A 56,782-nucleotide genomic window follows, 5' to 3' on the forward strand; every position below is an offset into this window, starting at 1 on the left:
GATCTTGGCTCACTGCAACCTCCACCTCCCAGGCTCAAGCGATTCTCCTGCGTCAGCCTCCCCAGTAGCTGGGATTTCATGTGCCACCATGCCCAGCTAATTTTTGTATTTTTAATAGAGACGGGGTTTTACCATGTTGGCCAGGATGGTCTCGATCTCTTGACCTGATAACTGTATTTTCTAAGCCTCTTGCTTCCAAATGCAGGTTTATAACAAAGCTTTTATGGACCCAGAAAAATAAGGGCAATGATATTAGCTATATCTTGTATGTATTTGTATATAGTATGTGTGTATAAGTATAAATTTATGAATGTTCTTTCTTGGGAAAAAATGCCATTTATTCAAAGACTAGAGACTCATCTTTTTTTTTTTTTTTTTTTTTTTTTTTTTTTTGAGATGGAGTCTCACTCTGTCACCCAGGCTAGAGTGCAGTGGCACAATCTCAGCTCACTGTAACCTCCACCTCCCAGGTTTAAGCAATTGAGACTCACTTTTTTACTTTTTAACATCACCAAGGGCAAGAAAAAGGGGCAAGAAATGTCCCCTCTTTTATGAAATAACAGTGTTTGTTATACTAGAAAAATATTGGGGTATTATACGTCAATCTCCTCAATTTTTTGACACTTTACCAGATTCTCGGTTTATTGATTTTATTTCATTAGCTCATAAAATTACTCCAGCAAGGGCTCTCATGCTCTGACACAACCCACGATGGGCTCAATCCTGACACTGCCTCTCTGGAAGTGGCCCATACCCCAAATTGTCCCTCTCTAAACTCTCCACCTCTCCACTCCTCTGGTACCTGTCCTCACCTTCTAATAGGAGGAAAGGCATGGAGAGCTATGAGACTTTAACTCAATACTTTTCTCAGAGTGCTTGCATTATTAAACAGGATGCATATTACTCCACAGGGTGATTTCTTATCATGAAATAAGCATGAAATATTACTCTTATTACTCCAAAGAGTAATTTCCTATCATGAAATTTCAGGCAGTGAGGTCAAGTAGGGTGAATAATTGCAAACAGCATTGGAAAGCTAATGTTGAGTACTTTAAATTAGAACCCTCAGCTGGCTCTTCTGAGTGTCTGTCCTTAACCTAAACAGGTTGCTGGAAAGTCCAGAGCAGCAGTCTGGTGATGCCCCAGAAAATAGTCTTCCCCATTAGGTCGAAAATAAGCGATCATTTCAATATCAGTAGGGAAGTGGAGCTAAGGAATAGTAATCATCTGCTGGTTATGCCACAAACTTCTGTTTCCTTTTATTTCTCCCTCCCTTTATAACCCTTTCTGTCTTCCCACTTTTTATTTTTTACCTCCCTCTTGTCACAAAACACTTTCTCCAAATACTTGAAACATATATTTAGTTGGTATAGCTAGCTACACATTGATACGATCTCTTGTGCAATTTGGAGAATGGATTTCCAAGCTTTATAGGGAAGAACAAGCCCTTTTCCTTCTTTCCCAGAAAAGGAAACGAGATCAAGGACCCTTGGCTAAGAACATAACCAAGCCTTATTCAAATAGTAATCTTCAGTTTTTACTCTTGAAAACTAAGAGAATGTCCATCAAAATCCCAAAGAGGAGAAAGAATATGTGGAGAGAGGAATATGGAGGAAAGAACGAAGCATCAGAACATGGAATTCGTGGAGATAGGCATGTCTATCCAATTAGAGCACAGGAAATGTTTCTGCTCTTCCTAAAGAGTTTGGATAGTCCTGTCTGAGAGACTTAATTCTTGTTTTGGGAGATGTGTGCATTTAGGACAACAGACATGCCGGTAACTCCAGCTGCAGAGGAGGCTGAAGTAGACAAGCCCATGGCTATACCCTAGGTATGTTTTATATGCCTCCCTCCATCCTGCAAACAGTATTGCCCTTCTATGAGACCTGGGATGGCAACGGACACTACTTCTGATACTACTGAAGGTCCTCTCTGCATCTGTACTTTTCTCAGACTTTGGGAAATACACAAAGAGAAGTAGAGTTGAGGACCCTACTTCAGTTTCCACTTCTGTAACTGGTCAGGAAGCCCAACTTGGTCATCATAGCTGCCTTCTCCCCATCCTTTCTATGTTGTCTCTACCCACTGCCAGCAACTCAGTCAGGTAGGCTTTTATCTGATGGGATGACCAAACTTTCAATCTGGGATAATCTGAGTGTTTGATAGCCTTGGCCTTACTGTGTTGCCTCAGTTTTCCAGTGCCAGAGATTATTGGGAAAGGGAGTGTGGAGCTTGGATTAAAAGGCAGATACAGACTTAAATTTGAAAGGTTAAGAAAGGTACGCAAAGGAAGCATTAATGACTAAAATAAGTATTTTACCCGAAAGTTGAACCTGAGTCTGATCATGCTTCTAGGTTTAACTAACAATTTGCTGGTAAATACAGGAAAAAAGGCCCTGATGTTTTTAATAAATTGAGAAGAAAGCTATAGGGGAGATATTTAAAGACTAAGAAAGGCTAGGAGACTTAAGAGACATACCAACCAATTGCCATGTATGAACCTTGTTTGAATTCCAATTTCTAACAAATAGCCTCTTCCATCTCATTAAGAGGTAAATATTCAGTAGTTTTACTTTTCATGTTTAATAATTTTATTAACCTTTATATTATTATTTGTTAAATATCAATGGTAGAATTTTTAATACAAAACACTATGGGCACAATGAATAAAACTATTAATTTCAAATTTGATACATATTTTTGTTGCAGAGAAGTAAAGCAAAGTGTTCAAGAAAAGTCTTTTAAGCATGAAAATACATTTCATTAAGATAAAACCATATGGGAAAAGTAGAATATAAAGAATGCATTTATAAAGATAAAGAAATGTAAAATTTCAAGAGCTTGTTTCTATATTTTTTTAAAATAGTGAGCTAGGCATCAAATTGTTATGATACCTAGATTCTGTGGATACATTTAAAAGAGTAACATAGACCAGGGGTGATGGCTCACGCCTGTAATCCCAGCACTTTGGGAAGCCGAGGCGGGTGGATCACTTGAGGCCAAGAGTTCGAGACCAGCCTGGCCAATATGGTGAAAAAAAAATTATCTGGGTTGGTGGTGCATGCCTGCAATCACAGCTACTCAGGAGGCTGAGGTGGGAGAATTGCTTGAATCCAGGAGGTGGAAGTTGCGGTGAGCTGAGATTTCACCACTGCACTTCAGCCTGGGTGACAGAGCAAGACTCCATCTCAAAAAATTAAAAAATAAAAAATAAAAGAATGATATAACAGTAGAAATGTGCCATAAATTGTGTCCTTCATAACTGTCAAGCAAGCCAGAAATTGCGTCCTTTGTAACTGTTACAATTTGTGATTTTAAAAATGTAGATGCTACCTTAAAAGTAGTGACAGGGTCTACAGTTTCAAAATTCTTTCAGGGGAATCTAAGAAAAAGAGATGAAAAATCCTTGCTGAATCCACTAATGCTCAACAATTTTTTTGGACTTGAGTTCGTTTTCTTGCATCAATACTTATCTACTCTCCTCAGAATGCATTTTAGGAAGAAAAGCTTATATACTCTAAAAGTCTTTAATTGCTACAGTGGTACCAAGAGGCTTGTGCTTCTTAGCATCATTCGTTCATTATTCATTTACTTAATACAATTCAGTTAAGCAGATACTAGGTTCAAAACCTGTGCCAGGTCCCAGAGAAATACCCACTGGAATCAGGTACAGATCCTCCTGTTGAAGAGCCTAGCAATGATCAAATTCTTAAGCTCTGCCCTTTTGTCAATGCAGTCAGATAAGCCCAGTGAGACTCTCGCAGTAACCTCCTGAAAATAGAAATGATCTTAAGAGGGTCTTGCACAACCATTATTGAAAATGAGTAAAAACTAAAAAATAATATTTTTTAGTTTAGAACAACTAAAAAAGGTATATTCCAAAATTATCCTTGTACTCTTAATTGAAATTGCTTCTTGGTTCTCTGGTGGCACCTCTGGAAAGACGAACTAGAAGCCAATTTATAAAGAGGTCAGTGTCAGAGAAGCCATCCTTATTACTGGTAGGAAAAAAAAAACTCAAGTAGAACAGGCTACGAAGTGATATTAATAACCCAGATCTGTCACTGCATGCCCCTAGACTTTGGAAATGCCCCAAAGATTATGTGTACATGGAGTTCTGATCTGAATATGATTTATCTATAGCAGTCTGACCAGCTCTGTTGAACAGAGTCAGCTATATTTTTGGGGGCTTAGAAGATGACATTAATATTGCCCATATTTATCACTGTGAGGAGACATGGAGTTGCAAGCTGCAATTCTGAGTTCTGTGGGTACAGAGTCACAAGTGTATTCTGTTTTCCGATGTGTGAATGATGCATGTGTTAAACCCAGCAAGCTTTTTTTTAAGGAAGTTTTTACTCTTTGATGTATTTCTATCTACCTGCCTTCCTTTACCCTACACAAACTCACACACTCATCTGTCCATTCTTACAGAAAATAATCCCTTCTTTGATTATTCAGAGAAAAACCCCTGTGTGACTAGGACGGTGACGATGCAAAAGTCACTATTTCTTACTGAGCAATACTCCAGGCCTGACTCCTCTGGGGGTACATCAACAGGATGCAGTTCTGCAACTTTGTTTTTTATTAGTTTTGTGTTTTGTTTTGTTTTGTTTTGTTCTTAGTAATCAGAAGAGCAATCGCCCACCCATCCACTCAGCGATTACTTAAAACATCAAGAAGGGATCTAGCCCACTGTTCTCAGTGATGGGCTCTAGGCATGATAAACCAGGCATTTCTGCTTGTCAACATTATTCACTCACTCTTTCAACAAATGCTTATTGACCACCTGTGGTATGCAAAGCCGTGGGCCAAGCATTAGGGAGAACAGTCTGTATTTCACAGATTCTGAAACAGTTATTTTTCAACATTTGAATGTCTCTGAATTTGGGGAGTTTACTTGGCAAGGCTTTTTTTCTTTCTCAGTGATACCTAAAGCAATGCTGTCTTACAATCAATGGCCTCTCAGATTTGATAAAAGACTACATTGTCCATGACATCTCTGCTTTCACCAAAAAAGGGATTATACAGAATAAGAGGAGGTAAAACTCAGCTATCAGTGGGCTTTTCACTGATTGTCAACTTTTAGAGCAAGAGAAGTCTGAGCTTCTGTGGTTTGAAGATGATCTGTGTATTTCATTTCCTCGTGCCCTCCCTGGCTTTACAAGCTGTCATAACTTCACATGGATTACCTATTATTATCCTATAGTTCTTAAAATCTCAAATGACTTTTTTATTGAAGTTGTGTGTGTGTGTGTGTGTGTGTGTGTGTGTGTGTGTGTGTGTGTGTGGTGCTTTCTACAAAATAATTCATTAGGAAATTGATTTTTCATCCATTATTGAAGCCATAATTTGAGGAGACTGTTTCTTAGAATATATCTACCACATGCCAGTGGAAACTAGTTAAAATATTTTTATTAAAGCAAAATAAAGGTTATTTTTGTTGTTTTTGTTTTCCCTTTATTCATCCAAACGTTTACAAACTCCCTATGATGCATCAGACACTGTTAAGTACTGTTGGGAGACAGTGACAAATTGGATACAGTTTTTGCATTCAAAGGACTTAAAATTAAAGGAAGGGTAAAACCTATAACTACCAATGCTCATATAAGAAAGAATGAGTGAGTCCTGAGACCAAGATCCAAGAATATCTGAACGAAATCTGCATCATTCCATGGCACTACATCTACCATTAAATATCACAAAACAAAAGCTGTTCTTCCTTTCCCCGGAAACACGGCCGCATCAGGTCTACCCAGGTAGACCACAGAATGATGAACCGAAACAGCCCTTCTGTGGTTGATATACAGAGACAACTCCCATCCCCTGGTGGATAGAAAGGACCACATATTTTGAAAACTTTACAATAAGCCAAGTGTTCCATGCCTCACACACCTGCTGTCATTGGTTTCCACCCACTGATCCGTGTTACCACTGTGGTGGTTTCTACACACTGATTGGTATTTCTACCCAGTAGTCAAGGTGTTCCACTGTTCTCCTTCCATAATGTTTTGTACCCTTTCACCCCTGCTCAGCTTCTCCCAGACCCCTCCCTCTCGACTTTTTAAACTGGCTTTCAGAGTCTTTCATCTTTAATTCCCTTGTAAAATGCTCCCTCTCCTTTGTTTGAACTATAAGCTCTTTGAAGACAGGAACCAAGCCTGGATGATACAGAGCAGACAATGAAAATACGTTTTGCTTTGTCAAGGAAGGATGATAAAGAAGAGAAAATAGCTTCTCTTCTTGAATACAGGAGTTAGGAAACTGAAAAAAGCTTTGACACACCCACAGAGCAGCACGTTTTACCAAAGAAGGCTGAAAAAGTTCAATCCTGGGTTTCCTCTCCTGGAACTGTCTGAGACCAGTGAACCTTAATCTTCTTTTTTGTCCCAGCACACATGACAGTTGATAGTCACATGAATAACAGATTGTTGCGAGCAAAGTCAATTTATCTGGAATTCTCACATGATTGACTTTCAAACCACCCTTCTGTCTTACTTGCTATGCAAGTGATTAAAAGTGAATCTAATAAAGAGATAATATTGAATCCATTCTAATCTATGGGGGAAAAGTAAACCCACTTGGCAGATTTTGCCATTTCATATTTAGTAACATGCTTCTTGAGACAAACCAGTCTGTGGATGCTCCAACGTTGTCTTCAGCCCCTGGCCCGGCACACCCTCAGGACAGCTTAGCTTGCTGGCCACCTCCTGCTCCAAGACCCAGAAGTCAGAATCCACAGCAACAGGAGCTCTTCCCACATCTGGGGCCCAGAAATGGTTCTACTTTCTTCTTTCAGTGCATAAAGGATCTGTAAACAAAAGGAACAAAAGAAAAGCAGAAACATTATCAACATGAAAAGAAAACCATCCATTCTAAATATGTCCATTTATTTCAAAACAAAGCACACAAACATGAAGCTTTATTTCTAGTATATCCAGGTTTATGGTGCCTAATTTGTAGAGCATCCCATCTTGGGGGGCCAGCTTTTATAACATTTGTTGAGTAAAATTAACTGACTCGTGATTTTTCTTCTAGTGATGATCTGAATATGATTTATCTATAGCAGTCTGATTTATTTAATGAATAATAGCAGCCTGTCTATTTAATAAATCGGTGCATCATGTCAAGGGCTTCTGCCTGGACTTGAAGGTCGCCCTTCATGAGGAGCCAATGTTTGTAGTTTATTTGAAACTCAAATTGAACTGGGTTTTTTGTGTTTTATCTGGAATCTTATCCCTAGAGACCGTTGCTTGGGATTCACCAAACACTATATCCACTACTTCTGATCACAAGGATTTGAAGAAATAAGTACTTAATAATGGTGGCACGTCAAGTATTGGGGATCCTATCAAGAAGAAGGATTGGGGGACCTCTTCACATCTCAGAAATCACAATACAGGAGGGGACTCTACTTTCTATATGGAAGGGGACCCGCATCATCATAGGTGAGAAGAGAAGGCAGCAGCCAGCAACAAAATTAAAGATCAGAGAGAAGCCAAACCCTTCAGGAACCACAGCGGATACCGTCTTCTGGGCCGCGTACCGGGCCCCCTGTGCCACCCTTCCCTCCTGAGCCTCTGAGAAAGTCGACAATAAGACTGTAGTTCAGTGGTTTGAAAGCCATAATATTCTGACAGAGGCTCAATTTATGTTCAGCATTTTTTCTTTTGCATCCCAGTCAGGACTTTCACTCAAGTTCTCTTAAAGGAAGGTAAATATTTATAGGAGGAAAATGGCACTAGGTGCCTTGATAAGCTCAAAAAAAAAAAAAAACAGTTAAATTGGTGTGTGGATCTTTTTTTTTTTTTTTTTTGAAACCGAGTTTCGCTCTTGTTGCCCAGGCTGGAGTGCAATGGCACAACCTTGGCTCACCGCAACCTCCACCTCCCGGGTTCAAGCAATTCTCTTGCCTCAGCCTCCCGAGTAGCTGGGATTACAGGCATGCACCACCACGCTCAGCTAATTTTGTATTTTTAGTAGAGACACGGTTTTTCAAGTTGGTCAGGCTCGTCTCAAACTTCTGACCTCAGGTGATCTGCCTGCCTCAGCCTCCCAAAGTGCTGGGTTTACAGGCGTGAGCCACCACGCCCAGCCCGCGTGTGGAACATTTAATCACCATATCTGGAATATATAAACATGGTATATATTATCTTTGCCACCCCCTGCTTTTTTGTAGCCTCAAAATTTGATCCAAGACTGGGAGTTAAAAAGTCCCATTTTGTGTAATCAGGTTCTGGTTGAACATGATTGCTGAATTATTTTAAATTAAAGACATATGTTTGGGGGTTGAGCTATATGTATTATTTCAGGATGGTGTCCATTAGGTCTTATCCACAGGGGCTATCTTCAACTTTTGCCACATTCAATGCATTCTTTATACATCAGTATTTTCAAAATGGTGAATCATATGTAAGGGAAAATTGGAGGGAATATGGTACTCGTTAAATGGTGATTTTTTTGAAAATTACCTTGAATGCATTATTCAAACCTGTTTCCAGTCTCCCCTGCTAAGGGCCCACTGCTGGTTGGAAAAGTTCTGTGGGGGGAGAAAAAAGAATATTTTAAAGTCAATAACAATGCATAAATAAATAAAATCCTACAGTTGTGCAAGGCCCTTTTGCAAGCCTAAATCTTTGAAGACTTCATAACTGAGTCAACATTTACTTTAACTCCTTGTCAGCCCTAAACACTTTAAATGTCTTAATTGCAGATCTAAATCATTGTGGCTGCCATCGGTTTTTCACTCTGAATGCAGATGTCCCTGAACTGAGGCTTTGTCAGGCTTCACCTCGTAAGGGCAGCCTGTCTATTTAATAAATCGTTGCATCATGTCAAGGGCTTCTGCCTGGACTTGAAGGTCGCCCTTCATGAGGAGCAGTCAGGGTGAGGGAAACTGTATGGCTGAGTTCGTCTGTTGGCCCAACCACAGCAGACATCCCTCTACTCCAAAGATCTCCTTCCTGCTAGAGCTGGCGCATCTGCTGCATGGTTATTCATTTGCACAGCTTTATGGAGGTACTATTTACATACCATAAAACTCACTCTTTTGAAGTCAAAACTCCATGATTTTTTTCATAAATATTCAGAGTTGTGCAACCATCACTGCAATCTAATTTTAGAGCAATTCCATCACCCCCGAAATAAACCTCATGCCCATTTGCAGTCACTCCCTCTTCCCACCTCTGGCCCATGGCAGTCACTAATTTTTCTGTCTCTTATAGATTTGCTTTTTCTGGACATTTTATATACATGGAATCATACAATATGTGATCTGACCTTTTTCACTTTGCATAACTTTGAGATGTGTTCACGTATCATGTAGCAATACTTTTTTTCATTGCAAGTAATATTCCATTGTGTAGATATACCATATTTTGCTCACCCAGGCATCCACCGATAGACATTCATTTGGGTCACTTCCACTTTGCAGCTGTTATGAAACAACCTTCTGTGAACATATGGGTATTTTTTAATGAATCGAAGGTCAGATTGCTATTGTCATTCGCAGTCAACTTTAAGTTGAGCTTACTCTTTTTTCAAGAAGTTACCCATATTTTTGTTAAAGCTGCCTGTTGGAACATTCCAGAATAAAGTAGACTCCTGAGTGCTTCAAAAAATATTATTTGTCAGAGTGAGACCTTCGGTGATTCCATGGCATGAAGTGGTTAAACATAAGGGAGGGAACCATTGGAAGGAAGTTTCAAGACCAAAAGCGATTTGAAGAGCAGCAGGAACCCCTTCTATGCCAGTCATGACCCAGAGTCTAAAGAGCTCAGACCCACATGCGCCTGCCACGCAAGTATTCCTTCTGGCAGCCTCAGCACTGCCTGACTTCTGAAAGCCCTGCTGACTTAAATAACGTGGGGGCTACTCAGGGAGAAGTCAAGTTGGAAGTGGCAGGGGAGGTGAACAGGTCATAACACAGGGAACAGAATTGTCAGGTTTTGTTTATTTTCATGTCTTCTAAGACTTCAGCGACTGATAGGAGAGGCCGACCATTCTTCCATCGAGGAAGGAGTGTTGTACTTGATGCGGAAGCAGCTAGATCAAAAGGCGCCCTTCTACGTTGCCCCAAATCACCCATCTAGAGCCATGAAAAATCCGTGTTATGAGAAATCCTTTCCCCAGAAATCATCATGGAAAGCAGGCATATAAGAAGCAAGCTGGTTTAGGAAATGTGATGTTGATCAAAAGGAAAGCCCCGCGTCCTGGGCCTGGCACAGCTCTAACTCTGACTGTGGCCTTGGGCAGGTCACTCACCACTCTGGGCCTCGGCTTCCTCATTGTGAAATGAGGGAGACTGACATCTGGATTTCTGCCTGAGGCTTTTTTCCCACATCCAATATTCTGTTTCTCTGACGACTGTGAAAACTGATACTTTTGAAACCCATATTTAAAAGTGAAACCAGTATCATCATCCCGTTGGCAATCAAGCTACTGATGTCAAGAGGCATGACCTGGAATGCCAACTGGTGAATAATTAGCATGAGGAACACAAGGTTTTTAAAATGCTTCCCAGTGGCACCCCTACTCTGTTTTGCAGATGGAAACATTGTGGTTGATTTTTTTTACGTATTATCTTGCAGGTTGTTTAGCTTCTTTGTGTCGGAGTTAGGAATTAACCCAACATTTTAGGGCTTCCAGACCTTTACTGCATCAATCAGATTGCCTAGGAGAAAAGAAAACAATCATTCAAGAGCCTGTATAAAATAAGCCGGCATTAAAAAAAAAAAAAGAAAGAAAAGAAACTCTGACCTTCTAGCCAAAAACAAAAAGCCGTATTTTTCTTGTTTTTACTTTATGATTTAGGTTCTTATTGGAATGATGAGATCCTGTTGGAGAAAGAGGATGAAGGGTGGTTACAGTCTGATAATAAATGATGAGGCTGATGGACTCCCAAGAAGAAAGAATGTTCCTGTTGAGAAGAACGTCAGCATGTCTCTTCCTCCCTTTTTCTCAGTTGCTTATGTTCTCTCTTGCCCGTGGAGCGATCTGACATCTCTTGGCCAGGCTCTCAGACACATAGCCAGCTTCCGAGGGCTTAACATGCTTTCATTAGGACTTTCAAGTACATATCTTGCTGGAAGCCAACAATCTCGGTACACTTCCCCATGGCAACAACCAGCGTTGGAGTTCACAGGGACGCCTGCTCCTTTGAACTCCATAAAGAGTATTCCAGAGCCCTGGATTTTGACTGTCCTCCAAAGCCAGTGGCCAGCCTGGTAGTGAAGGAAATCTGGGGACAGATGGTATGAAATTGAAATCACATAATTGCTACCCTCTCCCAAATACTGGCCTATTATGTTGGCGAGTCTCCACAAAGCTCTGTGGCACTCATGCTGGTCTTGCTGGGGGGCTGCATCTTAAACATGGGTGCCTGAACATCAGGGCTGATGAAGAGCTGGCCCATTAAGAGGAACTGCATCAATGTCGTGTGGTCCCTCCGTGACCATCAGATCCACATGTACATTTGAAGAAGTCCTCATGCCACTGGATCAATGACAAGGTCTCTTTCAACTTAGACCCATCTGTTGTTGAAGAACTACTGTATTTGTGAGAAGCCATTCTGAGGTGGAAAGGGAGCCTGATCTTTGGGGGAAAACATGGCTACAGGGGTTCTTTCCTCTGAAAATCTGTAAATGTAGCTAAAAGTTACTTCAGGAGAAAAACCCATCGGTAGCAAGCACTTGGCATCATGGAAAGATCCCGACATCCTCTTTTGATTTACTGTAGATGTCTGGCAATCTCTCTTTGCTTCCCCTCTCTCATTGTAAGATGGTCAGTGTTCGTGTTATAAACCAACATTTGCCTGACTGAGCTGAATTCTTGTCAACCTCTGAAACTGCTGAGTGGGGAATGGAAGAAAGTGAGGGGAGGAGGAAGGCCCCTGGTGCACCCTAGAGGAACAGCCCAGATTCCAGTTGAAATCTACATGAGGCTGGCTGATTCTGCTTCTTCCAATCCTCAACTTTCATCAATGCCAGCAACAGCGTATGGGGCAATAGGATGCTTTGGTTGGCATCGACTCCTGTCCTGATAGTGTTAGTTTATTTTCATGGCAAATAATTATATTCTCTCCTTTCCTAAATATTTCAAAATGGTGCAAATAATATATAAATCCATAGACATAAAAGTCATTAGATTCTTCAAGCAAAGGATTTTTAAGAGTACACAAAATGACATATTAGATTTCTCCAAGCTCTTACTCAAAAAAGCAAATAAAAATTTATTTATTAAAACATGCTAGTCTCATTTTACCCTATTGTCATGCAAAAGGAGGAAGAAAGGCAGAGAATTCAGAGTTTAATAATTTGTATTTTAAAGTGCCTCTTCCACTGCTTATTACTTGGATGATTAAAAAGAGACTGAATTTCAATTGTCTTATTTGAAAAAGTCAGTATGATAATAGTAAATAAAAATAACAGCAATTTTAAGGGATTCTTGTAAACATCAAAAATGTTATTATTGTAAATATTAATAGTGCATGCTTTTTAAATCATAAGGCCTTAAACAAAAACTGGTTATTATTGCCCATGGAGAATAAAAGTGAATTCACCAAAACATCTGGAAAAGGTTTGTCTTTTGCGCGGGGTTGTTTTTAGTGCAAGATGTAAAGAAAAATTCTGGAAATAGCATGAAGAGAAGTGAGCTAGTTTCAACAACTTCTTTGTCTGCATTTCTCTCTTTCTGATTATGTCTCCAAAACTTCCTTGCTTCTTCAGTCGAATTCTCTATATTTCAGAAACAGGGAGACATTGTTGTCAAAAGAACTCAGACTTGTGTTTGAGACAATCCTCCTGCCGTCTCCCATCTCTTCCAACACCTTTCCTCAGAGATCAGATACATTTTCCTGGCAAGATGTTCATTATCAGAGGTTGCTTTGCAATTTCCTACAATTTCTGTTCACCTGCAAATAAAACCATGCCTTTATTTTAGGATACAGAGAAAGCTTTTAAGAACAGAAATTAAAGTCAAGCGTGGATAAATTTTATGCATGGCAAATATAGACTTTGATAACATTGTCTCCATCAGGGTTTATTGTAAATGATTCATCACTTTCTTACTCATGTTATTGATAGAAATACTGGAGTTCTCAGTTTGTAAATTAATAAAACCCCTTATCGACAGCACAATATTCATTTAATAATATATTCCTAACACAGACCCATTGTATGAACATACATTGATTGCATTCTTAAATGGATCACATTACTGCATTTTTATCTATGGGGTTGGAATTATGCATCCCTCTAGAAGCCAGAAGTGCCATGAATTTTCTTTAGCTAATTCAGAGCGAAAAGGGTGAAAAGACTGGGGGCCAGGAGGCAAGACAGCATGGTGTTCAAAAGAAAGGGGGTTTAAGATTTTGAGAAAAGAGGCCTGAGATGCTAAAGCACTGTGCCTTCTTCAGCTTACACTGCCAAAAGTCTTTATGGAAAGTATAGTCTTTGGATTGCACTGGCCATCCTATGGCCAAAACAGTAAGATGTTCTTTAAAATGTTCATTTTCATCTACATGTTAAAGAGACAAGCAGCAAGCTTTAGCAATCCTGCTACCTAAGTAGTTCTGAACTTTTTCTAAGGGAGATGGGCAAGGATACTTTTGAAACTGATGAAGATTCCTCTTCCAAGCAAAAAGCAAATATAAAACATTGCCTAACAATTCAGGCATTTTATGAATTGCCTGAACCCCATTTACTTCAGTTATTAAAAATAGCTGGAGTGCTCCATGCCTCCTGAATGTACCCCTTTCTTAGCTATTTTTCACATAAATAATGATCATGTTAACAATGGAAGCTCTCCTTTATATGAAGCCATATGTCATAAATAGTATGTGATATGATTTATATGGTCAATAGTATCAATAAGTATCCTAGTCATATGTAATAAATAGTAATCTTTTTTCTAAACCTTTTTAGCCCTTAATGGTCAGTCAAGGACGAAGACATCATCCTTTTATTAATTTTTTAAATATCATAAAGTTAATAAAAAGTAAAACTGTTTTCTGGAAAAAATTCCCCAATTCTTTGCTTTCCAGAAAGAATCTACATCTCTATATCTATTTATTTAACTATCAGTCATCACTGCAACCAACACTTTTCTAGCAATGAAACAAGTAAAATCAATGTGAGAGGAAAATCCTAATTAAAGAAATCCTAGGCCGGGCGCGGTGGCTCAAGCCTGTAATCCCAGCACTTTGGGAGGCCGAGGCGAGCGGATCACAAGGTCAGGAGATCGAGACCACAGTGAAACCCCGTCTCTACTAAAAATACAAAAAATTAGCCGGGCGCGGTAGTGGGCTCCTGTAGTCCCAGCTACTCGGGAGGCTGAGGCAGGAGAATGGCGTGAACCCGGGAGGCGAAGCTTGCAGTGAGCCGAGGTCGCGCCACTGCACTCCAGCCTGGGGGACACAGCGAGACTCCGTCTCCACAAAAAAAAAAAAAAAGAAAGAGATAAAGAATTTAGTAATTCCTTTGTGTGGAAAATGGGTGAGGAGTAAAGCTCTTTTATAAGAAACAATTTTTCTATGCAAATAAAAACTTAGTTTTATTTTTTGAATACAGTACTCTATTATTTTTGAATAATGACAGAAGACTTAATGTGCCAGTTTTTTCCTCGTTTAATGAGAACTAAGGGCCACCAATACTTTTTCTTATAAGATACATCAAAAGCACATAAAGATCCTTCAAATTTTACCAAAGGTTTTCATTTAATTAAACTGACTTATTAAAAAGATGTTATTTTATTCTGAAATAAATAGTTGCATAAATTCATATTCTTCTTTGTTAACAATTTAAAAAACATTTCTTAGTATAAAAAATCAAAAGCAGCTATTGCCAAGTTAAACTTCAAAAATTAACTTCAAACAACTGAAAATTATAAAAGGCATGTATTTTGGTTTTCTTTATTGTATCCCCAGGTAAATTATGGTAAGTATAGTCTTTGGCTTTACTCATGCCATAAAGCCTCAAGTTACTTCTCAAAGAAACAAGAAAGAAAATAATTATATATGGGTGGATTATATTGTGAGAATACTGTATAAGTATACTTTAAATGGAGTTGCCAAGATGGTTGCTTTATATAAAAAAAGTTCATAAAACATATAATTCATAAGTGGACTCTTCTGCATTAGTAGAGTGAATGTTTCATTTTCAGAATTACAGATGTATAAAAATCATACTTCCCTGCTTATGAAGTACCAGTAAACGTCCTCATGTTCTGTAAAAACTTAAATGCTGGAGGCCAACACTCACAAAATGTAATAATATTTCTGCTAAAAAAGCCAACTTTTTTTTTAATGAGGAAAAGAAATCAAACATATACATCCTAAGTGCAATATTTCCAAACTTTTAAAAAAGGACAGTATGTGAAATTGCCAATTCTATATTTTTAATTTGCTCTTGTTTGCTGAAATAATTCTATTTACAGTAATGAATGGGATTGTTACATACATACTGATGTGACTGGCTCATATCGTCCTACCTTGCTTTGAAGGAAGCCAGCCCTTATTGGAAAAAGACAACAAGGTAAAATAAGAATGGGATTTTTTTTTAATGTTTATGAAGCAAAACAAACAAACAGATAACCTCACCAGAACAAAAAGCAGGAACAACTCTCTTTCTTTTAAACACCTGTTACCGTTAAACTCTGGGGACTTCATGCAACTGGGTGCCTGAGCAATATCCGTGGTGCGTGCCTTACAAATGAGTAGTATGCTAAGTTTCTCTTTCATAATTTGGAATGAAGAACTTTTTTCTTAGAATCAAATATTCCACTGGATAGGAGGATTCTCTGGTTGACTCACAAAATTCAAAACAACCCACAGTTTAGCTTGCCTTATATATGAATAATGTTTAAGCAGCAAACAACCACCAGATAAAATACTTTCTATAGAAAAATGCACTCTGTATTCCATCTCAGGGTGCCAGACGTAGCTCAGAACAACCCAGAGGAGTGACTAGCAGTTGGAGGGAGGAAGGAAGAACATGTTGGTCAGCTAATCTTGACCACCATAAATTCCTACATTCTGTAATGTTGTTTGGAAAAGGTAATATTGTCTACAGCCATTCTACTCTGAACACACCCAATCTCATCTGAAAAGGGTAAAATTGTGACTCTCATAAGAAGATAAAATGACCTTGTTTCCAAGATTTTATTTAGCTCATTAATTAATAAGAGATAAATAAGATGTTATCATCAGATCAAAGAAGAATTCAACAATCCACATATATATGGGCAATAGGGAATGCCAGAAACAATTTACAAGATGCAAAAGGATCTATCTGCAGGCAATGATCAATTACATTCCACCAGATATAACAAATTTGACTTCTATAGATAAGAATTATTTTCCTCATTATCAGTTTTCTACAACTTTCAAAACTATAAAATAGCTCAAGAACAATAAAACGTGGAGGTAACCCCAATTATATCCATCTAATTAGACAGGACACTTTTCTTTTATCTGTTTCAAAGTACTTCATAATTTTCCCTGGCAATATGTACAACAGTAGAGTCTATTAAGGCCATCACACCCTTGATGTTGTGAATTGGGAAGGAAATACCGAATTCCAGATAGAAATACTCCCACTGTCTATTAATAAAGGCTATAATACCAGTGCTGTCCAGTAGAAATACAATGCAAGCTACAAATGCAGCCACATTTTAAAAAACATAGAAATTGTTAATTTAATTGTTAAGTTTAATAAAATATGTAAATAACTAAATGCAAAGTATTATCTCAACATATAATCAATAAGAAAAAAAATCAATGAGATATTTTACGTTCTTTTTTACATTGTGTGTCTTCAAAAGCCCATGTGTGTTTTATACTTACAGCACATCTGAATTCAGACTAGCCACATTTCATATGCCTTACTGGCCATATGTGGCCAGTGGCTACTGAACAGCACAGGTCTACAGAAATCAAACATTGGTGAGCTAGCTAAGCTTTGCAGGGTTTGGAATATTAATTAAAACATTTTAGGTTTGTCCCCAACTTATTTTCAAGATAGCCAGGTTCTCAGATATCCTCCTTTTAAAATGAAGCATGATGAACACCCGAGGAAATTATACAGGTATACCTCCGAGATATTTCAGATTCAGTTCCAGTCACTGCAATGAAGTGAGTCACACAAAAATGTTTTGGTTTCCCACAGCATACAGAAGTTATGTTTACACTATACTGTACTTTATTAAGTGGATAATATGTCTAAAAAGGAATGTGCATACCTTCATTAAAAACAGCTTATTGATTAAAAAAAAAAAGCTAACGATCATCTAAGCCTGCAGTGAGTCGTCATCTTTTGCTGGTGGAGGGTCTTGCCTCAGTATTGATGACTGTGACATATCAGGGTGGTTGTTGCTGAAGATTGGGGTGGTTGTGACAATTTCTTAAACTAACACAACAGTGAAGTTTGCCACATCAATGAACTCTTCCTTTCACAAGAGATTTCTCTGTAGCATGTGATTCTATTTGATAGCAGTTTACCCACAGTAGAACTTCTTTCACAGTTGGAGTCAGTCCTCTCAAACCCTGCCACTGCTTTATCAACTAACCTTATGTAATGTTCTAAATTGTTTGTTGTCATTTCAACAATGTTCACAGAATCTTCACCAGGAGTAGAAACCACTTTCTTTGTTCATCCGTAAGAAGCAACTCCTCATCAATTCAAGTTTGATTATGAGATTGCAGCAAGTCACTCACATCTTCAGGGTACACTTCCACTTCTAGTTCTCTTGCTATTTCCACCACATCAGCAGTGACTACCTCCACTGAAGTCTTGAACCACTCAAAGTCATCTATGAGAGTTGGAATCAACTTCTTTCAAACTCCCATTAAAGTTGATATTTTGACCTCTTCCCTTGACTCATGAATGCTCTTAACAGCATCTGAATGGTGAATCCTTTCCATGCAGTTTTTGATTTACTTTGCCCCAGTCCATCAGAGGAATCACTTTCTATGGCAGTTATAGCCTTATTAAATGTTTCTCTTAGATAGGACTTGAAAGATGAAACTACTTCTTCATCCATGGGTTGCAGAATGGATGTGGTACTAGCAGGCATGAAAACAGCATTAATCTTGTGCATCTCTATCAGAGCTCTTGGGTGACCAGATGCATTATCAATGAGCAGTAATATTTTGAAAGGCATCTTCCTGAGCAGTAGGTCTCAACAGTGTGCTTAAAATATTCAGTAAACTCATGCTGTAGACAGATGTGCTGTTACCCAGGCTTTGTTATTTTATTTACAGAGCCCAGGCAGACTAGATTTAGCATAATTCTTAAAGGCCTTGGAATTTTCAGAATGGTAAATGAGCATTGGCTTCAATTTCAAGTCACCAGTTGCATTAGCCCCTAACAAGAGAGTCAGACTGTCCCTTGAAGCTTTGAAGCCAGGCATTGGCTTCATCTCTCTAGCTTTCAAAGTGCTAGGTGGCATCTTCTTCCAAGAGAAAGCTGTTTCATCTACATTGAAATTTTGTTCAGTGTAGCCACTTTCATCAATGATCTTAGCTAGATCTGGATAACTTACTACAGCTTCTCCATCAGCACTTGCTAGCTCACCTTGCACTTACGTTATGAAGACACCTTCTCATCTTAAACCTCATGAACCACTCTCTGTTAGCTTCAGACTTTTCTTCTGTAGTTCCCTCACCTCTCTTGGACTTCATAGAATTGAAAAGAGTGACAGTCTTGCTCTGGATTAGATTTTGTTTCAAGGGAATGTGGTGGCTGGTTTGATCTTCTATAAAGATCATTCAAACGTTCTCCCTATTAGCAATAAGGCTGCTTCACTTTATTTTCATTCATGTGTTCACTTTTAATTTCCTTTAAGAGTTGTTTCTTCACATTCACAACTTGGCTGAGTGGTGTGGGAGGCCGAACTTTCAGCCTATCTCAGCTTTAAGCATGCCTTCCTCCCTAAGCCTAATCATTCTAGCTTTTGATAAAGAGACATATGACTCTTCCTTTCACTTGAACATTTAGAGGCTAATGTAGGGTTATTCATTAGCCTAATTTCAATATTTTTGTGTCTCAAGGAACAGGGAGGCCTGAGGAGAGGGAGAGAGTCAGGGAAGGGCCAATCAGAATGGCTGGCAGTGGGGCTGTCAGAACAGAATTTATCAATGAAGCTCACCATCTTATATGGGCACGATTCATGGTGTTCCAAAGCAGTGATAATAATGACATCAAAGATCACGGATCACCAAAACAGAAACAATAATCATGTAAAAGTTTGAAATATTGTGAGAGTTACCAAAATGTGACACGCAGACACTAGTGAGCATATGCTGTTGGAAAAATGGCACCAACAGAGTTGCTGGACACAGGATTGCCACAAATCTTCAATTTGTGAAAAATGCAGTACCTGCAAAGTGCAATGAAGTAGAGCGCGATAGAACGAGGATGGCCTGTGGCTGAAATGGCTGTCAGTGCAACCCCATGGATGTCCTCATTAGCAGTCTGTACCGGTGTCTTTTTCAAAGGAAACCATACTTACCCCTGTGGTGTCAGAGGGAAAAATGAACACACAGGGACATGGCAATAACCATAACAATAAAGGTAATATTGCTGTGCCTGTCACCTGAGTGTGACAGCATGCATCAAAAACATTAACTTTCTCATTTTCAAATCACTCTTGTGAGGTAAAGAGAGGTGGAATGCTTCTCATAAGCCCTCTTCCACTGCAGCATGAGGAAAGACTTTTTGCTTCTTAGCAAAGAAGCAGCTAAGGCATATCCAACTCAGCATCTCAGATACCACAAAGACCTCAACTAGTCACCAGAAGATCCAGCTCAAAGCTCCACCTCTGAAGGGAGAGAACCCCCTTCCTCAGGGCACAGCCCCACAGCATCCCGCAATGCTGCGGCACCACGTCGTCAGTGCCAGGCAGGTGCTGAGGAGGAAGGTGGTAGGAGGAAGCCCAGCTTACCTGTGTGAGCCAGGGCAGGGATGGCTGCAGGAGGGTTCCCTCATCTCTGTATTTATTTACTCCTCTTTATTGTGCCTTCTCCCCACAGGGGTTTCTGAGAAAGGGATTCAAGTCCCAGGGTCAGATGGCCTGCTGGGATCCCTAATAAAAAATTATTTCACAAAGTAAAACAGTAACACTTGGAATTCTTCCTTTCTTGTCATGGTCCTGGTGCTTTATATAATCTGAACTAGGAGAACATAGGGCCGTGTGTGTGTGTTTGTGTGTGAGAGAGAGAGAGAAAGAGAGACAGAGAGAGCAAAAGAGAGAAAGACAGACAACAGAGAAGAGAGAGAACTAGCCAAAAGCTGGCTCTCAGACCCCAGTCATATCCTCCCTTGCCGTTTACTTGGGATATCAGCTAAACTCAGTGCTCCAGGGACCAGTGGTCTCCAGATCGCCTTTGGGTCCTCTCCTCCCCCACCCTCACACCCTCTAGTGAACTTTCAGAAAAGCATGGAAGTCATCCTGCTCCCCACCCATCCAGCCAACTATCTGGACTCTGGTGGTCACCATGTGCAATCACCACCTCCGCTGCATGAATGGTACTTTCACCACCTGAGCGACACAGGCTTCCCATTCAACGGGCAGCGTCCGCCTGTATTTAACATTAGCTGCTCAATAATAACCCATTGAAGGAGTAGGCCCTATGATGTTTGTATAAGGAGACGGGCAGTGAAGAAAAGCCTCCATGTGCTGAATTCAAGAAGGGGGATATTTCTTTCCTACTATAAACAGAAATGATTATAAAACCAGAGCCCAGAAAGAGCCCCTCAGCCTTCACTTTGGCATGAGGGGGTTTTGTTTCTCTGTAAGGCTACCTCTACATGCTGACTTCTCCAAGTTTTTCCTGCATTCCAGGGAGGGAGATAGAAACCAAAGCAAATAAAGTGCCCCCAAAGGGCCCTCTCCTCCCTCTGAAAAGCTTATATTTTTAATTCTCTGCAGCTTTTAAAACAGTCAAATGGGGAGGTTTCTACAGTCTGTGGTGGAAGAGGATGCCTGCCCTCTCTAAGGACACCCACTTTAGATAATCCCGGTTGGCCATGGGACACCAGGGCCAGGGCTGGGCAAAGGGGTTTTCTTGGCAGTTTCTTTTCAGCACGTTTCTGTCATCACAAAGTAACTTTTAACAACTGTGTTTTCCTCTCTACAAATGAGAAGGCGGCAGATTTTGAGCGGGTGGTTCACTGCATGCAAAGTGTACCTGCTTCCCCCATAGCGTCTGGCTCATGCTACAAGTGTGTTTTACTGGCGCTTGGTGCTTTATAGAGATGCTAAACTGGAAACCAGGGATTCCTAAGCTCCCTGCAAAATTTCTCACATTCACCCCACGTCCACCTCACCAGGTGGGTGGCAATCATGAGCCCATCATTTTCAGGCAGGGAAATGGGCAAAGCCAGAAAAATGGCAAGTCGTTTTCCCAAGCGTGTCTTGGAGGATGTCTTGGAGGATGTTAGCAGGAAGAGTAAACATTTCTTCTCTGACTCTGTCCGGCTTGTGGCCTCATGGCTACTCTCTCCCAACCACACAATCCTGACTGTCACCCCGTGAGCATCTCTTAAACCACATACCATGCACTCTGACCCTTCAAAGCCTGAAGTGCCCCCACACAGGTCTCCTGAGGTTGAAGCAGCTTTGGGCACCCGTCGCATGGTGAGCACAGAAGAGCAGGATTGCGGAGGATTTCCTCTGCTTCCTCCTAGGCCACCTTTGCAGAGCTGTCTCTAATACCCACAGGGCCTACTTTCAAAAGGACATATTTAAAGCAATTGGCCATAGAAAGCTCTAGATCCAAATAACCTTTCAGGGTTCTTAAGGACAGGACTTGAAGCTTGGGGAGGAAGCAGCAAATGAGCTCCACGTGTGAAGGGGATGAGACATACTCCAATGCAGTGGAGAGGTAGGAAGCCCAGATTTCAAAGTTATTTCTACCTCCTAAGTTACAACCATTACATCAAGAATTTGAATCTTTAGCCAAAATGCCCTATTTCCGAATACAGATTTTATCGCTGGCAAAACCCTACTTATAAATGTCTCCTGAGCTCTCCTCTCCAGCTTTTAGAACTCAACCAAAGCCCATTTTACATGAATGAAGGAACAAAGCAGTAGAAAAAAAAAAAAAAGAATGAATGTGCCTGTCCATCCTTTGTCCTATGATTTTTTATCAACTTTGAATCCAGCAAAACCTAACAATAATTCAGCCGTGAACTTGCTGCATAAACTGGAGAAATTTGGAGCATATGTTTCCAATTCATTTACACTTGGCTCATCAAAATATGTTGCACTTAAAAAAAAAAAAGCTATCTGATGTTTAAGGAATTGTTTCCACCTTTTAAAATAAGCCTTTCTCAATTCAAAACAGGAAGCTGCAGAATGCTGAGAGAATAGAAACTCAAATACAGGAAGGTTCAGGGACGGTTCAAAACTCAGAGCCATGAATTTAGAGAGGGTTCAAAAGTTGGCAGCATGAACCCTCTCATCCCCATCCACAAATAATAAATATCACAACAAGGAAAAGGAGAAAGGAGAAAGCCACTGGAAAGCCATAACTTATCCTGGCTCCAGACTTATAGTTCTCTCCAATAAACCAGGAGTTCTCGGAGAACTTAGGTTGTGCTGCCTGCAGGGAGCTGAGCTACTCTTGTGTCATAAATTACCTTGCTGGGGATAAACTTTCCTGCAGGTTCAACAGACAGGCAGCTCTGCAAGACCCATCACCCAGCTCCGTGCTTCCTAAATTATACTTCATCTGGTTGTGACATCTGAAAAGCTAGAGGGAGAATGATCACCCCAAATTTGACCTTCCTATGCCACTAGGTCTTTTAAAAAATAATAATAATAACTACATCAAGGGAAAAAAGATATAATAGCATCCTATTTGAAAACACAAACGGGTAAAAAATAGAGCTTCCTATACACCTCCCCAAATTATAGTATGATGTTTTCAAACTTGTCTACACTAAAGGTTTTTTTAATTACAATGTGACCCTAAGTTCTTCCCCAACTGAAATAGCAACAGTGAAGCTTAAAGTCATTGAAGTGAGAGCAGCAGGGATTAACTTTTCCCCTCCTTTCTTACTTTGCAATCAGCAACAACCGCATTCCAGTTTTCCAGTTGTATTCAGATGTGTACACACAGACAGACACATGCACTCAAACATCTGAGAACCCAGACTATTTAAGGAAGTGGCTACAGTGCCTTGAAATGTGATCAAGCCTCTGAGAACAGGTATCAAGCCAAGAGAAATAACTCTCATTCGTAAAGAGTTCTCTAATAAATCAGAAAGCCTTTTCTTCCACAAATCACCTGACATGTTTAATTTATCTGCTTTGACAGAATTGTGGCAAGCAGATTGACCACTGGCACAATTAGAATGGGCCTTTGTGACCAAGGGCAGGATATCAAGCATGGAAAGGCACAGAAAAGGAATACACACAGTAGGTATCCTATAAATGTTTGTGGGCCAGCTCCGTGTGATGGAGGATGCAAAAGAAGAGAACGAAGATTTCAGATTTCACAGGTTTACAACACATCGAGCCAATGCATAGACACAGTAACCAGTCTTATTTAATCCAAGAAATTTAACTTAACTGGTTTGCTTCTTCCTGGAATTTGGCCTCAGTCATAAACTCTAGGGAATTGCAAAGGCTTATTCATTGTTGCTTCTGCATTTTACTTATGGAATACAAGATTTACAAGGAAGAGTAGGAGGAAATGTACTCTTTCTAATGTCTGCGCCTTCTGAACTTGCGAACGCAGTGGATTTATTAGTGTCAGCTGGCTAACCTTGCATCTGGTCATACAATTTGTTTTGAAAGAAAAAGCTTTTACCTGGAGGAAAAAAAACACACCTTGATCCTGCCAACAAAATGGCTTTTAAATACCTACACTTTATTTATTAAGGAAAAACGACCACAGTTACTAGCCCAATGTTCCCTTCCCTGCACCAGCTGCTACACTCTAATTACCAAGGCTCCCCTGGCATCGAACAAGAAGAGACTGTCTTCACTTCACTTCTAAATCTTTATGTAAAGTAGGGCTAAACTATCACCAGTTATACAGGTGAGTAAACTGAGACACGGACAGAGATCAACTTATTTTCTTCAAAATTAGCTAGTGGCAGGGCCTAGGCTTACACCCATTCTGGACTCCAGGTGCATGTTTTCAACTTCCTTGAGAGGCCACCTCTGTGTGAGCCCAGTTCCATCACTCTTCTTGCAGCAAGAAGATTATTACTGAATACCCAACGGGCATTCAACTTATCATTGATCATATACATATACCTTAATTATTTTTGTTCATTTACCTTTTCCTATTTTAAGATAATTGAAATATAATACACATAAATAAAAGTGCCTAAGTATTCAGTCTCATGAATTTTCCACAAGGTGCATGTGAATCAACACCCAGATCAAGAAACAGATCATTTGAACCCAGAAGCCCCCTCCTTTTTACCCTCTTCATTATACTCCTGTCTTCATTCCCAGCCAATATATGCCTTTCCTTTTGTTGGTGGCAGTAATAAATTTGGTTATAAGCACATGCTTTGGAAGAGATTATCTGGGTTGAAATCCCTTTTATAAACTTTGTGTCCTTGGGCAGGTGGCTTAATTTCTCTGTGCTTCAGTTTTCTCATCTCTAAATTGGAATTTTTTTGGGGGGAGTGGGGGAACAGAGTCTCTCTCTGTCACCCAGGCTGGAGTGCAGTGGCGTGATCTTGGCTCACTGCAAGCTCCGCCTCCTGGGTTCACGCCATTCTCCTGCCTCAGCCTCCCGAGTAGCTGGGACTACAGGCACCCGCCACCGCGACCGGCTAATTTTTTGTCTTTTTAGTAGAGACGGGGGTTTCACCATGTTAGCCAGGGTGGTCTCGATCTCCTGACCTCGTGATCTGCCCGCCTCAGCCTCCCAAAGTGCTGGGATTACAGGTGTGAGCCACTGTGCCTGGTGTTAAATTGGAATATTAATAGAAACTCATGAGATCATGGGGAAGATGAAGGGCTATAATATGTATAAGAGCTCAGGAAAAGGTAAATAGAAAAACTCAGGAAGAACCAGGAAGAACCAGCTGTTATTACTGGAACATTGCTCCTCATTCTCAGAGACTTTCCAGGGAAGACCAATAAGATGCAAAGACAGTAGAGCAAGGTAGATGGCAAGGGAGAGGGAGATAGAGTAATTCAATTAAGCATGTGTCTTACGTCAGTATGAAAAATAAATCCACCTCTAGGCTAGGGAGAGGATGAGAGATGGACAGGTTGAGGAAGAGCTCACTAGACAGTTTGCCAGTCACATAGAATCAAGTTTCTAAAGTAAAACTCTTATTTGAAACATAATGTATTTTCTCATCAGTCCTACTAATGCCCCGTATGTGTGCAAATACACATGCCAAAGATGATAGGCACGAGTGCTCTTTTAGATCACCCATGGGCCTTCCACTCCCACCATGACTCCTAATAGTCTAGAATTAGATGTATATTTGCTAGCTTCCTACACTAAAAAGAAAAGTGTGTAATTTTTTCCATCCAATTCACAGCTTAATTCCTTCTGCCTACTATACTTCATTAACTAGGCCATTTTGACTGACAATGCAAAAATCTCTATTTGACATAGCTTTTTAAGTAGAACAGATTCAGGCATTTTTTTTCCATGTTACATTTCTTCACATTTTGAATCACTTAAAATATTTTTGATCCATTTCATTTAGCACTTTTCAAAATTCTCTGCAGTGTAAATCATAGGCAATAGGTAGCTTAAAGCACAGTTTCCAAGAAGCCAGTTGCCTCAGGAAAATAAAAATACAGGATAGATAATTTGCCATGCAAATTTCTTTTTATGTATTCTCACTGAAACAATGCATTTGCTGGAACTTCTTTCTTAGGTCTGCATGTTTTATGTAGACATCAAAATATTCAACCAAGTTATAAAAGTCAAAAAAGAAAAGAGAAAGAATAAAAACATCTTTCATGTAATATTAAAAATGGCAAACATTCAAGCATTCAATATTCATTTGAATAATGAGTTGACTACTGTAAAGAATTAACATAGTTTAGATTCTCAGCAGTATCAGGCAGATTGAGGTCTGACATATTGACATTATTAAGTTGCAATAGGATTTAGGAACACTCAAAATAGACAGGAAAAGAGGCCCATGCTTGGTTTCTTCCCTCCCTCCCTCCCTCTCTCCCTCCCTTCTCTCACTCTCTCTCTCTCTCTCCCTCTCCTTACCCTCCCTCTCTCTTGCCTCTGCAGTTTTTCTTTTTTTGCAGTGTTTGTTGTGAAGTAAACAGATCAGAGATGAATATTAAACTCTAATACGCTGTGCACTCTTAAGCTCTAATAGATCTTTTTTTTAGTGCAATAGAGATAATGTTACTTACAGAGCCTTTCAACAACGTGGCCATATGGCTGGCCAGACCCTCTGTCTAAAAGGAACAAAATGCTTCCTTCCTGGGTGGCTGGCTGTGGGCTGGAACAGTACATGATGTTCAAGATAAGAAAACGGAAGTTCCTCGTGCTGAGCTTAACCAAATGAGGTAAAATAAGAAATGGAAAGACAATGAGAAGCTGCCTTATTTGCAGCCTGTGTCAGAGCCAGCGCAGGGATTTGGAGTGGAACAGCATCTCTCTCAGTCATAAGCGGGAAGGCCTTGTCCCAGCTCCTTAGCTCCATGTAGATATAAATATGAGATGAAGCTGCTTTGTTACCTTTTAGGGATATTGCAAATACCACAGAGATCATTATAAACTGATTCTTCATGCCCTTGAGCTTGCTGTGTAAAATAAATTGAGCCTGTAATTTCCTGTTCAGTGGCTAAAGATTCTGTCTACCCATTTCTAAGGCCAGTGATCCCCCTTTGAAGGGTCTCTCCAACCCTTTAGAAACTAGATCTACCCTACACAGGACGCTGGTGACCATCTCAGCCATGGCACTTGCCCTCCAGACTTTGCAGTGCACCACATGCCCAGCCTCTGCCCCAAGAAGCTCCAGCCACTACTGCCTTCTTCTGAGCCTTCGTTTCCTCATCTGTAAAACAGGGAAGACATTAGTTTCTGCCTGATGGGGACACTTGTGCTCAGATTCTCTTTATGTGTCCAGCCGGCTGCAATCTATAGGTGATCAGGACAGCAGGCATACCTGGCCGTAATCAGCTCTGTGACCCTCAGCAACTTATGTAACTCTCTGGGTCTCCGTTCTGTCATCTGTAAAATGGGAATAATTAGACTGCCTCCCAGTGCTGTAAGAAGAGTTCAATGGCATATAACTCTCAGGAAGCCATTACTAAGTAAAACAAAAGGGGCCTCCTTCTCGCCTCATTCCTTTACTTTCCTCCTTGACCCATTCCTCATGCTGTCTTCTAGGATGGGGCCCTCCAATTAGTCTTTCAGGTACTCCTTTCATTAAACATTTTTGAGCACAGTCACCAATATATATTTATATATTTATAAATTTTATGCCTATAGTGCTTTGTTAATATGCTCCGTGCATTCTGAAAACACATGCATACTACACAGAAGTTTTAAAAGAATGAGGTAAGAAAGTCAATAGAAAAAGGAATATAATCATTATATTCATGCAGCTCCATCTAGGGCTGTCTAGCCTCTTCTGTTCTCCAGCCTCCCTGGCCCTGCAGGAGAAGTGTTCTCCTGTGGGATCCTGGATATCCCATCTTCTTGGGAGAGTTGCATACACCATAACCCAAGCATGGCGTCACCAGTCTGGATGAGCCTCCATTCTCAACACAGTAGCATGATCCCAGGTGAGAGTCAGCTTCATGGACATGTGATCCACACAGTGCCATAGGGCCTCATGCTTGAGAGGGTGCCATGCTTGGTGAATTCTCAGATGTTGCCGTCTTGAAATTCTTAATAATTCTATCTTTGAACTTGTGCTTTGTAGGCGAAGTCTGATGGGACAACAGAACGTATATGTGAGCAGAGAAGATATGCACAGTACATGTGTCCACTGTTTCTTGCTGTCCCATTCATATGAATTGTTGGTGATGCCTCATGAGCATAGCAATTCTAGCGGGCCCACCTGGCATGAGAGTTCAGTGAGACTCCAAGTGAATACAAGGTGAGCATATTATGGAAGCTACCTGCTTCCAGAGTGTGGTAGAATACACATGTTTCAAGAAGTGAAATAAAAACAGTGGAGTTTTATGCAATGTTTCCACTGTTCTGGCCAGAATCAAATACCTATGCACATACAAGCTATGAAAACCGAATTGTATATTTTCAGTGATTCTGCACACATGCTCTTACATTTTCATTTAAAACTGACATTATACAATATAAAGATAAATGGGAAAATTTGTGCCAATAATTTAAAACTGTAATTTTTCTTTACTAAAAAATGACATCAGATAGCAAATAAATAACATCATGACAAGAGTAGAGAAAGAAATATGGAAGAAAGAAACAAAGTTTTCTATTCTGGTACCTTTAACGCACTTCTTTAATGCTTTTTAAACAAGGTGCCCCATACTTTTATTTTACACCATAACCGGCTCTGCCCCCAGTCCTCTGACTCATGTCCACCATAACTAATGTGTCTCTATGAGGAATGAGTCCTCCCTACCATCTCCTCTTACTGGAAGAAGGGGAGAAGGCTCTCCATTCTGCCCTGAGAAATAATTTGTCCTTCCAAGACCACAGTTAATCACATTCAATTGACGACATGCTTCATATTTCACTTATTCATTCAACAAGTATTTGTGTATGTATTGACTCTAAATGTAAATAATATAATGTTAAACATTTGCTCAACGGAACTGGTACCGATTTTACCCTGTTTCTGACAACAGCAGAAAGTTCTTGCTGAAATGTCAAGATCTCAGTTTAAAAGAATCCTGCTGTTGAAACTTGAGGACTGAGCTCTGGATCATCTACCCTTCAGAATCCTTTACCTACGCCCAGAAGCTAATGATTTCCAGAGGTGGCCACAGCAAAGAATTCATAGGAACATTGGTCATTGTGTCAAAAGTCATGTCAAGAAGGGAAGGTCACAGGTTCCAAAAATTCCAGAGGTGAAAAGTCACTCTTACAAATACCGTGTCCTCCACTTTCAGCACATTGTGGTATGTGCTTTATCATAATTTGATGGGCCACCAGCTGTCACCAAGGCAGACATCATCCAAATGAAGTTCTTCAACCTCCACTAGCCAGGTGTCACTTTTACAGCTTGGTTGACACTCTCTGCCAGGCATGGACATGGGTCAGGTTTTTGCCTCTGGAATGGACTAAGTCAGTGGTTCCTGAAGTGTAGTCTAGGAACACCTGGGGGTTCCTGAGACCCTTCCTGTGGGTTTATGCAGTTAAAACTATTTTCGTAATAAACCAAACTGTTATTTGTTCTTTTCACTCTTCTCTCATGAATTTTCACTGTAGTTTTCTAGAGGCTACATGACAAAGATTTCATTGTTCTGATGGCTAATGGAATGGGTATGCTTATATTTCGAAAATTTTTCTTTTCTTTTCTTTTTTTTTTTTTGAGACGGAGTCTCGCTCTGTCGCCCAGGCTGGAGTGCAGCAGCCGAATCTCAGCTCACTGCAAGCTCCGCCTTCCGGGTTCACGCCATTCTCCTGCCTCAGCCTCCCGCCTAGCTGGGACTACAGGCGCCCGCCACCTCGCCCGGCTAGTTTTTTGTATTTTTTAGTAGAGACGGGGTTTCACCGTGTTAGCCAGGATGGTCTCTATCTCCTGACCTCGTGATCCGCCCGTCTCCGCCTCCCAAAGTGCTGGGATTACAGGCTTGAGCCACCGCGCCCGGCCGAAAATTTTTCACTTTTAATATCTAATATAGTTAATATTTATAGATATAGCCCAGATAAGCATAAGCTCTCTGAAGTCATCAACAACTTTAAGAATGTAAAGAGGTCCTAAAAACAGAACATTTCAGAAGTACTGGACTAAGTGAAGCAGGTATCCATTACCGTTTTCATTTCTTCAAAGACAGGTCTACCCTCTTATTTCCCAGATAATTCCTTCTCACAGTCCCAGCAATGACTAGTGTGATCCTTACAACTCACCACGGAGACTGCCATGCCAATGACTAGTGGGCAGATAACTATAATGGAGCCTTGGTCACTTTGGCAAACAGAATACTAAAAATGTACAGCTATAGGACTTTGCAAAGTCACACATCACATGACATAAGCCGCAAACTACCCTGAGTATAATCAACAGAATTTTAAACTGTTTTAAATTTTAAACTTCTTTTGCATAAAGAAGGATGTGGTATATATTAATTTTTAAAGTGCATTTTTAAAAACCTGGTTTTCCCAAACCAAAAAAAAAAAAAAAGAAGAAGAAATTAGTTGAATAAATTGCATCTGACAGAGCATATCCTTGGAGAAGGAAATCCCTACTACCTCCTAAAGAATGTCTTCAACACACACACGAAACCCTTCATAGACACATATGGTAGTTAATACATACCTGTTACAGAACAACTGATGCTTTTACCTTTTCATGAACTATGAGTCATCCCCCTGCCCTAGAGAGTGTTATCTGAGCTTCATAAATATTGATCATACTCCCTAAATTCTAACAGGTGGTTTCCTCAAATACGAGTACTACTTCCCAACCTCACCCTTTATTTTCTATATTTAGTCACAATGTATTTGTTGACTACCACAGAAGAAAGAGATATTCCATATAAATGAGTATTCTGGATCACTGAAGTTTAGCCACTTCAAATCCCAAGACATTTATTCATTCAAAAACATTCCTGGACCGTGAGCTGGGCCTTGAGACTACCACGACGAATTAAGCAAAAAGTCCCCTTAAAATTGCTTATATTCTAACAGATGTTGAATAGAGTCTGTCCTAAAATTTATTCCAGTCATCTTAAAAGTGGTGTATGTGAAGAAAAGATTAGAACATCTAATTTAATCTTTATCTTATTTTGGGGTATGTTTTATTATATACACAATATATTCATTTAATAGCACATGCATAAATTTTAAATAAGTAAACACACATCTATTGAGAGTGAGCACCCCCAAATTTTTACTGATGGGATGTGCAGTTCTCAAAGGTTAGCGACACTGACTGAACATACTCTTTTCTAGGCCTTCTTTTTAAGAAAAGGGGTCAGTTATCCTCATGAACATTTCCTCAATCACTCAGCAGCTGCATGGGCGTTTGTTGGAAAATTAGAATACGCTCTAAGCAGGTCTGGCTGTCAGGGAATTTAGAGACGACTGACCTTTTGTTTTATAAAAGAATCAGGGCCCCGAGTACTAAGTGACTGCCTAAGCGGTTTCACAGTTTGGTGAAGGAGTTAGCAGTGATTTCGAAAATGGGAATGTGAGTTAGCACTGCAGTGGGTGGAGCCATGTGAAAATGCAGGTCCTGGGCTGAGGATACAGATGTTTTTGGTCAGAATCTCCCAGTTTGTTATTTTCAGCAAGCTCCCTGGGTGATTCTCAAACATTCTCTGATTGGAGAACCGTGGGGGTTGGAAGAGGCCGAGGTCTCCACATGAGCTGGCTCCCTCTCACACGTTGTCTCAACTTTTAGAGCAGGAACTATGGTGTTCAGTACCACAACGAGCCCTCAGGGCTTTCCAGATGTGTGTGACCCAATATATATGGCTGTGGAGAGCTGATTTTGCTAATTCTGGGACCACTTTCTCGGGGCTTGTTTCTGATTCTTCCTTTGATGTCAGGCTGTTGGCCATAATTTCTTACTGCCTTCAGTGTTATCCCTACCAATCTCTCTTACCTCCTTCTTTGGCCCCCTCCAGTTTTCTGCTTTTAATTCATTATGGGCTGAGAGACTACATATATTGGCTTGTTAGGAGTATGTGTTAATTATAAGTCAATCAGACATAGTTAAAGTGCATTGATTTGTGACTGGTGTTTCCGCTGCTTCGAGCCTGTTTTGCTTCCTTCCTCTTTCTCAAGCTGAATTCCAGAAGGCGGAGGTTGGGGGACGTCTGACCTCTGGTTAAGTGGGGCACTAGGATATTTACTTTCTTGTCACCTTTCACTGCTGTCAAAGCTCAGAGTCTGGTTGGCCCCCAGAGGAGCCAGTGTGCCTAATGATTCAGGACACCTGGGTCTACCCACTCCTCCATTTCTCTAAGCTCAAAGTGATTTACCGGAAGAACAGGAAGAGGGGATAGGAACCAGGAAGCAAGAGGAAAGGCCTACTCTCCAGGGTGGACCAGGAAGTAGGAATCAGCTTCTCTGAGAGACACACTAATTTCCAGTTCAAGAAGGGTCTAGGTCTGTCTCCCTCTAAGACCTGCTGGGGCATCTGTCATGAAATGCCACATTAAACTGCAAGGGTTCGTCTTGCTGGGGGTGAGAGGGCTTCTCTAGCCTAGAAGGCATAATCAATATATTTAACACCAAAGTTCATTCCATGCAAAAATACTGCTATTTTCTAAAACATTTTCAACATATAATAATATCCTTATAGCCTAAGCTTTATTTGGCTGTGATGCAATTGTTGAATGACATCAGGACAATTATAAAGATCATAAAATTTTCATCTTCATCTTATATTAGGAAATAAAAATTAATTATCCTCACAATGCCCCAGGATCCTTCACTCTCCCTTCATTATACATAAACATACCATCTTTTGAGTAGAGAAAGCTCTGTCTTTCCAAAGTTAAAAAATGACAAAAATCAACCCAAAGTCAATGTTATTTTATTTCATGGGGTTCTGTGCTTCTTGTGAGCTAATGTCTTGTTTTTTTCCAGAAAAAGAAATAATGTCTTTAGCTAATGTCCCAGGTCAGGACATGCTTGACTAAAGATGAAGTGTGTGTTAATTTTGTTAAAAATGGGGTTTTGAGAAGAGGCAAAAAGCAAAAGGTACTTGTACACAGGGAGGGATCATACTGATCCATTTTCAGTGCTTAATTACAAATCTGCTCCAACTAATTTCCTTATTGTGCCCACAGCTGCTATTCTTTTGTCACCAGTTTGTTTTTCTTTGAAAGTCTGAAAAGCATCAAGGCTCGCCCTGAAAGGCATCAGAAGCAGAACTAAGGTCCCAGATGCCTCATTACTGGTCTCGTTTGCAGGCCTGTTTGGTTGTTTATGTCTTGCATTCAAATCATTTATTTTGTTCAGACCCTCTTTTGCTTTGAAAATGACTTTAGGACACTGAACCGCTTTTATCACTCAACCGTTTGCTTGCTGGGTAACAGGAACATCATGGTTTAATTAACATCACAATTTCTCAATAATCTCTAGGCAGGTCTTGCTCAGTAAATATCAAAAAGTTTAGAGTTCCAAAGACTTTCACAATGACCCAGGGGTCTGAGTATCTTTGTTGGAAAGCAAAAAACGTTGCTCATATGAAGTCATAGTGATTTTGGAAGATTTTCATCTGTAAGTCTTCATGTCATATAGAACGGCTTGGAACTTGCAAAGGCTTTGCTTTCTCAGCCAGGAAGTTTGGCTGCTAAAAGCAGCTAAGGCACTTGGTGGGTTGAGGGTGCAAGGGGTATTAGTAAAATACACTATATTGCAAGCAGCATGGTAGAAAGCTTAAATGTTTGTTCCCAGGAGTTAGAGAGACCTAGGTTCAAATCCTGGCTTGGGCAAGTTACCTTATCCTCTTGAGGCTCAATGCTCCCAAATGTAAAAGAGAAATGAGTAGCATCTGACTTCTAGGGTTGTAATGAGAATTACATTAGCTAATGCTTGGAAATCACTCCAACTCAATAAACAAGAGCTATCATTATTACCATTATTAATATTTGTTTCTTGGAAGAAGAGCTTAGTTGTTCGGCTAAATATTTCTGGGTTTTTTCTGGGTAATATCAGTTTTGTGAAAAACAATGTAAGCTGATCTCAAGTGAAAATTGTTATATTAACTAATCTAGGTAGGATGACTATATAATTTGTGGTCTAAACCAAGACATTTTAAGAATGACATTGTGTACTATTAATAATTATGCCAGGACAATAGGCACAAATCAGAACCATCCCAGGCAAACCATAACATATTCATCCCTTGCCATAAGGAACCTTGAACCAAAAAATTATTAGAACTAAAGATAACCTTAGATATTTTCTAGCTCAATGCTCCAGTTTTACAGTTGAGGAAAATGAAGTCCAGAGCAGTGAAATAACTCACCCAAGGTCACACAGCTAGTAATTGAAAACCAGGGTCTGGAATTTCAGTCTTTTAATTTTAACTCCAGTGACTGTTCCATAGTATGGCTCTGCTTTCTAATGTCTTCAGCAAGGCTGGGGACTATTTTTCTCCTGTTTCTTCTTCGGGAAGGATCTCAAGCCATCCTACTTTGTTTTCTTCCCTCCACTTTACACCAGAACAGATGACAGCCTGTACAAAACAATCTTCTTAAAAGAAGGCTTGTCATTTTTCTAACCTAAATCCCTCATGCTGTTGTTAAAAACTATTTTCCTTTTTTATTTATTTGGTCATGAGTTGAGAAAGAAAAAGAGCAACTGTTCCCCCTTCTATAAAGGAAATTATTTTTGGTCACTCTTAATTATTATTTGTTTCATTTTCCTTTGGGATTAAAGAATATTTCGTTCTAAACCAGAATGCCCTTTTAAATGATTTTTCCAAAACCTATCACCAGGAAACTTTTGCATCTAAGACCCCTGGAAATTACACATGTGAACGCACATCTTTATCCCTGTAAATTACACCACACGTATAATATTGTCATGAATAGATCTCAGAAGCTCTCATTTCAGGTGATTTTGTTGCATTATTTAGACAAGGCAAATATTCCGTAGGGTTTGACTTTAAAGAGATGAGAGAGCCAGATGATCAGAAATCACACATGGCAGGCCCTCCTAAGGTATATCACCAGCTTCTCTCTTTAATGAAGACCACATTTTATAACAATGCTCCTATACAAACGCAAATTTATGTAGATTATTTAGACTCTCGCTTTTATACATCAATCTCCATGTTCCATCCTCCTCTCCTTTTTGCTTTGAAAGAGATAACGTGGTTATTCAGGTCATATCTCTCCAGGTTTTATGGTCTGGCATGCCCATAAAGATGACAGGAGGTGCATTTCGCAGACAGCAGCCTTTCTCTCCCCAGGCTGCTTTGTGTGGTAGACGAGGCACCAAAGCAATTGCTATGGGATGGGTCCATACTTTCCTCCTGAATGTGTGGTTCACTGATGAACAAGGCATGAAGCCAGGCAGTCATGAAGCTCCCAGACCCTACTGAGCGTTGGCTGGGTGGAAAAGCCAATGAATACCCTTAAAGGTTATCTTAACACACCGCCGCTAGGCAATATGTTTGTTATGCACATATGTGAAACTCTTTCTACATCTCTGATTAAAAGCCCATTTTTGAAAGAAGGAGCTAAGATATGTAGATGGGAAACTGTGTATTTATAATGAGAACTCAAAACCACCCATGCAGAAAAGATACCAGCTTCGTGATGCTATAAGCAATATAAGTTGTGGTTAAGAGTGCAGACTAATGTCAGATGTGAGTTCAAGCCCGGTCTCTACCACCACGTGAATTTGGGCAAGTTACTTATCCTCTCTCTGCCTCAGTTTCTTCATCTGTAAATTAGGAATAATAAAGAGTATCTGCTTCATGGGATTGCTATGAAAAGTAAATACTATGAGGTATGTAAGTCAGTTAGCATAGTAATTGGCATATTGGAAGGTCAAAAGAAATTTTTGCAATAATTTTCTTTTTTATATAATAACAAAAGTTATCTGACATACATACATATATATAGGTTGTTGTTTTATGTATAGTATATCATAGAGCATGTTTTGGAAGGAAAAGTTAATACAAGAAATATATATATAGGTTGTTATATATAATATATATTATATATTTATATATAGTTTGTTATATATAATATATATTTATAAAATATGTATAATATATTATATATAACATATTATATTATATATAAAATATATATTATATATAACATATAACATTAACATATATAACATATATAACATTAATATATAAAACGTTAATATATAAAATATATAATATATTATATATAACAAACTATATATAACTATAACAAATTATATATTATATAGTTTATATATATTATATATATAGTTTGTTTATATATATTATATATATATAGTTTGTTTAATAGAAAGCAGCAGAGAAGTTCAGGCTATGGTTAAAGCCAGCAGAAAGTGAGAGATGAGGACAATGATTTTAAGCACCGAGTGGCAAGCACAAGAAGAGACAGAGACAAATGATGATGTAGACATGTGATGCCACATGGCAAAGCGAGAGCAAAAGGGCAGTAAGGAAAGGGCATAGTAAAAAATGCCAATACAATGAGGATCATGTGTGGCAGGCCAGGCTGGTGTGGCATTTGATAAAGTGGCCCTATCTCTATAACAAGATCTTATAGCACCTCTTGTGAAAGGTTGCCTGAGGGCTCGTCAGGGACCTCAGCCTCCAGAACCTAGGAGGAGAGTGGAATCCTCCCAGGACCACCAGGTGTTCCTCCGCAGAGAAGCCAGTAAGCAGGATGTATCTGCCTGTGCATCATACATTCATGTGCCCCCACCCCCACGCTATAACCTCAGCCACAGAGAAACTGCAGCTCTGTGTGTTTAAGAAAACCCCAGGGCCCAACGCATCTGTTTTTCAGCCACGGAGCTGGAAAGCAGAGCTACCCTGCCATGCTCTGCGTCGGTCTGCACTCCATCCAACAGCTAAGAGGGTTAGGGCGGGCTCGAGTTTCATGGCCAGGCACTGAGGCCCTCCAGGTAAATTCCAACTGGTCCATTTCATGTGAAATGTTCCAGCTTGACCAAGAGTCGCTGACCTCGAGAGCAGCCGTTTAACCTCCATTACTTGGTTTATATTGGTTATATTTACATTGGGAACTTGATTAAAGCTGACCTTTGGTGAAAACGGAATCCAATATGTATTAGAAAACCCTCCGCCTTCTCCAGCCGTGTCAGGAGTCATCTGTTTCACGTCTCCCCTAATTGGCTGACTGCATCCATCTCTCTCACTGAATGTGTGCAAAACTTTCCATTTGGTTTTGTGCCTTTGTCCCTCACTAGCACATCTGAAAGTTAACCGGGCTAGGAGCCGCTGCCTGGTTGAGGTTGAGGGCACAGTTAGTCTGTCATAAATAGATCCTATTCCTCACAAAGTGCAGAGAAGGCACTGAATGTCTCCTGGTCTTCCTATTCTAAGGAACCTTGCCCCATTGTGAAGTGATCGAGATGTCCCAACTCCCACCTTCACAAGGACAACTGAGCCCCCTGGGGACGGAAGGCAGCGGCCATTGGCTCAGGATAAAACTCTTCTTCCCACGTGAAAATGTTATCTGTATTGCTTTTCAGATCAATAGATCCGTAAAATTGAAAGGGAGGCTACTTGATGAAATGTTTGTTTGCTGACATGTCCAGAAATTTCTCCTTACCACTGAGTCAGTTCAGCAAGTATTTATCAATTACCTCTTTAAAATGCTGGACAGCCTGGGAGTCGATATACCTTCCAGGAATTTTAAATCTGAGGGCGGTGTGTGTGTGTGTGTCTGTGTGTGTGTGTCTGTGTGTGTTAGGGGTGGAGGCATGAATAGGAAACATGTCCACACACAGAAGTTAAATAACAGTCTCAGGTGATGAAAACACTATTGGCCAGTGCATCAAAAGACCTGGCTTTGCCACTAGCTAGCTTTAATGCCCTTAGTAAGTCACACAACCTCTTGGGCTTCAAGGACTTCAGCAGTAAAGTGGAAGCCTTGGCCCAGAAGGTAAATTAGATAAAATTCAGCTTGACAATATTCTGTGACTCCATCAACAAAGAACAACATAAGGAATGTGATGAAGATAGAAATGTGCTGTTGATTCAAGAGAAAGGGAAGCCATGGGTCACTGGCAGGCATAGAGCACACAAGCACTGGGAGGAGGGTAACAGCACAGAGCATGGGCAATCTGGGAACACTGGTCCTGTAGCCTTGGGTTTATGGTTCCTGCTACAACTACGTAGTATGAGGCACAGACAGTGCAATATTCCTGATAAAATGGATTTCCTTTTGCAGAGATTAGGGGTAAACCTTTCAAATATGGACTGTTTTTCCTGTCTCAGGCATGCAATTTCATGTCATCCTTAACACAATCCTATGAAGCTGGAATTATTATTCCCACTTTCCAGATAAAGCTGGAGACTGAGAGACTTAATTTCCTCTGATCATGTAGAGAACAGAACCAGGATGTAAACTTAACTCTGTTCATTCTAAAGCCCATGCTCTTGTCTGGTGCAGACCAGCCCTCTGTGTTCCCCAAGGAGTCAGTCCAAGTTACACCAGTTTACTACACTAAAGGAGACAGGCGATGAACATTAGCTGTCAGTGTCATTCACCTTGAGCACCACCCACTGAAAAAAACAATAGATGCATGAGCATCCAATCTACCCTCCTACAAAATGAAAGGGCCTGAGCATCTCCAGAAGGCAGGAACAAACAAATGTCTGGAAAGAAATAAAATGGGTTTGCATAGCAACAATTTAAAAGACTATATTGAGAGGAAGAAAGACCGCCAACTGAAAACTATTTGGGGAGCTAGAGTCTTGTCTTTGAACCCAGGAGGCTGTTGGGTGTACACTACAGAATGTAAGGAGGCAGGGAGATTTCTCCCCATTCCTTCTCTCCAGTCCACCTGGCAAAAGCAGCCACTTGCAGTTTGGGCTGACAAGGTCAATGCCTAAAGAAAAGGTCGTACAAAGAAATGATAAATGTTTGAGGTGATGGAGATACTAATTACCCTGACATGATCGTTACACAATGTATACATAAGTCAAACATCACATTCTACCCCCATACACATGTACAATCATTATGTGTCAAAGAAAAAATAAAAAGAAGAGGTAGTGACTCCTCTTGAAGTCAGCTTGACCGTATTTTCCCCAGCAGGCTCCCCACTGGGGGCAGGACACCCCAAGTGGTATTGACACAGTTCCACTCTGCAGTCCCCTTGGAAGCTGGGAGCCCAGGAGCAGAGCGTGAGTGCTGGAACCAAGATGGCACTATCCTGGGGTTAGGCTTCGGGCACTGGAAGCCAACCCTACAAACAATAGAAAGAAATACCAAATTATGGGAATCATGTGATAAATTAAAATTTCTTTTCAAGATAATGTTATTTTTTCTATTTCTAGCCAAAGAATCTCTTTTCCCTTATCTAAACAATCAGAGAATTTGGTTCCCTCAAGTCTCAACCTTCCATGTGAAGGTTATTATTGGCTCGGTTAAACAAAGTACTTGTTTGTAATAGATATAAGAGATGACGAAGTCGTTTTGAAATTACACAGTTGGTGTAATAAAACCAGTTAAAACCTTATTTAAAAAATGTCACAGCTGGTCAAATGTATTAATGGCATATGGTTTAGTTTTTTCTTTTTTTTTCCTGCCCCAGAACAATATGTGCATTCTCATTTCACAGAGTGAGTAGAGGATTAATGGAGCAAGATAAACTTTCTGCTGGCTTTTCTTCTAGACAATCTACACTTTCATTAACTGACTCAAGCTTTATTTATCCCTTTCTATGTCTCATCTTCCCCAGTTTGCCATTTTCTTTCCCAAAGCACCCAATTACAGAATTCCTAAAATTCCAGGTAATGTAAGAGATGAATGTTATATCATATAGAGCATGTTTTAGAAGGAGAAGTTAATGCAGAAATTACACACTACATAAACAAAATGCCCACAACTGGCAGACGCAATTATTTTTTCTCCTGTTGATATTACCAACTGTAGTAATAAAGTCAAAAATGTGCCCCAAAGCATAATATTTCGGCTGCACGTAGTCATCATACCAGAAAAGAACATAATTGGATTATTTGTCTCCTCTGAAATCTCTCACTCAAAGCTATACCTTTCCCAATATCTCCTATTAGAGAATTATTTGGCTGTTTTCAAAAGTAATGCATTGACCGAAGTTTTGAAGTCTGGACTTGCCAACGTAGCTGTACCTGTTCAAGTGGGTCATCTCAGAATTGTGCCTGGACTCTGCCTGGAGCTTGGAGATGCCATCTCTAATCTACAACCCTGCCATGTATTTGGTTTTTGTCATAAATGAAGCATGGGGCTGTGCTTTAATTTTCCTTACTGCCCTCTGTCAAGTAATAACCATAAATATTGTCCTGAATCATTAAGTCACAACCTGAAATGTGATCCTGCCCAGCTCCCAATCAGACGGCCATCTGGAAGATGAAAGAAGTCTATTTGGGTTTCGGAATGATCCAGACTCTAATTTGTAGTAACAGTCTTAACAGGCTGTTTCAGAGACATTAACCAGCAACTTGTCTCAAGTTCTCAAGGAAGGCACATTGTCCACAGTTGGAGGCATTTGCTTCAAGCAGAACCGTGAACTGTAACTGTTGGAAAACTACCAGGCTCACCAGCTTTCAATCAAATGCCACATTCTTCCATGGACACTAGATTTCTACCCAAGGGCAAGAATATATGCACAGAGCAAATGCATACATAATATATCTCCAAATATTCTCTATGTCATAAGGAAAGCAAACATTTCAATAGAGGAAAACAAATTGCAGCTTCTACAAGCAGACAACAATGCAACATGATAGATATATAATTTTTGCTATCATCTCAAGGTTACTCTTGCAGGGAAAATAAATTGTACTCTGATTTTGCCATAGAAATAATTTTGTAAACACAAAAAGAAAGTCACTATCTAAAGTCTAAAAACATATGCTTAGATATGAGTACAGTACTGATTAAAAGGACTATTGGCCAAACAATTGCTTTAACTATCTGAACTTCCTGATCATTAGCGATGTAAACAGTATCAATAGGAGATGCCTTTCCATTTCTACTTGACTGTGGATTGGAAAACCAAGTAGAGAAAACAACTGTGAAAAATTATGCTTCTTCTCCAAGTTATACCTAGCACTGTTCTCTCTATGGAGTGAGTTGAATTTAATTTTTGAGCATTGAAAATACACGTAAAAATTAAATGAAGATATTCACTCATAAATAAATGATATTTTAGGCAGGTATGTCAACGGTGACTCGGAGAGAACTAAACAAATGCTAATCAACACAAGAGAGTCTCTTTTCAGCCTTCAGGGAAGGAACTTCCATGCCAACTTTCAGAAACCCTCTTTTTTGCCTCAAAATTTGGTTGGCACCCCTCACGTTCAGTAATTAAAAATATTTATTAATTATTCATTAAAATTAGTGCCATGAAAAAGATAGATTAAAAGAAATTTAATTGTATTTCACATCCTTATTTGAGCCTTTGAGCAAACCAATTATTAAAACATCCATGATATGTGAGACACTGATCATGGGCTGGGTATTAGATAATATTAAGGAATTATTATTAGTCTTGTCAGATGTGATGGCATCATAGCAATTTTAAAAGTCCTTATCCTTTAGAGATATATACTTAAGTATTCATGAGTGAAATGATATGGTGCCTGAGATTTGCTTTAAAATAATAGGTGATGGATGTAATGTAGGTAGATGAAATAAATAATAGTAGGTAGATTAAACAAGAGTGGCAAAATATTAATACGTATTAAAGAGGAGTGGTAGATACCTACAATTCATCATCTTTTTTTCCTACTTTCATCTATACTTAACATTTTTATATTAAAAAATATTTTTTAGTGTATTGAGAACCTAAAGCAGTGGTTCTCAACCAGGGGTGATTTCTGGCTACTACAATTAAGGGGGCAGGGTGGTATCAGCATCTAGTGAGTAGAGGCCAGGGATGCTGCTATACATCCTGCTATGCACAGGACCGACCCACAGCAAGGAATTGGCCCCAAATGTCAATGGTGCAGAGGTTGAGAAAACCTGGCCTGGACAATGTCTTGTTAGGATGGAGTTGATACATAGGTAAAATATAGTCACTGCCTTCATGGAGTTTGCCATCTTACAGAGTTTACCATCTTACAGAAAGAGTTGATACATAGGTAATATATAGTCACTGCCTTCATGGAGTTTACCATCTTACAGAAAGAAGAAAACAAATAACTATCCTACAAGGCACCCTGCACCTGTCTTCTATCATGTCTCTTTGTCAGTGACCTCCAGGAGAGATGGAAGGAAGATTAATTCCTTATAGTCAGGCGTTCAAAGGCAGTGCTTTTCATTACTTATTTATAACCCTAGCCTCTGGAAATAAGCTTTTTAAAAGGTCTTTGATAGGAAGGTAATTTAATGGGCTACATTTTAGATAAAGACTGGAATATACACTGTGGAATACTACTAAGCCATAAAAAAGAAGAATGAAATAATATCTTTTGCAGCAACTTGGATAAAGCTAGAGGCAATTATTCTAAGTGAAGTAACTCAGGAATGGAAAACCAAATACCACATGTTCTCACTTATAAGTGGGAGCTAAGCTGTGGGTATCCAAAGGCAGACAGACTGGTATAATGGATTTTGGAGACTCTGAAAAGGGAAGGCAGGAAATGCCATGAGGGAATTTTTTTTTTTTTTTTTTTTTTGAGACGGAGTCTCGCTCTGTCGCCCAGGCTGGAGTGCAGTGGCCGGATCTCGGCTCACTGCAAGCTCCGCCTCCCGGGTTCACGCCATTCTCCTGCCTCAGCCTCCCGAGTAGCTGGGACTACAGGCGGATTTTTAAAAACTACACATTGGGTACAATGTACACCACTCGGGTAATGGGTGCACTAAAATCTCAGACTTTACCACTATACAATTAATCTATGTAACCAAAAACCACTTGAACTCTAAAATTAAAAAAAAAAATTAAGATTGGAAGGGAAGATGTTCTAAACAAAGAGAATAGAGAGTACAGAATGCAAGGGTGTGGAGGTAGTGGAAACTACAATTGGGAGAAATCTCTGGTGAGCCTGCAAAGGAAGCGTCTCCAAGGCACAGGGAGGCATTGGTCGTTATCCTTTCTGTGCAGAGAAGTTGTTCTGGTGTCCTCTCTCCCCCAAGCTACCAGGCGGCATAGTTATAAACATTCCCTTTCACCTCTCCGAACGTGGACATTGCATGCTGGGGACTGAGGAATGGTCCTGCACACCACGGAGGCCTCCGTGCAGGGAAGGGATCAGAAGTAACTGGATCATTTCCGCCACCCACCCAACACTAAACCCACTGAAACCAAGCCACCAGCACTCCCTTATCTCTTCCAGGGAAAGCGTGCAGAGGTCTCCGCTTATTTTTAGAAGCCACTCAGCCATAGGACACATGTCCATAAGAAGAGGAGTGATTGTTCGTGTGGATAAGTGGAGAGGAGAGAGTCACATCCATGGAGGGCCTGATGTGCCAAGCCTGGTCCTAGACACCTCTCATGAAACATCACCTTTACTCCACACACCGGCCCTGAGAGGTAGGTAGCATGAGCCCCACTGCACAGATAAAAACACTGCAACATGCTGAGAAAATGTGACTTTTCCCAAGGTCCTGCAGCTCCTAAGTGGCACGTTTGGGATTCGGAGCCAGAACTCTCTGATTCTAAAGTCACACAATGAGCCTCCCATTCTCCATCCAATCTGTGCACATCAATAACACCAACAGTAACAATGAGTGGAGGCGCTTCAGGCTGGGAGCTCTTCCTGGCCTTGCTGTGGAGGTGGGCAGTTCAGGTGAAAACCAGTACAGGCTGAGGCTGAAGCCAGGTGGATCAGGAAGGAAGAAACAGGCACCACTGTTTCGAGTCAGGGCTTCCGGAGCAGGGGTTGGCAGCTGTCTCTTGTCTGAATGGAGGAAACTGGACATCCTCAGCCAAGGGCTATGCATTGAGCACCAGCAGTACGCTGGTTTGGGGCTTTGAGAGGCTTATGGTACTTGAGCCTTTGGCCCAGGGGAGTTATCAGGAGGACCAGGAAAGCTGCCAACTCCATGTCAGAGTTCCCAAGCGAGCTCTGGCTAAGGAGCAGTTTGGGTGGTCCAGAATTGGTGCCTTCCCAAAACAAACAGGAGAGGCCTATGTTCCTGGCTAACTCCCACTGTGACCCTAACGTCTGGCACCCCAGGGCACGGCCTGGGCTTAGAGAGCTCATTAGTGCACACAGAAAGGAAGCTGTCCACGTCTGGGCAGAGGGGGTGGAAGAGCAGGTGGGTGGGACGAGAACAGTTGGAAATCACCCACTCCAAGGGACTCAGCTGAGCTAAGTATGGGCAGGGGAAAGGATCCCGAAGCAGGAGGCAGGAACTCAGAGTCCTGTATCGCCTGCTGTGTACCTGTTGGCAAGTTATGAATGCCTTGTGGACTGAGTTCAGTGCTTGTGAGCAAAGACTTACAGTCAGCCAGATTTGGGTTCAAATCTAGCTCTGGCACTAACTAGCTGTGTGACCCTGAGTAAGTCACTCTGAGACTCATTTTCCTTATCAACAAAATGGCCAAAAAGAGGTACTTTCCTTATAGGGCTGCGGTGAGGATTAAACAAGCAATTGTGCGTAGAATACAGGGCCAGGGCCCCACGCATTGTAAGTATTCAATAGATGGTCTAATTTCTTAGTATCATCACCATCCTTATCGATAATGCCACAGGCTCTGCTCTTTCTCAGCACAGGTTGTTGTAATGCTCCAGTGAGACTGTCTACACAAGTGAAAGCATGATGAGGCAGCAAGGCACTGTGTAGACAATGGCCAGACTTCTCAGTAGGGACATGCTGCTCTGCTCCCTTATCTTCTCTCCTGGGCTCAAGAAGATGCCCAAAGGAATATTCCCTTGTTGAGGGTAACCAACTGTCTCATGGGGACATGGAGTAAATAATTCTATTTTCAAAGAAATTACATGTCATTGGTTATTGGCTTTTAGCACATAGCTAACAGCAAGAAACCATGTACTCACATAAGAGTTGGGGTTCAGATCATTGCACCCCTTCAAGTAGGATCATAGTTTTGCATTCCTATATTCCTTATCTACTAGCTTCCCCTCCACTTTCAGTTGACTGTCTTAAACAGAGCCTTTCTTGGTACACATTTGTTGGGGAAATGATTTTTGTAAACATTTTAACAAATTGCTTGGGCATCATGGAGAGCCAGATCCATGTTATGTGTTGTTCCTGGGAGGCTGCAGGGAACACAGTGAGCGTTTGCTACTTCCTTAGACCACTCAGACCTTTTCAGTCTGCAAACCACAGCGAGAATCTCCAGAGAGAAGCGGCGTCATGGCTTGTTGACTCCTTCCTGCTTTCTGTAGCACTGGCTCCAGCAGGATCACAGATGCTTCCTCTGAGTTTTATCAAAGACAGTTGAATACTTACAGGCCTGGGCAGGGCATAAAAATCTGGAAGGAACTGCCATGAAGATCTGAGAAATGCCTTCTTTCCAGCTGGCTGGAAATTTGGCTTAGGTTTGGGTCATAGATCAGGTCGATGTTGAAGTGCCCCTCCCAGGTCACCCCAAGCTGGTAAGGGGACCCTTTGGGTCTGCTTTGATTTAGTCATTGCCAGTCTCCTTGTCATCACTCTGTCCTGTTTCTTTGGAGGCTGTTCTGTGAATGTTTTGCTTCTCCTGATGCTAGTTGAGCCCTGTGGTCACTGGCCCTCCCTGGTCTACTGCCCACCACATCAGTCTTTCTGTCCAGTCTGCAAAGCCAGTACCTGCCTGGTCACTTTTCCACTTCCTGGCTTATCTCTGTGCTCACAGCAGGTTTAGCTCCTCTGCACATTCTGAGAATGGTGCCCAGCAGGACTTTCTGGGCTTTTCTTTTCTCCCCGTATAGAGGTGACAATGGATAGAATATTGCCTCCCGAGTCACAAAGAGCTTCCTGGGGAAGCGGCAATGAGGGGTAGCCTTACCTTTGGGCTAAAGATCTGAGGGAAGGAATGAGAACTATGGCCTGCTCTGACTATGCAAGCTCTCAAAACCACGATTCAACTCTCTGGGGCCTTTCTGAGCCATAGGGGACTGGGGAGGGGGTGGGCAGCTGGAGAAGGATTCAAATGCCCTTGTGATGAATTCTAATGCACCTGTACACATTCTACATCATGATTGTGTTCCAAAGACCCATCCACCACCTCTCTTCCTTGCTTGCTCATGGCTGCTGGTGTTCTCCCAAACCCAACAGCCCAGTAGGCCTCAGCTGCTACCAGGTACGAGGGATAGCATACTGGGTGAGACCTGGACTCTGGAGGCAGACGGTGGGTTTGAACCCTGGCTCTGCTGCTTATTGGTCATGTGACCTCAGGCAAGTTACCCAACCTCTCTATGCTTCCATTTTCTCATCCATAGAATGGAGGTGATAATAGGACCTACTCCACTGGTCATGATAAGAATCAAATGAGTTAACACATGGAGAGTGCTTGTATCAGCACCTGGTATGCAGTGAGTGTTTGCAACATATAACAAATATTCAAAGACCCAGTGTTAATTTTTCCATGGGATATAGGGGTCATTACTGAACTTTGAGCTCTCTTGATGGTGGGGTTGAAGTTAACTTAGAATATAGTGGCAAGAAAACCACTTGACATCCTCAGCACTGGAGCAATGTAGCTGTGTCCCTCGGTTTCCTCTGCTGTACAATGGTAAACAAATAGAATTCTCCAAATAGAATTCTATTCTGGAATGAAATAATTCCAGTAATGCTCTTAGCAGAATACCTGGAAAATATGCGATATGTGTTTAGCTATACTCATTAATGTTATTGTTATAGTAGCTGAGACAGGCCAAGGAAGGGTAAGGGTTGTTCTTGGACACTTGCTCCCCAAAGGACATCAGCAATGTCTGGGGTCACTTTGGGATGTCATAGCTGGGGTTTGCTACCCATATCTAGTGAGTAGAGGCTAAGAATGCTGCTAAACATCCTATAATGCATGGGAAAGTTCCAACAGCAAATAATTATACAGCCCAAAATGTTTATAGTGTCAAGGTTGTGTGTTTTGAGTGTAGCTACTGCTGCAGTGCACCACATCCCTGACTGCTGTGTGATCACCCTTAGAACAGAAATACCCTTGAGCAGGCTTTCCACTGTTGCACAGAAAAAAGAAGGTAGTAACTCCAGATTCACTGAGTTTAAAGGGAAATGTCTCTCTAGGGCTAACTTCAGGTTTTCAAGTACCAGAATCAGGGAACCCCATGAAAACAACACCAATCCCACACCATGTACCTAGAATAGCTGCTTTGCTGAATTCTCCCTGATAATGTTTGCAATCCTACCAAATGCGGGTGCTGGCTCAATGAGCTTCTGCAGGCCAAACTCTCTCCCCAGTACAGTCTCCACTGCTGTGAATGGCTGCATCCCCCTCCATGCAGTCACCCAAGTCAGAAACCTGGAAATCATTGTCAATGCCTCATTCTCCCTTGTCCGCTCTAGCCAGTCATGCTGTTGATTCACTGTTCTAGATGTCACTCACATCACTCACCTCTCCCCATTCCCACCGCCATTGCCTTGGTCTAGGTTTTCTTTCATTCAAGTTACTCCAAGAGCTCCTAATAGTCTCTGTTTCCAGTCCCTTCCAACCCCTATCCATCCACCATCTTGCTCCAAGAAGCATCTTCCCAAAACATAAATCATGTCACTCATTTACTTAAAATCCTATCAGCAAAGTATTGCACCAAGCACAGGGCATAAGATGCAAAGCGCTTTGTGATCTGGCCTTGGCCTGCTTCTCCATACTCCCCTTGCATTCCTCAGGCTTCAGCTGCTTGCATGTCACTAGACATATGTCATATACAGTCAAGCCTCTGAGCCTTCTCATGTGCTGTTACAGTGCCTGCAACACTATTTCCAGCCTCTTCTGTGGGCTGACTCCTACTTTCCTTGAAGACTCGATTTAAGCATCACTCCCTCAGGAAAAATTTCCTAAAACTCTCCCCGGGACGCTGTGTTTAGGACTTTCCTTTCTGCTTCCATAGCTCCTCATGCACACTCTTCTCATCTTGTATTATAATCATGGATTTCCTTACCTGATTCTTCCACTAGACCATCAGCTCCTTTAGGTGAGGCACTGTAATCATTTCTATTTACCAGCATTCTAGTACATGGTCTTGCACATGATAAGATGGTCAATAAATGTTAATGGAATAAATAACTATTGGGGTTATGATCAATATATGGTTGTTGAATTAATTGAATGAATTATTTAAATGTATTTCACCCAAGTTACTCCAGGAGCTCCAAGGATGTCACTCACTAATACTAAGCATCTGCTTTTTTTTTCCCCCCTTGGTGGATTTGTAAGCCAATCACTATACAGGTCTCTAGAAATTTCAAGATGAATAAGATGATGTAGTCTGGCTGAGGACACAGACCCACTAATTAATCCTCTCCTGCCTCCCTCTCCATTCTGCTGCTCAAAAAAAAAAAAAAAATAGGATTCTTTCTTCATTGATCTCTCTTACTCATCCGCCTCATCCAACCCAGCAACAGGTCTCACTGAGTCTACCTCTAAATCATAATATCCTTCACTTTCGTTGCCATTTCTACCACTATAATCCAAACCAGCATCTTCCTCTTTGACTCATTAGTCTTCCAGCTTTCACTCTTGCCCTTTACAATTGATTCTCCCCATAAAAGCCTAAACGATCTTTTGACAACGTAAAAAGAGCATGTTACTTCCGTTCTTAAAATAATTGCTCCTAATCACACTCTTACCAGGCCAATGAGGATGACTGAGCTCAGTTCTTCTCTTCATCCCTTAACAGAATTTTGCATCCATACCCTTGCTATGGCTTCTTGGTAGGAATCATGTACTTCTCCACCTCTTGACCTAGAAATTGGCCATATGACTCCTTTGACCAATAGGATGTTAGCAGACATCACCAAAGCAGAGGCTCAACATGTGCTTGTGGAGACTGGCATGCCCCTTGTGCTTCTCTGACCTGCCATGAGATGTTAAGCCCTGGTACTTCCTGTGCCAAAGAAAATGTGGAGACATGTGGAGCAAATTTGAGCTGAACCCAAATTCTGGAGCAAAGCCCCACCAACCCATACACCTGCAAATAGGTGCTTAACCTGTGTAGTTGTACAGGACTCCTTGCTTGGAGGAGCCCCATGCTTGGTTTAATGTTCTTCTGTTACTGTTTTATTTGTTTTAATATTTTTAACAAGGGACCCTACATTTTCACTTTGCTCCAGGCCCCCAAATTATGTAGCTGGTAAGCAAGAATAAATGTTTGTTATTACAAGCTACTAAATTTTGGGTGGTTTTATTTATGTTCTTTCTTTGTAGTATCTTATCAACTTCTGAAGTTCCCTGTCCACTTACTTGTTGATGATTGTCTTCTCCAAATAGACTGTAAACTCCTTAACAGCAAGGACCTTGTCAATCTTCTGTGTCTTTGTAGACCCAGGGTCTGATGCATCCTGGGCTTCCAATCAATGCTAGTTGAAAAAATAAATGAACAACTTCCATAATTTCTAAAATCAGGCAAAAAGCTGCAAAAGCCTCATGGACAAAAGTATTAGTTCTGTCCAAAGATGGGAGGTTTACAGAAGAGGCAATGCTCAAATTTCTTTATCTCTTTCACTCATCCTTTCTTGTCTTTTGTCTATTTGGAGTACCCAGCACCTGAGTGACATTAGCAACCTCTGTAAAATCAGGTTTTTCTACAGTCATCTTCCAAAAACATAGATGAAGGAGAAAACAAGAAACACCTCTTTTCTCAGACCACTCCAAGGATAAGTTCACTGCTCAATACGTTGGGGGGTAGACAGAGGTGTTCATTGTCCCCCTGGCTTTCTTCTTCCTATATATTTAATAACATGATGCCAAGAGTTTTATCTGGGCACTGATCACTCAGCTCCAGCCTCCTCTGCAGCCAGTTGTGCCACATGACGCATTTCAGCCAATACAACATTAGCAGAAATAAATTACACAAAAAAATTTGCTTCACAAAGTTGCTATAAGAACCTTGTGAAGTATGAGATAACATCACATGTAAAGGGCTTAGGAGAGTGTCTGACTCATAGTAAGCACCCAAGAAATGTCATTCACAGTCATCATTAATATTTTAATCTTCAATTTTGCCCTCATTATAAAAGAATAATTTATGAATCTTCCACTGTTCTCATAGCCATGTAGTATCCCAAGTCTCTGGTTATTGATTCAGAGGCTGTTTCTTCATTGTCCTTCATTGTCCTTTCTTCATTGTCCTTCCAGTGTATTACCTTGGAGAAGACATTGCAATGGAACAAGTCACTAATCAGGCACTTTTCCTGTTGTATTACAATTCCCATAGGTAAAGGTGTGCCGGGGCCTCAGGAAAATGCATCCCATCTCAGATCTTATGGGCTGCTTTGTGCTCACCAGGCAGCTTTACCCAACACCAGCATTTCAAAGGACATTTAGAGGCTCAATAGAAGTGCCCAGAAGCATGCACTGCTCTTGAGAAATAACTAGCTTCCTATTTGCAATATTTTGAAAACACTGTGCCATAGTCTATAAAACTGGAGTCAATTATGTGAGAAAGTGATAAAACAAAATAAACTATTTGTCCTGGAAAGCCACTGATTCTGAGGCAGCGTTGTAGATGCACGGTTCTTTCTTGCATCTTTCTGGCATGGCCAAATGATACAGTTAGGTGTTATGAGCACAAGACTTTCAAGACAGGCAAGCTGGCTTTGAGTCCTAGCTCCACCCTTTCCAACTGGGTGACCTTGGGCAAGTCACGGTCTCACCAAGTGTTTAAATGTGGCCCACTTCATGCAATTGTAGTTTATGTAAGGAGCAGATGAGATGATGGAGGCAGAGCACTCTCAACAGCACCAGGAGCACAGTGGGTGCCACTGTTATTACTGTCACATGGCCCAAAACTCGCCTGGCCCAAGTCAGCTCTGTCACATGACTTTCAGCAGTGCTTCCCGACGACAAAGCTGTTTCTGCAAGTCACCAACAGCCAACAGACCCGGTGGATAATTTTAATTCTCAAATAATTTTAATTCTCGCAGAGAGACTTCAATTTCCTATTGGTCAATTAAAGAATTCGTAACTGCCTCCTGCCCTTCATGTTCAGCGTTTTAAATGGTGCTCCCTAAATAGAACATGTTTCGTCCTCTTTAGCCCAGCCCTTCCCAGTCAGGAGAATCTTTACGTGGGTTGTTCTCCTCCACATTCATTTTCCCTTTTGGAGTCCAGCTTATAACCTTGGGAATCAAGTCCTCCACTGGCTTCTCACCACAGGTGACTCTGGGAACAGGCCTCCCGGAAGGGCCTCTGAAAAACCTCCTGGGCAGAGGCGTGGGCCTAACATATTTTAAGCAGAGGAGGAAATTCTCTTCAAGCCGCACAGGCAAAGGTTCGTGAGAAAGTGCTTTCACGCAGGCAGGCTCAAGAGACTCCTCGACTCGGAAGAGGCAGGAACAGAATTCATGAGAAAATGGGATAAGAATTCAGCCCTCAGACCGACAGCACATTCAGATATTAACACCCTTGCCTTCACTCTCTCCCAGATAGCAGGAAAAAGCAGTACAAACCATCACAGTTGAATTAAGCCCAGGCTGGGCAAAAACAAACTCTCTCATGTTCCCATTGCAGAATTCACCTCTTGGCCAGCATGAAAATATCCAGAACAATGTAATTCAGGAATAAGCCATCTTATTTCCTACTGGTTTCTGTTATTGAATCAATAAAAGTCTCCCATTTTAAATATATACACTACTGTCCTGAAAATAATGCTCAGAGCATTTTAAAAATAAGTTAAGAACATTCCTCAATTGCACATAACCCCCCATATCCAAAGAAAACAAGGACTCAGGCTATCACTTGGACAGAATGTGGTTGTGAGTAGGACGAGAGGCTCAGTGGGTCTCTAAGAGCTCTTCCAGTGCAATAATGAAGGCATTAAATTACCAGGTCAGAGGCCCCAATTCACAAAGAAATAATATCGGTTTATTATTTCTAATCTTATTAAGTTAGAAAATAGTCTTGAAATGCAATGTCATCTCAGAATGGCTAAAGTATTGATTATGTGAGGTTGCTCTCATGGATAATTCAAGGAGCCTGATTTTATTTAATTCCAGTAATTTTTAAAGCATTCTAACAAATTTTCTATAAAGTAAATAATACTGAATTATTCCCATAAATAATGTAGATATATGGTCAGATTTACTTAGTATTTACCAGTTACATATTTTGCATTATGAGTTAGAAAAAATAATAATTATTTTTAATCCTATTTTACCAATCCCCAGTGTCTTCCTTGAGACAAATAGACCTTTAAAAATATATATGGCCATTTTAAAATATATATATGGATGTTATCAAACTAGAACTTGTGACAATCCATTGATGCTGTCATTTTCTTACAGTTGCATTACGTCCAAAGCTGAAACCTCAATATGCTATGATTTCAAATTATGCAAGGAAAAGCCTATAGCCAGGCATTGTTACAACGTCAACCTGCTGCAGCTGGCATTATAGACAGCAGTTAACCCTGCCAGAGCCCCTTTCTCCCCTGCCTACCAGCAGAGCTCTACTTGAGGGTAGGGCCAGAAAGAAGCCTCAGTCTCCTCAGCCACAAACCACATTCTTCCCTCATGTTCAAGGAAAGTGACCCCAGCATCTGGTGAGTGGGCAAGACTGGCTACTAGAGCCAACAGCTTAATCCAACATTGAATGAACACCTACTCTATGCCAAGACCCAGGCCAGGCATTCAAGGATACAAGATTTTCTTCCTTCTAGAAGTTTCCAGTTGGATGTATGTCTGGATAATGAAAGGCTTGGGAAAGTAATGTCCAGGGTGGCTAGGGACCTCTTCTTCATTACTAGATATTACCAGGGCTAAAAAAGTCACCACCCTCTGCTACCACCACCACATTCATGACATTGTTCTCAATATCCTCCTTTCCTTCCACATAGACAATTTTTTTTTCATTCTCCAGGCAAATAACATGGGACCTGCCATGTCCCAGGTGCTATGCCAGGCATTAGGAGTACAGCAATCAGTAAGATCCAGATTGGGCCATTTAGAGTCTTACAGTCTAATGGAGAATACAAGCAGGTCAATGAAAACCATATGGCATCATATACTGTGTAAGAGTAGACACTTGGTACGAAAGGATCATGGAATTCTTTCTGGGGGAGGAGACATCTAAGCTGAGTTTCCAAACATGATGACAACACATGCAAAGGAAGGTGGGAATGGAGTGCAGCATTTTGGACAGCACGTGCAAAGGCCCAGTGGTGAAAGACAGAGACGTGCCAGGGAACTCCTAAGTGATATGTCAGAAATACACAGTGCAAGGAGGCGAGGGAGGAGCCCCCAGTCCTGCTCCCAAAAGGCCCTACATGAGGTGCTGTGGAATTGGCACTATGGTCGACTCACCTGGGGTCAGCCTCCACCAGTGGCTCACCTTGGCTTGTGTCCCGTAGGCCAAAGAATCCAGCAGTCTCTTCCCTGTCTCTCACTCACATCCCCTGAGGTTGTTAATTAGACTTTTCCGATCCCAAGATTTCGTGAGCAGTAGGCAAAGTGCCTTCATGCAATTAGTGAGCTTGAAGTTACCAATCTGAACCTGAGATTCACGCCCTCAAGAATGTTTCCTCTCGGGATATGTATTAGCTCAGAATACATGTGTGAGCAAAGCATGTTATTTAGTGACCTGTAATGCCTGAATAATGATCACAGTAAATCAGACCTCATTATTATGTGCAGGAGAGTTGGGCAGCCCAAATGGCTAGGTAATGAGGTCTAATTTAATGCCCTGGCATTATTCTCCACATGTTTGCTGGGAAGTTAGGGGTGGGATGGCGGGGTTGGCCTGGTGGATCCAGAAGCCCTGGGATGTTCAGCAGTTGCCTAGGGAGGCTAGTACACATGTTAGGAGCTTGGGAAAGACTGTGCTCAGCAATGCTCAGTCCCTCCCAGTGGGTTACAACAAGGCCTGGTCCTCTCACACTGGCTTAAACCAGAAAAGCTTATAGTCACAGCTTATTATAACAAACAACAGCACCCTGGGAGCTATTTCTTAGAAATAAAAGGAAGGTTACAAAGGCAGGAAACGCCAGCACAGATAGCCAAATCAGAATCTCCATGAAAAGAAATACTAACTGTCAGAGGGTTCACTTCATGATCATGCGTCTCAGAGCAGTCTGTGATAGAGTCTAATCAGCATGTCAGAGCCAGGGGAAATGGCTCTTGGTCTAGCCTTCTTTGACTGTGAGTAGTCCTCACTTATTTCTTGCTTTAAGGAGCCTTTCCATAGCAATCCATTATTGTGGTTTTTAATTCTTCATGCACAGCCTTTTCTCATTGATTACCTAACATCATTCACTTGGGCCTGTCCCATACAAAAGTCAATGGAGAGATCAATGTTAACCTTTTGATGTACAAAAATTTGCTCTTAAAGCATCCAGAGACTGAAATCATTTATCTTTTGTTCACCAACTTATAAATCTTTTCCTACTATTGGTTGCTTGTTGGGTAGCAGACGTAAAGAAGGAGCCAGCCAGAGACCTTTGTGCAGGCAGCCTCCTCTGAATCCCCATGGAACTATCATCTAGGAAACCTCTGACATCCAATGGCAGTTACAAAGTGTAATATCTGTGTGTGACATCAGGTACCAGACAGGATGTAACACTCAACACGCTATCAGCTGAAGCTCTCTCACTGCCTCCTTCATCAGTTTTCAGTCCTCTCATTCCTATCAGTGGAATATGGTGAAACCCAACAAAGCAGACTGCACGGCCACGTGTCGGGGGCTCACATGAAAAGCGATGCTTAGTGCAAATCCTCCTTATCTTCCATATCAGCAAAATAGCAGGATTCTCTTGCATTTTCCCCGAGCAGCAATTTGAGCATTTATTTCTACGGGGCACAGAAAAATGCTTCCTCTACATTCTCTTTGGACTTGAAAAGGATTCTTAGATCTCCCTGTCTTCTGGGACTTCTAGGCTCATAATCAGACAAAAAGCCTTTTAGTAATACCAAACTATGATGCAAGATAATCATCCCAAGTGTAAGGGAACAGCAGGGAGAGACTCAATTGTGTTTTAAAGCACTCTGAAAAATAGCAAACCCATTCATTTGAACCCTTCAAAAGTATTCTGTGTTGTGGGTTCTCTAGCTGGCATTTTAGCTGAATATGGCAGTAAATCTTCATTGTATAGCAAAGTCTCTAACAAGCAAAATGGGAAGAGGCTAAGTGTGCATTGGGCTGCCAAGGCAGAGGTTTCTTTATTGTAAACCAGAACAGTGAGATGGGTGTGGGTGCAGTGGGCTAGTGGAGTAGAATCTGTCTGGGGTTCAAAGTGATCACAATATGGTGAATATGGACTATGGTCAAAATTATCCTTGAAAATCCCGTAGGATAGTGCCAATCGATGATGGACACACTGCCTCTCGCTAAAGTCAGCCCTGCTAGATTTTCTCTAGCATTGAAATAGGACTATGCCTACCCTTGAGCTTCTATCTAGGGACTAATTGGCCTGAAAACTGTATGCCTATAAACAGTAGAACAGCACACAGCATTAAAAGAGGCTGATGCTGTGAAGGGCCAGGAAGACTGAAGTCATCTGCAAGAACAGCAAAGTTATGCTTCCCACTTCATGTACACCTTCGCCCAGTGGTCCTCAACCTTCAGCCCTCATCAGAACCACTGGAGGCTGGTTAAAGGACAGATCAAGAGTCCTACCCCCATGGTTTCTGATTCAGTAGGTCTGGGGTGGGCCTAAGAATTTACATTCCCAGTGAGGCTGGGGCCAACTCTGCAAACCACTGATTTGGGGGGTTGTGTGGACTGACGGGAAGAACTTTCTATACTAACCACTTTCCTGCACTTCCATGCTGCCTTACTCATACATCTGTACCCATATTTCCATTTTCTCCAATCTTGAAGTAATCATCTGTCTCTAGCTATAGTTTCTACCAGCTTTGCTTCATTCTATTATTGGCTTTTTTTCCCGGTTGCAGATGAATGTACGATGCCCTTCCTAACATCTAAAAAATTTCATCAGTCTTCAGTTCCCTGCCAATATTGGTCTTCCGTGTTCTCTACCACCCCACCAGCAGCACCTAGATTTGCCAGAACACCAACACTTTAATACGTAGGGCAATACTCTTTTTTTGTTCCTTTGAACTAATTCAGGCATTCTCACATTCACACATTTTATTGGCCATTATAGGTCAAAACCTACCCTCACAAAGGCCACAGAGAAGTAAATAACACACATGGCACAGTGCGTTCAACTCAAGATGAGAGTCAGCATGTTTTCAATAAGTCACAGTAACTATTCACCAGATTATTATAGGATTCAGAGCACATATGCAGAGAGATACGCAGTCGTGTGTGTGAGTGTGTGTGTGTGTGTGTGTGTGTGTGTGTGTGTGTTTATTTCAGAGGCAAATAATGCTAAAATACTTCAATCCTTCACAGGTAGGTCTTCAGTATCATATTCATGCTAAGAGTACACTGTTGGCATCGCTTAAACTGCCTGTGATGTACTCGATTGAATGTGTTTTATGGCTAGTGAGAAAAATAGAGATATATAGTTTATAGTAACAAAAAAGAGAAAGCTAGATATCCATCTCACATCTAATTTCCTGGTTTCAGAAGGTAACTCAGAAAAGGTTATCTCCCAGGCAATTAAGTGAGCTAATGAAAGGCAATTTACAATGCAGAAAGAGAAAATAACTAAACAAACGTATTTAACCTATGGCCTCATCAGGACCAGAGAGCCTCTTTCCTGGAGTCTAGAACTCCTGAACCTAAGAAACAGTTCAGTCGATTTTCATCTTTTGTCTGCAAACATCTAAGAAATGTTGGTTGAGAACACAGCTTTGTGTTAAGCTGTTTGAATTTTTGAAAAATAATATGTATACTCATGCGTTATATATCTCTAATATTATTAAATTTAATCAATAGGTAGTGGTTTTTAAACAAAGGATTATTTTCTCAATAATTGAAAATAGAAGTATTTTCCTTTGTGTCTGTCTT

The 56,782-nt window shown here is 40.9% G+C and overlaps 1 long non-coding RNA gene across 2 annotated transcripts; it reads right to left on the reverse strand.

Annotated features, from left to right (window-relative positions):
- Positions 1 to 5,397: 5,397 nt before the first annotated feature.
- Positions 5,398 to 26,434, reverse strand: LOC126951405 (uncharacterized). 2 transcript variants are annotated; one of them, XR_007724456.1, is made up of 5 exons: positions 26,362 to 26,434; positions 10,759 to 12,910; positions 9,386 to 10,672; positions 8,472 to 8,539; positions 5,398 to 6,811 (listed from the first exon to the last, which is right to left on the reverse strand). It is a non-coding gene; the product is annotated as an uncharacterized LOC126951405 (long non-coding RNA). The 2 variants fall into 2 exon arrangements; XR_007724455.1 differs by having other exon boundaries at positions 8,472 to 10,672.
- Positions 26,435 to 56,782: the final 30,348 nt, after the last annotated feature.

This window comes from Macaca thibetana, chromosome 3 (assembly GCF_024542745.1).
Source record: "Macaca thibetana thibetana isolate TM-01 chromosome 3, ASM2454274v1, whole genome shotgun sequence".
In the NCBI taxonomy this organism is placed as follows: Eukaryota; Metazoa; Chordata; class Mammalia; order Primates; family Cercopithecidae; genus Macaca; species Macaca thibetana.